Consider the following 72,089-nt stretch of genomic DNA (forward strand, 5'->3'; position numbering starts at 1 on the left):
AAATGGTCCACAATTGTTTGTCTCCTTGTTGCAAACTCAAATTGGCGATGGCTGCCCCGATGACAGAATACACCACGAAGATTTGGCAGAAAAAGACGATTTGCGTTTTAGGCACACGTTCTCCACACCACACCCACAAGGGTTGTTTTTGTAAATCTTGCACAGAAGAACTAGGTGAAGGAGGAGTGGTCGACGTAGCTGCGTCTGTGTGAAAGGGCATGATGGTCACTTCTTTTTATAGTCGATGACTTGTGAAGCATCGATCCAAGAATCAAAACTGGGTGGATATCCTTTCCAACGTCCTTTGACTTCTTTAACACGTCGTTTGCCCACTTTACGGGTTCTGCGTTCGAGAATGCTTTCGATGTCGTACACGTCGTCTTCTTTCTTGGTGACACGTTGTAACTCGGGCAAATAAAACGTTCCTTTGAGCACTTCTCCGTTCATGTCTTCCAATTTATAGACGGCAGGATGACGGCCATGCACTCGTCCAGTGACGCGAAACAATTCGGTCGTCCAGTTAGGTAAGTAACCTTTGTCAAAAGTGCGTTTGGTTTTGCCAATGCGCACCCAATCTCCTACGACCAACTGTCCACTTTTCTTGGGGACAGCCCTCGTCGGGGACGTACCAAACAGGCGCTCAAACACCAACACTTCGTTGTCGGGAGTCACGTCTTGCGGGGCACGTCCGATGCTTCGATGGTAAGATTGGTTGTACGCTTGCACCAGGTGCGGTAAGATGTCGATGTACTTCAGAGTGTGGTGATGCGTAAAATATTTCCACATGCGTTCTTTCAGAGTGCCTTGAAAACGTTCCACGATGCTGGCTTTGGTTTCGGGATTCTCGGTGGTAAAAAAATGAATGTCACGTTTCTTTAATTCTTTTTGGAAAGTTTGGTTCAGAAATTCGGTGCCTTTGTCCATTTGCCATCGAAGAGGGTGACGGCCACTTTGTTTCAACACTCGTTGCAGGGCTCGCACTAACTCGCTGCTCGATTTGGAAGTCAAGGGCACGACCCAGGCAAATTTGGAAAAGACGTCGATGACACAAAACAAATATTTGTAGCCACGACTGTAGCTGGCCAAATGAGAGACATCGGCTAAATCGGCTTGCCATTGATGATCGATGCCTTCCACTCGGGTGCGACTTCTGGCAAACTTGCGTCGAATGGGTTTGTGTAAAGTGTAGGTAGCTTGTTCTTGTAACCATCGTTACACTTGAGGTAAACGGAGACTTTTCAGTCGCGTTTTGGCAGCACGATAGAATTTTTGAACTCCTGCGTAACCTGCAGGATGGGAGGGATCGTAGTAAATGCTGGCTAAGACTTTTTCCATTTTTTGTGTTGGTTGATGTGTTAGTAAGACACCCACTCTTGGAGGATGCTACTCTTTTTCTCTTGGGGTATTTTCTTGGATTGCAATGCTTTGCGTGTGCGACCGGCAATAGGTGTTGAAGAGGAGGATGTCTGAGCGGGGGATATCGGTTCTTGTTTCACTTCTGTCTTCACTTCTGTCTTCACTTTCTTTTTCTCTTGTGATGAAGAAGGGGTGGCCATCATCTTTTTAATCCATCCAATTCTGGAGGTAGGTGGTGTTGTTAACTTGCGTACTTTTTCTGGTGGAGTTTGAAACCCTTCTTCTTCTTCTCCTTTTTCTGTCTTGGTCACTGGTAGTGGTGGTACTGGTACTGGTGATGGTGCTGGACTTTTCATCAAGGTCTTAAAATCTTTCAGAGTGGGTAGAGCTGTTTCGTCTAAAGCTTTCTGGTGAAAGAGTTGCAGTCGTTGCAAGAGTTGACCGTACTTTTGCAATTTTTCTGTTTCGGCCAAATCTTGGCGATCCATCAAGGACTGCAATTCGTGTTGTAACTGGGACATCTCGCTCAAATGGGGATTGGGAGGTAAATGCGGGGTGCGTTGTTCTTGCCACCGATGGTATTCCATCCATCGTTTGTAAGGCACTAAAGCTAGTTTTCGTCCTTCCATGGGGTTGTCAGGGGTCGATTGTGAAATCTTGGGACTTCCAAGGGCCTTTTTATCTTGCTCCCACCAGTCCTCCCAACATGGTTCCCAAGACTCCTTTCAGTAAGGGGCCTAACAAGAGAGATAAAATGCCTCCACGTTGGACCAACATCTTCTTTTTTTGACGAATCGGAATTTTCTTTTGAACCATTTGGCGAAGAACGTGACGATGTTTGCTTAAGCATTGTTTCTGGTGTTTGGACAAAGGGATCGTGCCTTTCAAGACGTTCAAACAACATTCGCACACGGTATCGATGACCTCTTTGGAGGCCGATTGAATGAGTTTTTTTCGTAGAGGTGGAGAAGCTTTGGACAGGACAGATAACATGTCCCCATGTTTGATTAAACGTGGTGGTAGTCCTTTTCTTTTCTTTCCTTGGGGTTTTCTGGAGGGTGACATCTTTGAGTCTTCAGGAGCACCAAAAAACACTGATACCCTACTTGGTCACACACCTTTTTTATACTGGAACGCGTCGCCACGTAACGGACTAAATCGAGCCAGTTCTTGCTTGGACAAATCCAGTAAACTTTGTAACATGCCCGATCTTTCTTGGACTTTGATTTTGGGAGAAGGTACTTTGTGAGCAGCAGCCACTGCCACTAAATTGGAGGGTCCTACCACTGGGGAAGTAATTTTTGGGGTCATCAACGGAGAAGTTCTTGGTGTGATCAACGTCTCCAAGTACTCTTCAGTTCCTGGTGACATCAACGGAGAAGTGGACAAACGTGAGGCTGCCGGAGACGCAGTCACTGCCGTGGCAGGTCGTGGTTTGCGAGTGTAAAGTTGCGTCCTGGCCGAAGTGCCTCTCTTGCGACTAGTTTTCTTCTGTGGACTTTTCTTTTTCTGGGGACTTTTTCTCTGTTTCTTTTTCTGGGGGCTTCTTTTCTTTTTCTGCGGTGGTGTCTGGTCAGAGGAGGGTCCCGCCACTGGAGAAGTTCTTCATGGGGACCTGGTCTTTTTCTTCTTCTTGGGGCTTCGTTGGACTTTTTTCTTGGGGAGAAGTTTGGAGGCATTAGGATCCCATCTTAAGAGAGAGCGAATGATGACCCCTCCTAGAGTACCGCTCCCTCCAGGTTTCAAAATGATTTGTTTTTTGGTTTGAGTGTCGATCCGGGGATCGGCCAGTTGGGTCAAAGCGACTTTGTTTCGATCAAAAAAGCGTTTGGTTTGATGAGGAATCTGAATGATCCCTTGGAGTAATTGACGTGCCGTCACCGTGAACCATCGTAAGACTTCTTTGAGACTAGCTTCTAAGACACGAGCTCGTATTTGTGGATTTTTTTCTCGACTGATGCCATACAAGGCACGAATCAATTTGACGGGAAGATGCGACTGAAGGGACGTCATGTTGACGCTGTGTGAGACAGACGAAAAGGGTCTGAGGTTTTTATAGATTTTTTTTTGTGGAGTGAAATTAAGTCGAGGACGGAGCCGTGTACAGGACAGGCCCTCCGTCTTGGCACCAGTGGTGAAACAAGTGGGTACAAAATCGCAAATCCTCGGGAGTCGTAGGTTTCAAATCGACGAGTAAATAGGCATGTGGAGTTTGAGTGGCATCGTCGTACGCCTGAGTCAGCCAAGGCGTTCCTAACTGTTTGGCTAAGACTTGCACTTGCGATTTATCTCGAGGGCTTTTAAACAAGACCACGTAATGCGCATTGAGACTGATGGTGCGATGGGCTTTACTTTGTTGAAACAAATTTTGGGTAATGTAAACGACACTGGCATTACGGTGATGCCCTTTGCGCGTGAACCACAGTTTAATTTCTTCTTCGTCTTCTCCTAACATGTCGTCAAAAATGACCAAATGGGTTAGACGGGAGTCAGAGACGATGCCGTCGTCTTCTTTAGGAATGCCTTCCACAAACACGATGGAATCGCCTTGACTTTCTCGCAAGAGGCTGTACGCTGATTGCCACTCTTTGTAACACCACACGATCCGTTGAGGTGGCCGATCGATCAAATGATGTTTATGTTCGATCAAGCGTTTGACGAATTCGGTTTTGCCTGAACCGTTAGGTCCAGCAATGAGCATGTTAAAGGGATGGCGAAGATACAAAGCCTCCCAACTGGCACGATCCAAGTGTTCGTCGATGACTTTGACAGTAGAGGAAGAGGGAGCAGAGACAGCAGAGGTAGCCATAGTGTGAGAAATGTCGATTGTGACACGAAAACAAACAAGACAAGAGTTTATATACTTTTTTCAGAACACGTTTATTGAATGTTTCAAACATGAATACGAAAGACAAAAATACATAAAAGCCAAAGGCTTAAGTATAAGGATAAAAAGCACATGATAACCATTAACGTGGAGTAAACACAAATGTCTGTACAACATGTTCTGGGTAATGTTCTAACCAGTTCTATAGTAGGGGGTAAGGTCACACTAGTGTCCTCCCGAAAGGGTCTTTCAGGCCTGTCCACGACAGTCCCGTCATGGGTGACGGTTTCTTCTGGCACCGTCACTAACACAGGTTGAAAAGTCGCAAGGCTCACAAGCGCATTCCACTTCAGAAGCCCCACACTTGAATTGTGCCTTTCTAAACTTGTTTTGTGTTTCTCTGAAAGTATTCATCTTGTTCGCTCGGTCTTGGTAGTCAAAATGAACTATCGATCTTGCCTAGGGTTTCTTTTTATATACAGACCAATACCGACGTGTCCATACGGTAAGGTGAAATGATTGGGAAGTCGCACTCGCTTCTGGTACACGATTTGATAGACGTTTTCCAAGGGTCGACTGACGATGTGGTGAGTGGGTAAACGTACAATTTTGTTCGGTTGATAGGTGGTCACTTTAAAGTTTGCATCCTCTCCCGATTGCAAGGGTTCTTTGAATACCCCAAAGTTCACCACACGACTGATACGATAATTCAGAGTCAATCCTTTCACTTTACACGTCGTGTGCAATTCTCCTTGTGGGTCCCGGTATTCGTAGCCGTAATTTTTGGGACCACCACTGACGAAACTTAGAATCTTGTCGTCGGGATGTTCGTCTGTCCAGGCTCCTAAACGGTCTCCTTCGATATCAGGGTGCTGTTGACTCGGGTGATGGATGTAAATTCAACTGTCCGTGTCAAAGTACAGGACACGTTCCCCTAACAGTTCTAAAGCTTCGTACAATTTTAAGCGAGCATGAGCTGTCACGTAAGCCGCAATGATGACATTTCCAAAGGGGTCATCTTGTACAAAGTCCAGATCTTCTTCGTAATTGACCAAGATCAAATCCTCGCGAACGACGTCCACGTGTTTCATGTATTTGGTTTTGTTGTGAATCATCTGAAAGTAGCGGGAAGGTTCTGTCAAATATTCGGTCTTGGGTAAACACGGTCGTTGTGCCATTTTACCCCACAAGCAATTTAACATCACTTTGGCAAACGACCGCCTGGCTTCGTTTTTCTCGATGAGGTCTAAAGAGATGCCTTCTTGTTCATAGTATTTCTCTTTGAATGTCTTTTCGTCTTCGCAAGTGTGACACCAGGAAGGATAGCCGCTGGCTTCTTGCTTCAGTTTCAAAAAGGCATCCACGTAGTCGGCGAAAATGCCTTTCTGACTGGGGTCACCCTTGTGGTATTGTTATGTCTTGGGAAAGTGGCAAATTTCGTACACTTCTAACAGTTGGTATCCCATGTCCAGAGCTTTGAAAAATTCTACGCTGATCCAGGTTCCCGTCAAGGCACGTTCTTCCTGGGTGTGCTGACAAGGTTGGTCTTGGTTGCACGTTTCGGCACAAGTACGGCACAATGGAAACATCAGTTTGCCTTGACAATGGTGAGGTAAGACGGGATGGTATAGGTTCGTGGGAGGCAAAACTTTACACTTGATCAAGCCTTCGTATTGTCGAATGTTTTTCAGGTCGATGTGTTCCGTGAACAATTGTGGGTGCCCTGCAGGAAAGGGACAATATTTGCACACGTAAGGATACAGCGAACACACGTTGAAGTATTTGATTTCTTCTCCTTTCTCTTCGTCGGCTTGGTACAGCAAACAGGTGGCATTGGTCCTTCCTCCGTACAAACTATCCCTCGGGTTTAAGGGGTCCATCAGCTTGTAACTTTCCACGGCACGTTTAAACTCGGGATCGGTTTTCATACGGTGATCGTACTCGTGTTCCCACATTTCCACCACTTGGTATCCTTGCTGTTCTAACTTTAGGCGTCGCTGACAAGTGTCCTCGTAGAAGTCTTCCATGGTTCGTTGTAAAAACTGACTTTTAGTGCTACGATCAGGGTAACAGACGGGAAATCCGTGAAATAAGCAACCGTTAAACTCGTACACGATCTTGGGGTTTTCTAAGTCCCACCCATCGACCGAATACGTTCCGATGGTCTTTTCGCCCCCTCCGTTGCGGGCATGCTGAATCCATTTGTCTTCCTTGTCGCACAAGTAATGTAACCAACGTAGGGCTTTGACCGAGTATTGACGTTTGACATAGTTGGTCGTTTGAGGACTGATGACAGCCACGGTGTTTTCAGGCATGAATCGTTGTCGATACACTAAGGAACACGCTTTGGCAATAGTGCAAGCTTCTTTCAAAGGATCGACCCCTCCGTGTTCCATGAACAGTTCTCGAAATTTTCCACAGCAACGCCGTAAAATGTCCACGTCAGAACGACAATACTTTAGCATTTCTTCCTGAAAGTCGAAAGGGTCGGAGGCGTGAGTCTGGTACGAAGCGTAGAAAGCTTCTCGTTGTTCGGTACGCATGTTGTCGGGGTCGTAATAGTGAGCCTCAGGCAAATGGGGTAGAATGGCGTGTTGATTGGCTTCCGTATTGAAAAAGTGAGGAAAATAACCTTTAGCCATTTCTGTCATTCCAAACGTTTTAGGCATTCGACTCAAAGGCATGGCCAAGTAACTCATCGAATCTTTAAACTGCACTTGTCCCACTTGCATGAAAATGATTTTGGCTCCGTTCAAAGTGACTTTAGGACGTTCGGTGCCATGTTCCGTATAGTACCTCAAAAGAAACTGTCCATCGTATCCGGAGAAATTGTGAGCCATCACCGTGGCATGACGATGACAATCTCCTTAACGTTCGATGTCCTCTTGGCTCCACGTCTTGTCGATGGGATCTAAGACCCATTGGGCAAAATCGGCTAACGTGTTCGGTCCTCGAAAGATTTTTTCACGCCCTCCGGGAATCTTGCTGCAGTGAGGGCAATGACTGAAGATAGGTTCTTGAATGCACTTCTCGCACGCTCGATGAGCCACGCAGAAATTAGGAATGTGAATGCCAGTCTCTTGCATGCATTCGAAATCGAAAAAGATGAAATTGCCTTTCTTCTTGTGACCGTCCTCTTTCTCTGGTGGGGGTTGGTATTTTTGCACGTAGCATTGGTGTTCCAAGTCCACGATGTGGTGACAAATGCGACATTTTTTCTTTCCTGAACATACGTGTGCCTTGGTATTATTGGTACGTAGGCCTTTTCGACACGTAGGGCACAATCTCAGCAGTTGACAAGCACATTTCTGCTGTGAACCTTGCGTCTTCAGATGTTGTTGGTAACAGACAAGGCTGACAAACGTGCGCAGACAAGCAGGACATTGTACTCTTTCTTGTCCTTCGCTCAGACAGGGTGGAGAGGCCAAACATCCTGGGCATTTCCATCCGCAATGTTTGTGTTGCTCTCGATTGTTATAGCCATAGTCACATTTCTCACAGTAATAACTGTATCCCTGGAATCCAGTGATAGTGGTAATGGTATCGAAATGGTCATCGTGATAATATACATGAATGTATTTTCCGTCCTTAAAGTCTTTCCCTCGAAACAACAGAGGTCCGCGCATTTCTTGAGGGTGCACTTTCAAGGTGTAGAGTGGAGCTAGGACATCTTGCAATTTCTGCATCTCAGGAATGCCACAGGGTGTGTCTTTGGACAGTCCGGCTTGTTGTAACAGGAGTTCTGCTTCGTTTCGTTGTTTGGCTCGGTCGGATCGTTGAATAGTTTTCCAGGCTCTTTTCCATTCTACCGTGTCGTTCTTGTTGACATAGGTTCGTCCCACCACGATGGCTCGGGCTAAACACATCTGGTCTTGAGAATTGTGAATTTGGACGAGACTCTTTTTGGTGTTGCGAAGGTCGTTCACCAATAACACCTTATTGCGTTGTCCGGTCCCTTGAGGAGGAGAGACGTGGGCCATTTTCAGTGTGGCTTTACCATCGGTGATGTCAAACTGGTCATTAGATTGTTGTCCGTGTTGAATCTTGTCCATGACTTTGGAAGGGGTTAGTTCTGCGGGTCTGCTAAACTCGATCCAAACAGGGAACTTCAAGCTGTCGTGATCTATGGATAGTGTCAAGCATTCGTCGTCTTTGGGTTGACATTGTCGCTTGAGTGCGGTGAGCAAAGAATCCCACATCTCGGTGATAAACCCTTCTGCTTTCTCCAATGGTACGTCGGACTTGAAATCTTTAAACTTCACTGTGTAGGTGTAAGCCGTGGTTCTAAATTTTCTAGAGGAGCGCTTTTCCGTCTCTCGAATGGAATAGTACTTTTCAGGGTTGACTAAGAGTGGTGAACTTTGTTTAGAGGGTTCGGATTCTGGTTCACTCATGTCCTCTTCAAAATCACTGGCATGAATTTGTGCCAAGACTTCAGCTCTGGTACGAGGCGATAGATCACGTTTCTGCCTCTTACTTTCTTCTTCTTCTTTCTTCTCGAATGAATAGGATCGTTTCATCTTGAGTGCAAAACGTCAAATGACTCAAGTTTAAACACCATAGACTAATTTATAGTCATGGCAAACCAGCGTATATAAAAAGGGTGTGTGTCTTGTCCTTTCAGTATTCATTTCACTCTCAAACCGAGCACAACGATGGAAGAGACTACCCAGATGGAACGTTCATCAGAGCTTTGCGAGGGGTCATTAGAAAATTCTCTTCAGACCAGCCGACGGGCTACTCTCCTTCCTTTCGAGATAAAAGTCAAGATACTTGCTATATCTGTCAGAAGAAAGGGCATTGGTCTTCAGAGTGTCCAGACCGTCAAAAAAGAACAAAAACAGGGGCTAGAAAAGACAAAAGTCAAGATACCTGTTATTATTGTCAAAAAAAAGGACATTGGTCTCCAGATTGCCCAAAAAAGAAACAAGAGGAGTCGGAAGAAAAGAGGGATTCTTGGAAAGAAGAGAGAGATTCTTCAGAGGAAGAAAGCAGCCAGGTGAAGAAAAGAAGAAGGGAAGAAAGTGAGGAGGAAGAGGAGGAAAAGACTGTGACGGTGAAGAAATTGAAAAAAAAGAGAGAGTAAAAAAAGAAACAGAAGAAGTGAATGTAATTTATAAAGTGTTCTGTTGTGAATTGTGAATTGGATTGTAACTATGGAGAAAAGAATACATTAATTATATAAGGTAAGTGTCTTTGAGTTTTGATTTTAAAATAAGAAGCTACACTCACGCACTCATACACAGACATGTACTACAAGGGTAAAATGGTTTTTTTGTTGTTGATTTTTGAGTTATTGGGAAATTGAAAGGCTATCTCTTTTCGAGAGAAGTGGGTGGCCCTGAAAAGGGCCTTTTTTGGTGTAAGGGTGAGTTTAAGCAATCAACTTTAACTGTTTTAAGCCTTTGCCACGGCCGAGGCCTACTTCTGATGATGATGATTGGGTTGAAATCACTAAGGGTGGTACGATAGGCTTAGTCACAGGGTTGGCGTGTTTAGCTCGGGAAGGTCGTATTCTCTTCGGTCGTGATAAAGAAGTCTGATACATTTGTTTCAGACTTCTTAACTCCGCTAAAATGTCCAACAGTACCGTGACCGTTTGATTTTCACCCTCTTGTTTCTTTGCTGCTACTTCTTGTTGTTGTTGTTTTTTTCTTACCTCTTCTTGTTGCTGTTGCTGTTGCTGTAGGAGAAAAGCTTGTTCCGCTTCCTTTTGTCGTTGCATAAATTTCTCCAATTCTTCTTTCTGTCTCTGTCTAAAATTCTCCACTTGCGGTAATGAAGAATGAGACGAAGGTTCCGGAACAAATTCTTGCGAGGTAAGAAAATCCACAAAATCCCAATGTACCTCTTCTGAAAGTAAGTCCGGGTTCCCTTGGGCGGTCTCCACTGCTGGTGCACCCCAATGGATCGTTTTCTGAGTTTCCGCCATGTTGAATCACTGTCGCATAGATTGACAGCACACAGGCGCTAGCAAATCTATATAGACCACATGACGTCACAGACTGCTCTCTTCGGATTGGATGCGGACTGACTGAATTTTGTAACGCGTGTTCGGATTGGTGAATGAACTCAATCCGTTTCAATCCTTCCTCTACCTATAAATAAGCGCAGTTCACTGCATTGATTCACCTGTTCTCGTCCCCTCACGATGTGGACCACAGTTGAATCATCCAGCCTTGTGTCTTCAATGATGTTTAGGACGGACATGCTCATGTATGTCCGGTCCAAGTGGACTGTTGTTGATAGGACAGATACTAGTCTATGGATGAGAAGAGTTTACATAGAAAGACAAGGATGCCTCAAGAGGGTACTTGTGTATGGACCTGCAGTTAGAAGGAGTTTAAGAAGAAGATGTGACAGATGCCGTCTATGTTAACATAAATCCAAAGGCCCTTTTCAGGGCCACCCACATTTCTCGAAAAGAGATAGCCTTTCGATTGCCTACCCCTTTATAAAAATTTTTTTAAAAAAAAAATCCCATGTTCAATTCCCCTTGTCCCTAAAGTAGTTTTTTTTCTAACATGTTCAATTCCCCTTTGTCCCTAGACAAACCCAAACTCTATTCCCATGTTCAATTCCCCTTTTCCCTAGACAGACCCAAACTCTATTCCCAATGTTCAATTGCCTTTGTCCCTAGAATCGATATTTTTTTCCATTGTTCGAATGCCTTTGTCGCTAATCTCAATATTTCCTTTTTTTTCCTTTCTCCAATGTTAAATTCCATTGTCGCTAATCTTACCCAGGGTTTTTTGCCCATGTTAAATTTCCATTGTCGCTAATCTTACCCAGGGTGGTTAATGTTAAATTTCCATTGTCGCTAATCTTACCCAGGGGGTGTTTTTAATGCTAATTCCCATTGTAGCTAATCTCACCCCTTATACTACTTTCCACTAACGGAAAGAGCAAAGGAAATTTCGGCATTCGTGACTTCAGGTGGACTTTACCACTATAAAGTATTACCGTTTGGGATGAAAGGGTCGCTAAGAACATTTCAAAGTCTCATGAATATGATTACTGCTGGTCTAGACAATTGTAATGCTTATCTCGATGATGTCATCATCTACAACGACACCTGGAAAGAACATCTAGAAACATTTCGGAAATTCTTTGACAGACTCACTGATTCATGTTTGACAATTAATTTATCTAAAAGTGACTTATGCCGTGCTAGTGTAACGTTTCTAGGACACATCGTGGGACATGGACAAGTTAAACCAATAGATGCTAAGGTCAAGGCTATCTCTGAATTCCCGGTGCTTGTAAATAAAAAGCAACTGATGCGATTTATAGTATGGCTAGACATCACTATAAACTGCTACAATGCAGACATCATTGCGATATGACTGAAAAATTGTTAAAGCTTCGATAAAAATCAAATCTCTCTCTCTTTCTCTCTCTCTCTCTCTCTCTCTCTCTCTCTCTCACACACACACACACACACATTATATGTGGGCTGAAAACATTAAAATGAGAGGAAAGTCATGATGGTCATTATTAATCCTTCCAAACCTCAACATTTGGGATTGAACGTATGCCCAGGATGAAATCATTTTATGCAGTAGCTGACTTGTGTCGATTTCTTTCAAATTTACTCTTCAATCCGTTTTTGAAGTTATTTCCCTTATAAACTGCTGCATCTGAAAAGTCTACACTTTCTCTACTAATTTAAGACCTTATTTCAATCCGTATTCATCATATCAAGAGACTGGTCAAGTTCTTCCTCTGAATGTGTCCAAATATTATCAATAAATCTAGCATAATAGAATGGGAATTTCCGAGTTTTAGCAAATATCACTTTCTACCACTCGGCTACATAAATATTTACATAAGACGGGCAAACCGCCCCGTTTCTGCCAATAAATCTTTCTATAGGCATAAGAATAGTTGACAAAAGATAAAATACATTGGATTTGAATTCTTGGGAGTCAGTTTGTCCCATCCTTTAACGCTCAAAAATATACTGAGTTCAGTGGATGGGAGGTATTCGCAAAATTATGTTGGCTCACAATCTCTGTGGACGCGATAGGTAGATAGATAACCAATAAAAATCTCTTCGAGCTGTACTGGACCTAAAAGTCACGTTGGCCATGAAATAATGACACACAAAGCAAAAATTGTCAAGCAGCAGCACGTAACCGGTAACATTCCAGGTGTATAAATGGAAGATGCTAATACAACATTAAGAACGTGACGAAAAAACACTAACGGATTCGTGAATGCTTGGGCCGAGTAATTTACCGGTTTGCTGGTTTACCGTAAATACAGTAAATTATATAAATAAAAAGTATATTTTTATTTGATTTCCTTGTATATGTAACGGGAAGGTTTGGGGTAATGCAAAAGTTTGAGGTGGTTTGGGGTTTTACGAAGGCTTGGGGTGGTTTGTAGTGGTTGGGGGTGTTTCGATAGACCGGAGTTATCTCCCGCACGTTGGAAGCCTACAGTACACTATCGAAAATGGCGTTCACGTTTGCAGCGTTTTGCTACATTCTTGCCCTTATTCTTTGCGCTGTCTTGATATTTTTTGCAATTTTTCACGTATGTTTCTACTTGGATTTGAAAAAAAATATCTTACTTGTGACATCGATAGTTAAATATTTTTATCCTCAAGCTTCAGGCGTTGGTGGGGTTGGGGGGTTGTGACCGATGTTACGCTTGTGACTGATGTTGATTTTCTGAACAACTTGATCTATTAGCTGGATCTCATTTTCTCCTTCAGCAAAGCCTATCACTTCATTCTCTGTCAATTTCAACTCACAAAACATTAGTTTTAAATTAGTTTTAAGACCGTACATTGTAACAAATTAATATTTTCTGTCAACAAGGTATCCTAGTGAAAATAGTGCAAGTATATCACCTATTTTCGTTGTTCGTTTATGGCCGACATGATTTATGGAAATAGACCCCTCAGAAAAAGAGATAATGCTCCGCATACACATTTAATTATCAGTCTGATATGCTTGGCTGTGATGTATGGTACTCGCAAAATATCATTTTGAAATGTAAAAACTTGCTTACTATTTGTGATGCCACATTGACTTTTATTGGTGTATTTACTCACCTCTGCTGGTGTATTTGCTCACATCGACTGGTGTATTTACTCACCTCTACTGGTATATTTACTTACCTTTACTGGTGCACCATATCCACCCCAAGATAATGAACAGCAAGCTTAGATGCAAGTTCCATCACATATATGATGTGTCTTTGTGCATTTACATTTTTTAAAAAGTTTAGTCAGAAATATTTGTATTTTTAAACAACTGACTTTTGACACCTTTCCATTATGCCTGTGGAAGGAGATTTGATCCCCTTCCATTAAGCCTGTGGCAGGAGCCAAGGATGATCCACTCTCGAAGGGCTACGTTGGGCTCTGGGAAGTAGAATAGGCCTGGTTTGCTGATCAGCATATAACTAGAGAGAAACAGTGTGGGGGGGGGGGGTAGGAGTTGCAGTAGTTACTGTGCCTGGTTCATAACACAGCTGGGGTGGATTGATATCCTATCATTGGATTAGTTTGGGCAAACTATGATGTATCCAGGTACTTTATTCCACTTGCCTATGCACTAAAAAACCTATTTGTATTGTGCTGTAAAACACCAAAACCAGACTTATCTTGTGGCTGGTTACCCCAAGGACAATGTGACTACAGTTTTGTTCATTTATATCCATTTGTTTATGAGACAGCATATATATGTACAAAGTTTCCCAATAAATATGGGGAGTACAACTAAATTAGGTTCAAACCAGAGCTCTGGTATGAATCAAACAAAGGAGTATAATAGAGAAAGAGTAAAGGTGGAGAGATAGCCTAGAAAATTATTTTTTTTCCATGCAGCATGAAACAAAACCAGTTTCCACAATGACAGAGAGAAGCATATTCAGATAGACTTAATCAGTAATTAATATAGTTGTCAGTCAACAAAACTTTGAGTTTAATAGTATTAATAAAAATACCAATAATTATTCATTAACACAGTTTATCATTCCTAACAGGGAACTCTGGCGGTCAGCCATTTTGCCAAAGACATTTACAAATGTAACAAAGTGAGCTGAGGTTAGACATATTGTTCATCTAGTCTAGAAACAGCACTTAGATCTTAAACCTGAACTTGACACCCACTGGGTTATAGGATGGTGTTTCAGCAGCTGAGCTATCCATTAAAGATAACAAAAACTGCATGTAGGTCATGGTTACTTGGAGAGATCTGCTTCAAGTTTGATCCTCCCTGGCAAATAATCGGCAGAGGATTTACTAACACTACTGTTCAAAGGCAGGAAGAGTTTATGTGAAGGATTGTTGTTCATCCATCTGTTAGCACAAGGTTTTTTATTATTACTACTCCTTGTCTACTTGAAGGATGACCATAAAAATTTATGCTTTGATGCCATGGTCTAGTTGGCCCAGAATTGAAAAGATGTCCCTCTGACATCCAGTTTGGTTAGCCTGGTGGCCATGGTGGAAATTGGGATGTCATTATGTCTTCTGATTGGATGGTCATATAACATGGGTTTTCACTGAAAGACATCTTGTGATATCTACTGGTATTTTGTTCTCAATGAAAATGGTCTGACATCCAACATGGCCATTCTGTTCTGACATCCAACATGGCCATTCTGTTTTGACATCCAACATGACCATCCTCTTTTGACATCCAACATGGCCTTTCTGTTCTGACATCCAACATGGCCATTCTGTTATGACATCCAACATGGCCATTCTCTTCTGACATCCAACATGGCCATTCTGTTCTGACATCCAACATGGCCATTCTGTTTTGACATCCAGCATGACCATTCTCTTCTGACATCCAGCATGGCCTTTCTGTTCTGACATCCAACATGGCCTTTCTGTTCTGACATCCAACATGGCCATTCTGTTATGACATCCAACATGGCCATTCTATTCTGTTCTGACATCCAACATGGCTATTTTAATCCTGTGTCCAGCCTTCTTCATTAAGTAACATAGTGAAGAAGGCAGGGTACAAGACTATGACCACCATGGCATATGTTGCTAAAATCTTAATTTTGATACTCCTAAGCAAATGGTCCTAATCAACATGGGGTTTTCACTAAAGGACTTCTTCCGATGCTTAGTTGGATCTTTATGAGTGTTACAGGACTAATCTCGTGTTTATATAAATAGGCTAATCAATCCAGTGTTTAACAATGGGTAAATCAGGAGGACATGTTTTCACCCTGGAAATACAAAAATCAAGACATTTATTACAAACATGCAATGCTGTTGGGCATTTCTGCGCACTAACCGCTCCGGTGACCTAGTGGTTAGAGTGTCTGCCTCGGATGCGGGAGGTCGTGGGTTCGATCCCCGGCCAAGTCATACCAAAGACTTACAGAAATGGTACTAACAGCTGCCTCGCTTGGCACTCATCACTAAGAGGTTAGCATTAGGACTGGTCAGCCTGGTGTCAGGATAATGTGACTGGGTGGGACATCATGCTAAATGTCTGAAGCATGATGCCCCAGTGCTAGACATCACTATAAACTGTTACACTGCGGACATTCTAGTGATATGACTGATTTTTTTTTAAAGCTACATTAAAAATCCAAACCACACACACACATTTCTGCGTACCTAAGGTTTCCGTCTCAGTATTGAAGCAAAATGCATACTGAATTCGACCGATTACGAAAATAAAATGATTACCATTTGAAAAGATGCAATTGTCACCAGAATATTCTATTGAAAATAATACTAATTTTGGACACAAGGGATACCACCCTCTGTTTTCATGACTCAGGATATGTCGGCCAATTCTGCGCACAGCTTTGAAAAAATGTAATGTTTATCCATCAGGCTATAGAAATGATTTACATTACTTTGGACTGTTTCAGTCAGCAAATCAGTTGAGTAGTTAGGTCAGGTTTATAGCTAGTTTTACAAAATTCAACGAAACATTGCCAATAAATAGCAAGTGATATTAAGCCAACTGAACCGAGCTTGTAAAAAAATTAGTAAAGTTAAACATTTTTTTAAAAAAATAAGCTGTTATGTGGAAGAGAAATAACAGTGAATAGGGTATAATGTGTTTACAACATCTTGTTTATGGGGAAAAAACTACTAAAGAATTTAGAAACAGACTATAAACTGTGAAATTTTTGTGAGAATCCCATTCTAGTAACAAGCTGACGTGTTGGGTAGCAGATGATTTTGTACATGTAGGACAACTTGCTAAACTGGAAACTTGGATTAAGATGCAGAATTATTTTACTGTATACATTCCCATTTTTTTTATACCAGTAATGTATTTATTTGTATGATTCTAACAGATACATAGTAAATAGGATTTTCTGGGTTACAGGTTCAAGAAGGTCATGGAGTGGGTCTTCATGTTGACATTCAGAAATCACATTTTTATATGCATTTCGAGTCGAAATGTGGGATATTTTGTACACTTTATGAATATCACTTTTCTTAATTAAAGTACAATAGTTCTTTCTTGATACAAAATGGATTTTTGACAAAAAATAACACATGATCCAATGTTTACAGAAATGACATATCATTGCGCAGAATTACCTGATGTGCAGAATTGGTCGACATGGTGGTACATCACAACATTGTCATGAGCATATTACTTATTTTTGCATCTACATAACAATCCATTTACCAGTACATTCAGTAAGATTGATTCCAGCTCATATTCATTAGCTGACTGTGTAGATGGACAAGGAAACTTATAAAACACAAAGGTGCAAATTTCAAATGTATAAGCAATCAGTGTGCTGGAGAGAGAGAGAGAGAGAGAGAGAGAGAGAATGGTAGGCTCTGATACGAATAGGCAGATGGTTAACCTTTTAAGTACTCAAAGCTGAACAACATTAATTCCAATTTAATATGTGAACATTATCACATACATTTTGGAGAGATATATGCGAAATATATAAAAACTGATATATCAAATATGTATAATATACAAATTATATAAATCTAGGTCCTTATCATATGGGACAAAGGTCATAGTTCGAATATCACTTTTAAATGAAGCACCAAACTTATATCCAGGAATGCATACAAATTAAGACTAATAATTACCATTCATCTAAATTGGTATTGCAGCTTATGGACATGAATATTGAAAGAGTGATCAACAATAGGGAAAACAAAGTTTTTTCTGCTAGCACTCGTGTACCGTGCAGAGACATATATAAGATCACAAATCAAATGAAAATGTAAAATATGTTTATTAGCATTATGTCGTATTTATTAAGTAAACTTCTGCAAGTTATAACCCTGTAGTGAGCAATATCACCAAAATATCATGAGTAGCAATTTAAAGTGATCATACTTTTCATCCTTAACAGCTTATAGCTGAATCTAAAAAAGAATCTAAAATGAGAAAAATGTACTTAATACAAGGAAAACATCAAAATTGACAGAATAAAATATGCAAACAATAAAAGTACTAAACTCACTGCAATCCATGCCTCCAAATATCCATTACAATTGGAAATACGTTCCCCAAGAAAGTAATCCAACAATCAGAACACTTTAGAAAGAATGTACTAGACTGACTCAGATGTCTATTAAAAATGATAAATGCATGGACAGAATATATTAACATTATCAAGTTGACCAAAATGAAAGTTGCTCTTGCTTGTCCTATAAATGGAACCAAACAGAGTGAACAGTAATCAATGTAGCCTAATTGGCCATAAGGATAACAAAACAACTGGAAATCATGGCTCAAGGTTGCCTGATTGAATAGTGAGGTAGATCAGAACAGAAAACTAGCAATAATTGCAACTGGTGATTTTGTTGCAACTACAAATGAATATTATATAAAATGATAAAAGTATCTAACTGTACCTAATTAAGTCATGACTATTATATAAAATGATAAATTGTCTGTTCCAGCTACATGTATTTGAAAATGGTGACCTTCTGATATTCGGTGTGACCACCATGGGGGCCATCTTAAAAATCTTGTTGTCACCACTTTTTGTTTTGTAAATGAATGACTGTAAAAGTAGTGGGTTTCACTAAAAGACAATATGACAATACATGTACATGTCAAAACAAGAGCAGGCCATTATCTGTACATGCCCAAATTAGAGCAGGCCAATACATGTACATGTCCTAATATGGGCAGGCCAGTACATGTACATGTCCTAATATGGGCAGGCCAGTACATGTATATGTCCTAATATGGGCAGGCCAAAATCTGTACATTCCCAAATAAGAGCAGGCCAGTACCCATGTATGTCTGAATAAGAGCAGGCCAATACATAGGACTCCAAGTTGCAAGTAAATTACTTGAAACTTTGACCCAAGTTCTAATTGGTGAGTAAATTTTGGAGAACAGTCGCCAACTAGCAACACTCCTAAAAAACAAGGCCCAAGCTCACTGATATCGATCACAGGGGCTCATATCATTGCTTACAATTTACCTATCAGTAATTATACATATATCAGAGATTTTGAAATCAATGTGCCCTACTCCTGGGACAAGCTCAAATTCATCTCAGGCAGGATGAAGTTTCTAAGTAATTACCCCACTGGCAAGGCCAAAAATTGAATTGTGTTTTCCTAGTGTTTTGTTACTAATTGAAACAAGTTTTGACAAATAAGAAATAATATTGCTATTCTGAACTTATCAGTTACATTTTAATCATAATATTTGTATGTATCTGGGATTAACCAGTGTTCATGTCCCTAACCCAGCCTCGGGCAGTTTGTTTGCTGTCTGAGTATAAAGATTGTTTTGATGCATGTCGCTATCTTTAGGCAAGTAAGATGTTACTTGTTAATAACATAACTTATGAGATTTCATTGAGAGGCATTGTTTGGACAACAACTAAATAGATAAAAATAAGTGCTTTCAGTCTCAAAGGTTGGCCTGTCAAATATTTTGATGCATGATTTCAAGGTGACTAGATGATAATTGTGATATATATTGATAAAATCCTTGTTCACAGATCTTTCAGTTTTAAGTATAAATTAATCCTTACAAAGAGTCTAGCTATCATTTATGTTGATGTAATTGATGAAATGAGTCTGGTATCTTATTTAGGCAAGAAAAGGAAACTTGACAAAGTTTCTAGCTGAAATAAACCTGTTTTATAGACCAGTAAGCAGTATGATGCTGCTGAACTGGCAAGAAATTTACAGTCATCATGGATTGATAAATACTCATGGCTAGCACACAACTCTCTCATATCTTATCTAGCTACATGTGTATTTTGAAACCATTTACTACCTGACCATCAATTTTCCAAGCTGAATTTGACAAAATTTGTAAATCCCAGCATGTTACGATGTACTATAAAAACTACAAGGGGACGGATACTTCTAACATGACCTTTTTAAGAATCAATGCTGATATTTCAAGCTACTGGAGCCATGATACATGTACGTGACCTAATAAGAGCAGGCTCACCCTTTGGTCAAAATTCACATAAAAATAATCTTTTCTATGTGTATTTCTACCAGAAGACTCAATGATACATGTATCTGGTTGGTTCGAAAATGCACTAATCTGACATCCACTATAGCCAAAATGATGACCGTTTTTGAAAATCTTTTTGCTGCTCCTAGATGGATGGTCATATCAACATGGAGTTTCACTAGAGAACTTTTTATGAGTTTGTTCCTAAATGAAATAATGCAGACCTGATATTCAGTATAGTCACCAATGGCAGCCATTTTGAAAACCTCATTTTACGTACTAATACTGAATCAATGGTCATATTTACATTGGCTGTCACTACATGACTTAAAATGGTGTCAATCTCAAAACCAATACGGCTGTCGCAGCAATTGGTTTGAAAAGTAGTATTGCTAAAAAATATTACACATGGTATCTACACTTGGCAGTTAACTTTTTGGTCAGTAGAGTGTCAGTTCCTTCATGGGATTCATGTTTAGTTTTACTACAATGACTCAGGGCTCGAAATTAGTGGTAGTCCGCTAGTCTGAGGCTAGCAGATTTCCTGTCAGACTAGTAACTTTCATAATGTTAATAGTCCTATGGGCTAGTGAGTTTTGGTTATCAATAGTCAGCGTTTGTTTACGCCATTCCCTAATAAAGACTTGACTTAGCAGATGTTCTGTAGAATCAAAGTAGTTGCCGTTGTAAACACAGTCATAAAATATTAGCACAAGAAGATGAAGCCAATTTCTGCCTCGAAAAGGTACATTTCTATAACAAGAATCCATCTGATTTTGTACATTTCACTTAACAGCGCCAATTATGGTCCCGTCATTAACAATGGAAGTTTGGTAATTGATCCTAATTAATCTGATAACAAATTAAATGAAAAAAATTATGTATCACTTTATTTACTCGACCACAGTTACAAACTTCAAAGCGGTATATGCAAATTCTCCAACAGTCACAAACAGGAAACTGTATATTTTATATTCCTATCGAAATAATTATAAGAATTAGATCAATTTATTATGATAACGTTATTGACACATCCTTTCCATACTATTTTTTCTACGATGATAAGAATAGTTTTTATATTTTTCCCTTGCAAGAATGAACAAATGTAATTGAATGCACGTGGAGATATCCAAGTAGAATGCCATACATTTGTTGGGAATTAAAATCTCTGAGCATGGGCATCTAAGATTTGAAAATTTTCCGCCTTATTATTAATTTCAACAATACATTGAGGTTCGATTAATTAGGAGCAATTACCAAACTTACAACTTAAGATACCGTAATTGGAGCTGTTAAATACAACGCACCGAGTGTCAGATGGCTTCCTTTGATAGGAACACACCTTTTCCAAGCTGACACTAACACTATCTTCTGATGCTAATATTTTATAACAGTGTTTACAGTAGCCACTGCTTTGATCATGCAGAACATCCGCTGAAGTTAAGTCATTGTTAGGGAGAGGCCTTTTAATTGTGGGAGGGGGCAAAGACGTGTTTTGAAACATGTTTGTTACACTGACTTTCTTATATAAAGGACACTGTGCCATTCCTTTTCTTGCTTTAAATAATTTGTGTCAGCTATACTATAGCATATCGTATTTCAAAACAAGGCACAATTCCCTCATAAGACGGGCAGAATGTGGCATTTGATAGAAGGTGTTCAGCCACTGGAAAAAATTCAAAAGTTGAATGAGAATGATGAGGAATAATTCTTATGATAGGGAAAAGCGTAATGGAAAATTCAGAAGAAATGGACAAAAGACAGGGAATGGCTGAATTATGATGAGGAAAAGGACGTTATATGGTGTAACTGGTGTACACAGTTTGCAAAAACAAACATACAGAAAACATCCTGTTTTGTTGCGGGTTGTTCGAACTTTAAAATTGAATCGGTAAACATACATGAAAGCTGTGTGACATTGTTTTGTGAACAGGACTAGTAAAGGTTTGGCAGGACTAGTAAATTTCTCAATATACTAGTCCTTCTGGCTACAAAGAAATTTGTGTTAAATTCGAGCCCTGTGACTCCCAACAAATTTAGTACAACATATGTCATCTTGGGTTTGATAGTTGTATCTTCCATTTATTGCCACTCCAGCATTTAATGACTGAAAGTATATATACAGTAACTCTGTGATGAACTAAATAAGTTCTTATGTTCATTTTCTAACTACACAAAAGCACAAGTAACCATTTGTTATAACTGCATACATAAGGGCAGACATGTTCTTATTAGGCATGCACAGGTTGATAGAAATAAGTATGTCATCAATTCAACTGCTGTTCAGATTGACTGTTTTAGACTGCATCAGCTGACATGAAATTTAGATAGAACATGCACAAAACTGCTATTTAATGCATGAACAATACATGACAAGAATCTGTGGAATAAAGTAGTTTTCAGTGTCTAATTTGAAATACATTTTGATGCATCACTCAAAGTTGTCTTGTATACATGCCATGATTTATTTCTTCTTTCAGATAATTGCCTTTGATGAGCTAAAAACAGACTACAAGAATCCAATAGACCAATGTAACAGCTTAAATCCTGTAAGCAATAGATTTAGATCTATGATAAATTGAAATCTTTTTCAGGACTACATAGTTAAGATTCAGCCTCACATGAAGGTCTCATAACATTATAAGTCTTGCATTGCACAACTTTTTCCTGTTTTTCACAGACAAGGGGATTTAATAATAATAATAATAATAATAATAATAATGATAACAATAATAATAATTGTAAATTGATGCATGTAATAGTCGACTTTATGCAAAGAGAAGACAACTTTATTACTCTGACCTATTTTATATCTTTGAAGAAATCTTAAATTGATGATAATACCTTTCTAAAACATGAATACTGTAGCATTTTGAATCTTGGTACACTTAGATTGGTGTGTACATGTACATACGGTGGCCACTATTGAATGGTCCCTTTTAAAAAATTCCTTCCCTATTCAGGACTAATTCTGTGCCGTGACCATGCACCAGTGACCATTATTTTGTATCTTTTATGTCCAAAAGTTCCATCCATGGTGCCCATAGTATTTAGAAGAGAAAATAAAGTTAGATCAGTATGGCTGACTTTAGACTGAATTGAGTGCATCCCAAGCAGTCTGAATAGAGTGCGCTTATTGCCAAAGAAATATAACACAATCAGTTTAAGTGGCTGATAGAAATATCTTGCTGATTTTATTTACTGATAGAAATGTCTTACTGATTTTATTTACTGATATAAATGTCTTACTGATTTTATTTACTGATATAAATGTCTTACTGATTTTATTTACTGATATAAATGTCTTACTGATTTTATTTACTGATAGAAATGTCTTACTGATTTCATTTACTGATAGAAATATCTTACTGATTTCATTTACTGATAGAAATATCTTACTGATTTCATTTATTGATAGAAATGTCTTACTGATTTCATTTACTGATAGAAATGTTTTACTGATTTCATTTGCTGATAGAAATGTCGTACTGATTTTATTTGCTGATAGAAATGTCTTACTGATTTCATTTACTGATATAAATGTCTTACTGATTTCATTTACTGATAGAAATGTCTTACTGATTTTATTTGCTGATAGAAATGTCTTACTGATTTCATTTACTGATAGAAACATCTTACTGATTTCGTTTACTGATAGAAATGTCTTACTGATTTCATTTACTGATAGAAATGTCGTACTGATTTTATTTGTTGATAGAAATGTCTTACTGATTTTAATTGCTGATAGAAATGTCTTACTGATTTTATTGACTGATAGAAATGTCTTACTGATTTTATTTGCTAATAGAAATGTTTTACTGATAGAAATGTCTTACTGATTTTATTTGCTGATAGAAATGTCTTACTGATTTCATTTACTGATAGAAATGTCTTACTGATTTCATTTACTGATAGAAATGTCTTACTGATTTCATTTAGCTTGTGCATATGTTGGGCTCACATGATGTCTCATTGATAGAAAATGTAAGCAAGCAAGTATGAACTCTTCAAAGAAAAGAGTGCTGCCTTTATTTCTAAAGCAGTGTTCATGGATTAAAAAATGTTGACTCTTATATCCAGAATAAATTCTAGAGGGGAATGGTTACTAGAGGGGAATGGTTGCTACAGCTTGAGGAATTCAGATTCCAGTATGGAAGGATTGTGACATGGGAAGCTGATCATGATCATAGACACTTGGATAATGAATTTATTAATTTCTGCAATAAATATTAACTATAAATGGCCATTACATGTGGTTGTATTGCTATACAAAACTCTCCATATGGTTACATCTCTGGGCTTTTTGTTGGGATGCAAAACTTTGCATATGGTTGCATCTCTGGTAGTTTATGTTGTGATACAAAACTTTGCAAATGGTTGCATCTCTTGCAGTTTTTGTTGCTGTACTAAATTTTGCATGTGGTTGTATTGGTAGTTTTTGTTGAGATACAAAACTTTATGGTTGTACATGTGGCAGTTTTTGTTGTGATACTCAACTTTGCATATGGTTGTATATGGTAGTTTTTGTTGCAATACAAAACTTTGCATATGGTTGCCTTTCATTTTTTGTGGTTCTATATTAATTTTGCATATGGTTGTATCTGGTAGTTTTTGTTGTGATGCAAAACTTTGCATATGTTTGTATCTTTGGCAGTTTTTGTTATACTAAACTTTGCATATGGTTGTATCTGGTAGTTTTTGTTGTGATACAAAACTTTCCATATGTTTGTATCTGTGGCAGGTTTTGTTATACAAAACATTGTTTATGGTTGTATCTGGTAGTTTTTGTTGTGATACAAAACTTTGCCTGGTTTTATCCTTTGTATATAGAGTATCCCTATATGTTTTGACCACTCTCAATTCTGTGTTAAAGTATGCTACATTATTGTAGTTGGACACTGACTTTGGAACAGAATCATAAAAGTTGAAGGGGTTGAGGATCTTTCATTTTTAAAAAAAAAAATTGCTAATTTGTTTTTGCCATGCATTAGTATAAAGCCATAGTAATCAGTATGCATGTTAATTATGGGGATTGTTTGACACTTTCTTTCCTGTATTTTTGAACATGTCTTAACTTTTCATTAGCTATTCATCTTTAACCATGAAATAAAGCAGTCTATTCCTAAGCCTGTTTTCAGCAGGAAACTATAAGGCAGGGATAAATCCATATTAGTGGTGACATTAAACCATTTTCATTGCCCAAGCCAGTTTCACACCTGTTGAAGTGTACATCATTCATATAAGATTATGTCAAATACCTGTGTACCAGTTCCAGTTAAAACAATTATTTTATCACATCTGAATATGAGTTTCTTAGCAGAAACTCCAGACTCCACATCAGTCCTGTGTGACATATCTGGTATGGGTTTTGTGCATTTAACTGAGTGTTAAATTCTACTTGCCTAGCATGTGAACTTTTGTGTGCACCAGCCTTGCCTTCAACAATCTTTGATCCTTTTTTGGGGAATGAGCACATAGCCATGTAAGCTTGGGTGCTTTTACATGAGAAGTAGGCAATAGGTGCATATATATATAGAGAGAGAGAGAAAGAGAGAGAGTTCAAAAAGCATTACATAAGAAACATTTGCTTGTTTGAGCTGTTTGCCAACTGTAAACAATAATAAAACAACTTACTTCAACAGTCCGACATACTTACATTCATACATTTATTTCTTCTTTTGTTTTAGTTATAAAATTAAGCTTCTGTGCTAAAACTGCATATCCCTCCCCATTTTTCCTTTATATGTTAATAATTGATGCATGAAAATCATTCTACATGAAAAAATTCTCCTTGTCAAATTACATGGCATTAAAATACACATGGATAAGGGCTGGCCATTACATATACTCCACTCCCCCAAGTTATAATTTCTCTTTAAAGTTAAATGCAGAGAAACGATTTTGCATGAATGGAATATACTCAACACTTGCGTGCAGTGTTAAAATATACTGGTTAAAATAATAAATACCATTTATATGCATGCCAGTTATACATATATGTAGACACAGAAGGACAAGACAATGCAAAACATACAAAAGCACACATATGCAATAAATATTAATGTGTCAGAAACATCTGACTAATAAATGTATCAGGTAAAATGTAGGAAAAGCCATCCAAAACCATCTGTAAGCAACATATTACAACAGTTGGGCAACCAGTACAAGCATGTACAGAAGCCAAGAATAGAGACTAAAACGCTAAACATTTTAGATTCTAGTATTGTCTTGTATATATAACAAACAGACAATATAAACTGCAAAACTAGTTTTTTCTCTATCTTTTGTTTAAATTTATTTATTCGTGCCTTCTGATTTAACTCAGCCCATTTTTAACTATCGATTCTACAGTGATTACACTTTGTCTCTGGATGCATCTTGTGCCTACCATCTGGTCACCAACTAAAGCAGGTCAGTGTGACCTATAATTTGCTGTCTTTTTGCAAGGGGATTTTTTTTCTTAGAAACAACAAACTTAGGTAATCAAGCCATATTTCTTTACTACTATATCTTAATCCTAGAGTCTCCTGAAATTCTTGACCCTGCCAGTAAGTTCTAGTCACAAAAATAATTTCAGTTTAAGGTCATGAAAAATAAACACCATTTTCAGAATGTTATATAATGCTTAAAGAAGTCATATTACCGTTACTTACTTGTCTGTTTATTCATTTGAAATTTAGTACTTATTTCTTGTCCCTTTTTTTTCCTTCTCATTGCAGTTGGTGTTACCAGAATATATCATCCATATATTTTTCACGTGCCTGTTTTTGTTTGCTGCAGAATGGCTAACAGTCATTATTAATGTTCCTCTTATAGCCTACCATATCAAAAGGTAATGTACAATGAAACCTGGTGGAAAAATAGAATCCTTTTTTTTGTCTTTTTAATTAGAAAATAATGGAAGTTTTCAAAAAGTTTGAGATGCATTTCTATACAAGCTATTATGATTTTGGTGAATGAAAAATGATGGATGTAAAATGAAAAGTTATAAATGAAACACCTCAGATGTTTGACAGAACTAACAGATGAGAATTTACTTTTTTAAAAATAGTAAGTCTCCCTCTTCTGTCTTCTAATACTCTCTCTGTTCTGTACAATTCCATTATTTTGATATTTTTGTGTGTGAGTGGAGCTGTTACTATGTCAAATACAAGTTTACATGTTGCTATGTCATATGCAAGTTTACATGTTTCATCTTGGGTAAAAGCAGTGAATTAACAAAGCACAAGATGGATGTTAGCAATGCTTATTTAAATAAGAAATGGTGTTTCATTATTTTATCCAGAAATTCATGTTATTTTTTATTTGCTATTTTTTTAATGAAAATATTACACTTTTGGTATTTATAACATTTCTCTTGATAGCCATCCTTGGTACACCTCATAGAAAGGGGAACAACCCAATTCTTTTAAAGTTAGGTAAATCAAAGAGATACATGCTGAAGAAACAAACGTTATTAGACTTCATTGCATTAAATGACATATGACAGTGCTAAGTGTATCAGCTGTTATTTCTTTAAAAGTGTATTGAATGCTTAAAAAAACCAACAACATAAAGTGATACAGGTTGTGTCTGCTTGATGAATCTGGCTTTCTTCAGGTCTGTCTAGCTTCTAACTTACATTCAGACTTGTTCACATTCTATACATTTAGTTTATTCTCTTGTAAGTTTGTTATTTTGATTTAGTGTTGATAAGTTTTTTTACAAGTTTGTAAAAGACAATGGTAGATTACCATATATACTCACTTATGAATTGAGTTCTACTGTAAACAAAATAATCGTGATCTAGCATATTATAATGCTCCTGCAAATATGGGTCTGTGTTGTTTCTTCTGCTGATTACTTCTAACAAATTGCACAGACCCAGATATTTTGGCACATTATGAGATTGCAGTTTGCAGTTGGGCTTGTGCAGTTTGTTTACTCTCTTGGTCTGTGCAGTTTGCAGTTGGGCTTGTGCAGTTTGTTTACTCTCTTGGTCTGTGCAGTTTGCAGTTGGGCTTGTGCAGTTTGTTTCCTCTCTTGGTCTGTGCAGTTTGCAGTTGGGCTTGTGCAGTTTGTTTACTGTCTGGGTCTGTGCAGTTTGCAGTTGGGCATGTGCAGTTTGTTTCCTCTCTTGGTCTGTGCAGTTTGCAGTTGGGCTTGTGCAGTTTGTTTACTCTCTTGGTCTGTGCAGTTTGCAGTTGGGCTTGTGCAGTTTGTTTACTCTCTTGGTCTGTGCAGTTTGCAGTTGGGCTTGTGCAGTTTGTTTACTCTCTTGGTCTGTGCAGTTTGCAGTTGGGCTTGTGCAGTTTGTTTACTCTCTTGGTCAGTGCAGTTTGCAGTTGGGCTTGTGCAGTTTGTTTACTCTCTTGGTCTGTGCAGTTTGCAGTTGGGCTTGTGCAGTTTGTTTACTCTCTTGGTCAGTGCAGTTTGCAGTTGGGCTTGTGCAGTTTGTTTACTCTCTTGGTCTGCAGTTTGCAGTTGGGCTTGTGCAGTTTGTTTACTCTCTTGGTCTGTGCAGTTTGCAGTTGGGCTTGTGCAGTTTGTTTACTCTCTTGGTCTGTGCAGTTTGCAGTTGGGCTTGTGCAGTTTGTTTACTCTCTTGGTCAGTGCAGTTTGCAGTTGGGCTTGTGCAGTTTGTTTACTCTCTTGGTCTGTGCAGTTTGCAGTTGGGCTTGTGTTATAAATGAGCATATATGGTATTAATTTTCAACTTCCTAATGGAGAACTATTCAATGGTCCCTCCGCGTTAGGAAGATCATCTGCTTAACTGTATTAAAAGCTATAGCATGTGATCAATGAATAGGGAAAAGTACTATTTCTGTTCTCTGTATTGCATCAGTTGCCAATAATTAGATAATTAGTTGTATACCATGTCACTGAGTAATTAATAAGCTGTCTGTTGATCATGCTCCCTTCATAATGCATCACTGGTTAAATATATCAAGTAGTACAGAGGTGGTTGTTTAATAGTTAACTGTATTTTCCGGCCTATAAGATGATACTTTTTGCCCAGAAAATCTTAGCTTTGTCTTATACTCCGAATCGACATATATATGGATTATGTCATCCAAATTGCTTTATCATATTTGTTGTATGGAAAATAATTCTCCAAAAGTACGAAAAATAATGTGAAAAAATATTTCATTTTATTGAAGAAATGAACAAATATAGGATCCCACAGTGAGTATTTTAAACAATTACATGATTGTCAGTATTAAAAATTAACATAGATCAGATGTAATTGTGCTAAAGCTGCATGCACCAGTAATGTACTTTGTTTGGAATATATGTTGTTTAAATTTAATTACATATATGTGCATTAGAATTTACAAGTTAGAAGATGAATAACCATGACAAAGACATATTCCATCACAATTTTCTTCTTGCACCTAATGATCAAATAATTTGTCTGCCCCATTGAGAGAGAGACAGACAGACAGACAGATGTCTTCATGATTGTAAATCTGTATTCACTTACCTGATGACTGAATTTACTTGTGTACAAGGGCAGTACCATATTCCATAATCAATTAATACCACTAGTTAAGCGATTTCCTTCTAATTTTTGTTTCCACTTCCATTATTGAAAGAATCACATGGCTTTGTTGTGGTATTTACATGTACTTGAATATGCTATGGCTGTATTCAGTCATTCCAAGCTGACACCTATTTGAGGTCAAGATTCTGCAGATTAGATCAGATTAGTAATGCTACCAATAGGGAAATGAATCTACCCATGGGTATTATGAATACCATACCATATAATGAAAGGAAATGCCAGGTGATTACTATTGTAAATTTCTCAGCCATTGACATTTTTGAACTTGCTGACAGAACCAACAGCAATATAAAGTACATCTAGCATGAGCTAAGATCAAAAACAGTTGCTGCCTAAGTACAGGAAGAGTACATGCGCTTTAAACAAAATCTTAATTGTTGGGAATGGAGGGGTCATTATACTTGCAAAGAAAATTAGACAGCATGCAAAACGGTCATTCTTGGGATTTAACCTAATGGAGACTATATGGATATAACTATTGTGAATATTTAAACCCTGAAGTAGTATGGTATGTATTTTCATAGTTTCCATTTACTGTTTCATTTATTAATGTTTTCTCTCTTTGACAAAAGCTTCAGCAACATGTGGGCAATAAGTTTAAATAAAGAACAAAATAATTCACAAAGAGCTGAACTTTCTCTCTCTCTCTCTCTCTCTCATATTTTGGACCATATTTGGTTTTGATCACGAGGTGCAAAAGGAAGAATGTGATGGAATGCATATGCATCCTTCTCTCTGTATCTCTCTTCCCCTTGTGGAATTTGAATCCTGCTTCTGAGATTTTTAAAGTCACTATCCAGAGCCTGTGTCTGAAATTTTTTTTCTTTGAACACTGCTTATGTTGACAGTTTATCCATATCTTCATATATGATGATGTTTTTCTTTGTATAATGTTTGTCTTGGCTACGTTGATTTTGCATTATTCCAATGTGCCTGTAGCACAAGTACATCTATAAATTATTCCTGAGTAGATGTATATATTAGTCTTAAATAGGATATACATTTAATTATCTTTTCTAATTGAGACTGCTAGTGATTTCTTACTGTCAGGATTTTGAATTGTCCTGTCTTAGACCGTTTTGTCTCATGTAATAATGGTTGTCAAAGAGAAGTTAAAGCTGTCATAGTAGTTGTGAAAGACAAGTTAAAACTTGTGTGATAATCATCGATTTATTATCCATTATTCATTTATTATTTTCACTGCAGAAATATGTGAGTCATGGTTATCACTTTTCTGTCACTGACTTTGCTGTTTTCATCAATTTTAAATTTATTGGTAGACAGATACAGTACAATACTTTACATGATACATGGACACAGGTGAGACATGGGTTCCATAGAACATTTATGCACAGGTACAGGTGAGACATAGCTCTATTCAACATTTATTTATTTATTATTTTGTAATATATGTTGGTCATGGGCCTTTTTTGCATAGGACTTGACCACGAATATAGAAGACTGTGATAACTAAACAAGTATTTTGTTGTGAAAGATTGGTAAGCGAGTTTTGGGGAGGGGATACAATTACACAAGAATAATTTTGGTAATTTTTTCACATATTGCAGGTATGCCAGTCGCCCTGTGATGAGTGCCCCAGGTCTTTATGATCCCACCATCATTATGAATGCAGATGAACTGAACAGAGCTCAGAAGGAGGGATGGGTCAAACTGGCATTCTACCTGATCTCCTTCTTTTATTACCTGTACAGGTATTTCCAGATAATTATTAAACATGAATTAAACTGTTACATGCACAGGTATATCCCACTTACTTCACCTGGATTAAATTTGTTCTTTTCACTCTAAGAAGGAACCATAGTGGCTCTTTGGGTAGACATGTAATCTACGGTTTGCAGGTTCAGTACACACAGGCTGCCTTAATTTGTACTGTTGAGGCACTTAACTCCGATTTTCTCAGAATGATATAGCTAATAATATGCTGAAAAAACTGTTAATTCTCATCCAAAAGTCAAGCTTCCCTTGACATGACAATTTTTATCATGCCCATATTAGTGGGATGCTTGGTGTAGCCATGTCCTGCATCATCTCAACATCTCCATTTGCTGCACTGCATCGTATTTATTGTTGCTTCCTCACCCTCATTGTTTCATAACACCTTTGAAATGTTCCAGTTCACCACAAGACCTGGTGTTTTAAAGACTGCTGGGGCCAATTCATAAAGAACAATTTGTACAGTTTTTTCACCATTCTACCAGAGATATGTATGAATAATTATGACAACATCTGTACAGTAAAATCTATCTTAAGAGACCACCCCTTCTGCCACTAAAATGAGACTCATGACAGGTGGTCTCTTATAGCAGGTTTGTGCAAGATGATTAGTTTTCAAGGTCAAAATTCATCAGGGCTTAAGAAGGGAAAAACCCATATTTACTGTACATGCATTGTATTTTTTTGTGGATAGTTCTCGTTAAAATATTGCATTTATTTCATCTCAAGAATACATCTGTCATAAAAGATTACATTTTTATTTGAAGATTATGTGTACATGCATTAGCGTATAAATTGCAGTATTAACTTAGGTAATATTTATTTATTGGCAGTACAGCAGTGGTGAGTGATGTGTACTTTTTCCAGGTTTATTGTCAGTATCATATGATGCTACCTGCATGCCCAGTTGGTCTTTGAAAATCGGTAGCCAGGCTCAGTTTTTGTTTTGTACAGAGCTGATTAAATAAAATGGTCAGTGTGTTTATCTCCATTCTTGCAATGTGGTCATTGATATAATTCATGTTTAGAACAATCTACACTTTGCTTTCAGGCTGTTCTAAGTGGTTGTAGTTGCGAAGGATTAAGTAAAGGTCATTGGTGGTTATCTTTGTCTATGCAGTGTTATCATTCATAGCAGTGTTAATTCAGTTATTTTGCCTATTTGTCATATTTGCTGGTCACATTATGCAGGTGTTAGTTCATGTTAGTGCATCGATCCATGCATGATAACTGTGGTCATAAATGTCAGGTGGTCACACACAGCAGAGGTCATTCAAGATGGATTTTGCTGTATAAATAGTGTGATGAATAGACCTTTTATGGTGATAGCATGACAGGGCTTTTATGTTTACCTCCACATCTTCAAATGTTTCTTGGGAAAGTCACTGTCCCTGATCCAAGTCATGAAAAGTATCTTCATGCACTTTTTAGTCTTGATATAATCTTGATATGCATGTTTGAAAGCCCCAGTTCTGGTCAGAAAAGACATTCTTTGGTACCCATACTAGTATGATTAAGATATAATCTTGATATGCATGTTTGAAAGCCCCAGTTCTGGTCAGAAAAGACATTCTTTGGTACCCATACTAGTATGATTAAGATTGGTCAACCAACTAGATAATTTATGCATATCAGCAGATGAAATAGGTGTCAGAGAAGGAGCACTGGGTAAATAGATCTATTATATCTTGACTGTATGCATAAACTGAGTTGCTACTTAGCACCCACCTGTACTCTAAATCACTTATATTTTGCAGTCTCTTAGCTTGTTCTGTGGATATTCAGGATTCTAGAACAGAGAGGGAAACATTAGTTATAATAACAGATTTGAATTCTCAGCTGAAACTCCTCATGAATTTTCATGAAATCTTGGATATAAGTGGTTTAGAGTGTGAAAATCATTGAATGGCAGCAGTTCTTTGCTGATTCTGGTTAATGTAAATATACACACATTGTGATTCCATTCTGTGTATTTCTTAAAATTATGTAACCCCAAAAATGTTGATTACTGTACAGTGAACATGATTATTTAGTTTTTTAGTACTAGCCTACAAATTAGTGGAACTTTCAGTATAAATAATTTTGATAATTCACAGGAATGAATTACAAAAAATACTTTTCATCACAGAGTATAGTTAATAACATTATGATCAAGAGATCTGATCTGTCATTTTGACACTTGCTTGGTCTAGTGTTACATAATGACCACTGATGATGCAGGAGTTCAGACCCCACAACATGCTTATATTTGTTTTCTTAATTTCTTTATTTTATGTATTATATTGCCTTGACTAAGGTATGAGAATTATGTTACTACTGATATTTTCTATGCAAATGTACACAAAACACTGCAGAATATAATTGGTAAATTACTAACATTATTGGGAGGGATACAGAAATCTTCCACCTCAGTCTGAAATATGTATTGCTGGCCAATACGTTTGAGCATAAAATAAAAAGAAAAATTGCCTGTTCTGAGTGAATAACATATATTTCATTTGTGGGTGAAATCACCCACTCAAAGAATATATCCATTATTCTCTCATTCCAAGCAAACACCCTCAGTTTGTTCTTTTGATTTTCATTGGCTAATGCTGCCATACTGTATGAAATTAAAAAGTTCTTTTGATTCTCATTGGCTATTGCTGTCATACTGTACAAAATTAAAAAGTTCTTTTCACTATTTCAGCATGATTTTTGTATTGGTATCTGCATGAGATGATCTGCCCATCTAAGGACACTATGATGTGAAAGGAACCAGTTGGGAAGTACAACCAGAGAATAGTTATAAATTGAGAGGAGGATATGGAAATTTTGCAATCATTAGTTTGGTTTTCTTGAGACCATTTTTAAGTAGTATTTGATTCATATTTTAACTGTACCTCAATAACCGAAAGTGATGTCTAATGTATGAAAAAAGTTTGTTTTTCTGTTTCCTGGCAGAATAGAGTGATGTAAGTTCATTTGTGCAAATGTTAGTGTTAATACTTTCAAGGTTTATCTAGGTTGAACTTCCTTTTTGGGTATGTGTCCAGTGCAAAGTGACCAAAATTGAGTCAGAATTCCCCATTAAGATATACCTTATTATTAATTCTAAAATCTTATTATATGCAGTAGTGGCATTTTATAGTACTTCAGCATACTAGTGGCTGTATGCTACTTATACATGCAACTTAGATATTTTGTTTATCAGTGGCAATTATTATTTGGTATATGAAACTTATTTATTGCTAGCACTTGATACAGTAAATTCAGATGAGGTATAGAACATATTTTACAGTTTTATGCAATATTGAATTGAATTAAAGACTGGTAGTTGGACTTGTCAGCAGAGGAGGCAGATTGCAAGGAAGACCATTAAATGGATAATTTGTCCAGTTTAACAAAAAAAAGTATTGCAGGGCAAATAAAGAATGAATGCAGTCAGAATGCAGATTGAATGCAATTTAAAAAAAATGAATACATGCAAAATGATGAATGCATTTTGAAGAAAATGGAGAGAGCAAATGCAAAATAGAATGTGCAATCATTGATGAATGAAAAACAAAAATAGAACAAAAATTCATTATTGGGTGGATTTGAAAATCAAATTTTTTAAAGCTGTGCCACTAAATTTGCTGGGTTGAAAGACATTTTGCATGATAGTCCAGATCAAATTATTTGCACAGACATAATTTTGCGCCCTATACAAGATGTGACAGATTTCTGGTCGAGGCAGACATAATTAAATACAATAATAATGTGATAACATCATCACTGGTAGTTGCATCAGTACAGTTTATATTGGAACAAAACAAAAAAGTACCCAGTTTGCTCAGAGATACTCTACAACAATGTTTTTTAAATATTATTGAAGTTGCAGTTACATTTTATTTATAGTTAAGTCAATGTTGACCTTGGCATTTTATGTATTTGCTGTTTTATTAAAGCATATTTATAATGTGACAAGATATGAAAGCATTAGTTATCTCTCTTTATCACTCCAAATAATTGGAAACCTCAACTTCAGTAAATTTATTTCCATTTAGTTCTTGAAAAGCAAATATGAAAGGAAATTTTGAATGGAAGCATTAAAGTAAAATCTTACTATATTTCAGAGACCATAAATGAAAAATGCTGAGATGACAAAATGTGTGTTTTTGACTGTCATTTATGGACTTGCATTTTATATGTTTTTAAAAATGTGTTTATGATGGCTATTTATGAACCTACCCGTAGTTTATGTGTTTTTAAATTGTTTTTGTTGTGTTATGGCACAGCAGGACTTTGAAGGTTATATTGTACTGAGGCAAGTAAAGTGCTTTGCTCGTTGAGACACCACAAAGTCCCATCTAGGCTAATCCAATGGAGGCAAACAACTTTTAGTGTGATAGAAACCTGCAGAATAATGTTATTGGATGAGTAACTTATGGCTATAATTAAGCAGCATCATTCTGTACAATTTAGATATTTCCCTAATTTACCTTTAGAATCACAACTCAGTAGCAGTTATTTCAAAGTTATTATATGGCAGTGATGCCGAATACAGTAATTTTAACTTCTATCCAATTTCAAGGTTATTACATGGCAGTGATGCCGAATACAGTAATTTTAACTTCTGTCCAGCTTGAAAAGGTTAGAAAATTATCAGAGTTTTCATTTTCCTTTGTTACTTCATACAGCCAACCTTGCTCTAACAGTCTGTTAAGACAGCCACATTTTCAAGACCCAGAACAATATTTCCATATAAAGTGAAGTGCCATGATATAGTTGTGCCATTCTTAATGGTGGATCTCTTGTACAGGTTTTTCTGTAAATCTAAAGTTCCAAAACTTAATTTAGCAGTTTCTTTAGGTCATGAAGAGTAAGAATGACTTAATATGGTGCTTAAATTAAATTGGGATGAAAGGCAAAAGTGTGACTATCTGAAGTTATGTGATTATTGCACAAGATTTCACACATTTATAAACAGTCCTGAGATAATATAATTATTGAAGGATTTAGCTGTTTTGAGTGTCCCTTAGATATTTTATTTTATCACAGAGGTGGTACACTTTACTTATAGTGTTTGCAGCTTAATAGTTTTGATATTGCAACATGTCATCATATCACTTGATGTGACTCTGATTGATCCAGATAAGTCCATGAAATTCTTGCACAGTATTCTCTTTACTGATTGGCTGTAATGATGTGAAAAGTTTCCTAACCTCGCAGTCTGGAACTTTATGTTTTTACAATTACTATGAACATTTTTGGTGGCCATTTTTTAAATCAGTTCCCGGAGTGAAATTGGAAAATATGGTCACATCTGTCTGAATATGGCCTATTTACCCAATGGGTATAGGTTATCATGCATTGAAAAATGGTGTAAAACCCCAAGACAAGAACAACAAATAAAATAAAACTAAGGATATCTGTCACTTGATAGCAAATGCGTGTGTTAGATGGGAGGTATACCTATAAAAAGGAATCTGACCTATATACAAATGTGGTTTAAATGTTAACTTCTAGAAGTAAATAAACTCACCTATGTTCAAAGAAGAATGTGGACATAAATTGGTCTACCAACTAACAGAAATTTTAGATGGTAAAATAGTTCAAACTTGCTACAGTAATGTTTCTTATCTGCATTTCTGACCCCTAATAAAATTTGTTGATGTTTTCTGTTGTCTCCTGTTTTCTTCTGTTGTCTACTGTTCCAAATCAAATAATGCAAATATCGGGTTACAAAAAAATGACAGTAAATCTGGGAACTTGTGCATCCAGTAATCATCCTTGCACATAAATATTCAAACAATGAAATTTTAAGAAGTGAAACTGACACACTTTAGTGTTAACTTGGATTGTCTACCCTAACTGGTATAAAACTGTGACGTCACACGCATCCGATATTCTGTGTTGAAAATGATTTTTTTTCTTTCTAAAATATTCCATTTATCTGGAAGGACATTTGCTTATAATTTTTAATAAAATTTCTACTTTCAAATATTAATGGTTGTAGAGCTGCATCTAGGACTATGTTTTATGCACAACAAATGAAAGCATCTATGTCAAAGTGAAATAAGTTAATCTTTCTTCTCTCTCTCTAAACAATTTCCACAGCATCTATGTCAAAGTGAAAGAAATTAATCTTCTTTCTAAACAATTTCCATTAAAATAAAGCTATGTGATAAACAGAATCTCAACTGGGTAATAATTTATGAAACTTGTTGAATAATGTCCAGCTTTTGCTCACCAAGGTTTGCAAAAACTGGACATTATTCAGTTTGTTTCATAAACTCGATATTAAATCATTACCGATTTGAGATCATATATATATATATATATATATCCTCAATGTCAGCAGTTATGTAATTCATGAGATAATATACATCTGTGAAGTGGCACATCTCATTGGTAGGTAATTAACAATTCAAGATGAATGTTGTGGAATTGTTAAGTTCTTTGTGGACCTTTGAATTGCTACGTGTACACGTATGTAGTGACAATTTATGCTTGATTCATTTACATGATTTGCAAGGTTTTGTTCCTGCCAGTTTAATATTTAGATATTTTTGTGCATTTTTAATTCAAAAAATCCATGAATGTTTTTAATTTTAAAGAGATATTTATACAATGTAGAAGTTTGTAATCAGAAATGTCCCAGTATAATTAAGTATATATTTATAGTTTCTTTTCACTGCATAGTAGCTACAAATTCAATCACTTATTTTAATTGTCTGCCTTTTGTATACTTTTAAACCTACAGTTATTGTTTACTCTTATCTGTATTGCCTGTTTCTTCACTTTCTTTTGTGTAGTTACAAAAAAAGGCATATAACAGATTGGTTTTGAGTATGTGGAGTGAATGAATCAAAGTCACAAGTGGAATTTGCACTACATTTTAAAGCATGTCATTGATCTATCCAAAAAATGTTTCTTTGTGCAAAGTGAATGAACAATGACTTTGTTTGGACTGAAGATTTGCAAAGTTTTAATTGCTGAAAAGATTTCTTGGTTTATCATTTATTTGGGGGTAAGCTGCTTCAAGAGGTATTTAATAAAAATGTTATTAATGTTAGTGACTTTTGTAAACTGTCAGTATACCTATTTCATATTTTAGGGATACTTTGCACACTCATACTCAGCCTAAGTTAATTTTTGTTATGAATTTGTGTATGGAGTCATGGCAATTTACAAATGGAGAAATCCAATGAATGTGACAGTTTTACAAATCATGCCGTTCATGTTGAAATGTGCAAATTTTATTGGGTATACATATATTGCTGTTAAAGACAAATTTTTCTTGTCATACCTGTTGCAGACTTTATGCTTGTATAGAAGTGTACAGAATTTTAATGACAGTAAACTTGTACCTTTTGTCATAGCAAAAGTTGGAAATCTTAAAAATGAAAGTTCTTTTCATTCATTAACTTAAGTGTTGCCTCCTAATAAATGTATATATTTAGTTATCTGTAACTTAATCTTTCTACCATCATGGAATGGAACAAACTTCCACTGCAGCATTCTTCATTATCTTAGAGTGTGCTAATAACTATATTTTAGCAATCCTTTGAAACTTGATTTTCCCCTTTACAAAACTCAAGTCAGGAATTTTGTCCTGACAAGGAAGAACAACTCTACATGGCTGATTCTTCCTGTAGAAAAGAATGACAAACAATTTGGAGATTTTTTAAAAAATATGCAGTAAAACACATGACATTATCTTTTACTCTTATAATTTTGTTTTATTCACCCAAAGCTAGTATTGTCTAATCTCAGTAACAGATATCTTCGCATAATTTTTTTAATAATTTAGAATGTGCTATTAATACCAGTTGAAAGGTAAAGTTGTTCACATGAGTATATGAAGTTTTCCCTATTTATTTACCTTGTTATAGGTTGACAGAACATGTTTGCTAACTGGTGGCAATATTGTTCAAACTTTATTCCTCTCATTCATTCTTGAGATATTTTTACTGTTCTGTATCATTTGGAGCTTTTCTTCATCAGTAATTATTTGGAAAAATCTGAGCTACAAACATTTACTTTCTGTTGTTTAGATATTGTAATTCATTGCTCTGTTGTATTAAAGATATGCAGTAGAATTTAACTCATTAATATTTGAATTTATTGATAATCCCCCATCCCACCTCATCTTCAGTCCAGACCCTTTTGTTTAGCACTGGTATATACTGGGATTCCTTTGTTGTTGTTGTTGGGTTTAACACCATTTTTCAGCACATGATAGGCTATACATGGCGGCCAGTGTTAATGGTGGAGGAAGAACCCAGGAAGAACCACTGACCCACGAGAAGCTACTGGCAAGCTTTCTCACATACCCACATTAGCCGAATCCTAGACTTGAACCCACGCAGACAGAGGTGGGATGGCAGTGATCCGTAAAGGAGATTCCTTTGTTCACCCATGTGTCCATGTGTTCTTTCTAAGCACACTGTAGCTTATACATTACTACACCTATAGACATCAGTTATACACAATAAATCCATCTTGGAATGAGATTTTCTTGTAAGGCAAAACTGGATGTTTTGTTTTCTTTCAAGCATCAATTAAAATTTGTTTTAGATATCATTTCCAATGAGCATTTGGTGGGATTGGTGTTTGCCATACATAGAAACTGCCTCATTGTTACCTGCTTTTGATACTTCATTAAAAATTCCTTAATTTTTTGTTTGATTCTTCCATGTGCTGTATCTTAATACAACTACATCTGTTAGCACCAAGTTTGCACAGTGTGGTGCATCCATGGATGACCTCACATCACATACAAATACTGGGATACTGGGTCACTGTGTTGTACATTTTATAATTTGTTTTAAAATTGTGTTCAGGCCATAATTCCAGCACCTTTTATGACCATATTTTCTTGAGGGGTACATCTTGGTGTTAAACACCAAAACTTAGCAACTGTTATGTACTTGCTAGGATTATTTGAATACTTCTTAAATTCCAATAAATTGCATTGTATTGTGTCAAAATTAAGATGGAAGGTACATCATTAGATGATGTATTGCTCACCCAAAGTGAGTCACAGTGATCAACTCTTCCAAATTGCTTGCAACTTGTGTCTGGACTTGAACTTCACTCATCTCTGCCACAAAACTTTGAGGTGCATCTTTGGTTGAAGATGTATGAAACAGAGCTGTTGAAACTTCATCTGGGGTTTATGGAATGAAATTTATACTAGTATCAAACGAATATATAATGAACTTTGTATACAGACCTTTCTTTAGTTCAGAAAAAATTAAATTCCAATTTAAAATATCAAAGATGATATCCAGTGTCACATAATAAATCAACTACAACAAAGGATGAGGTTCAATAAGGGTTGATTTTGGCCTCTAAATTAACAATAAATTAAAGTGCTTGTAAGAGCATTTTTTATGGTTATGCCATATCCACTATATATCAAGTGCAACATATGTACACGGGATATATGAAAAAGTGTGAAATTAATAGTTAATTTTGTTCCTAAATAGGTCTGTGTGAAATCAAGAACTAAAATTTTGCCAGCTTTTTGTCTCTTTGAAGTCGTCAAAAACTAAGAGCTTATTCTAGAACATGTTTGATTTTTTGGATAGAAGATAATTTTTGTAACCATCTTAAACATAATCCAAGTTTTATACATGTTCTCGTTTGGACTTGTCACTAGTGAGAAGAAAAATATTGGCAAAATATGTAACTTGGACCATGTTTGTTGCAGTACAATTTTAGGTTGTCACGAACGCCATTTTTATATTTCTATAAACAAAATTGACACTTCAGTTCAAATTCCTATTTGTATGGGTGATTGTGTTTACTTATTATGTATCTGGCTGCATTCTGGGGAGTTCTTTAGTGCAAATTATAATTGGATTGTTTGGATGAGAACAGCTAAATATAGGAGGGGTGCATTGAGGAATGGTTTTAACAGTTATTAAAAAAACATCCAATGATGTTGTTTTTGACTAAAATGGTTTATTAAAATGGAATGATGGTATGAAATAAAATCCGTTTTTTTAATTATCTTGATGATATTAAGGTACATTTATTATTTATATTCTACTATGGGATGATTTTAAATATATTGGCACTCAGGCAAACAGGATCATAATCAGAATTCTGTGAAACACATGTCCAATACATTAGAGTTATGTGAATCACACTGATACATTAGAGTTGTGTGAATCACACTGATACATTAGCATTGTGTGAATCACACTGATACATTAGAGTTATGTGAATCACACCAATACATTAGAGTTATGTGAATCACACTGATACATTAGAGTTGTGTGAATCACACTGATACATTAGCATTGTGTGAATCACACTGATACATTAGAGTTATGTGAATCACACCAATACATTTGAGTTATGTGAATCACACCGATACATTAGAGTTATGTGAATTGCACCGATACATTTGAGTTATGTGAATCACACTGATACATTAGTTATGTGAATCACACCGATACATTAGAGCTATGTGAATCACACCAATACATTAGAGTTGTGTGAATCACACTGATACATTAGAGTTATGTGAATCACACCGATACATTTGAGTTATGTGAATCACACTGATACATTAGTTATGTGAATCACCAATACATTAGAGCTATGTGAATCACACCGATACATTAGAGTTGTGTGAATCACACTGATACATTAGAGTTATGTGAATCACACCAATACATTAGAGTTATGTGAATCACACCAATACATTAGAGTTATGTGAATCACACTGATACATTTGAGTTATGTGAATCACACTGATACATTAGTTATGTGAATCGCACCAATACATTAGAGTTATATGAATCACACTGATACATTAGAGTTATATGAATCACACCAATACATTAGAGTTATGTGAATCACACCAATACATTAGAGTTATATGAATCACACCGATACATTAGAGTTATGTGAATCACGCCGATACATTAGTTATGTGAATCACACCAATACATTAGAGTTGTGTGAATCACACCAATACATTAGAGTTGTGTGAATCACACCAATACATTAGAGTTGTGTGAATTACACTGATGCATTAAAGTTGTGTGAATCACACTGATACATTAGAGTTATGTGAATCACACCAATACATTAGAGTTGTGATAATCACACTGATACATTAGAGTTGTGTGAATCACACTGATACATTAGAGTTGTGTGAATCACACCAATACATTAGAGTTATGTGAATCACACTGATACATTAGAGTTATGTGAATCACACCAATACATCAGAGTTGTGTGAATCACACTGATACATTAGACTTATGTGAATCATACCAATACATTAGAGTTACGTGAATCACATCGATACATTAGAGTTATGTGAATCACACAGATACATTACAGTTATGTGAATCACACCAATACATTAGAGTTGTGTGAATCACACTGATACATTAGAGTTATGTGAATCACACCAATACATTAGAGTTATGTGAATCACATTGATACATTAGAGTTATGTGAATCACACAGATACATTACAGTTATGTGAATCACACCAATACATTAGAGTTGTGTGAATCACACTGATACATTAGAGTTGTGTGAATCACACTGATACATTAGAGTTATGTGAATCACATCAATACATTAGAATTTTGAAATGGTTCTGAATTCTGTAAAAATAATGCAGTTCATTAGTATCATTGTTCATTTGTTTCAGTTTCAGGAACTAGTACCTAGGTTTAAATTATCATCTGTAAATGGGATTTAAAATAGACCTACTCAGTAAGCCATTACCACTCTAACAAAAACTGTTGGTTGCATCAATTTTCAAAGAAATATTTATGAAGTTAAGGATTATTGTACAGTTTGTGTACTTTCATGTGTATAAAATCTATTGTTTTTGAAAGTAAAAAACAAACAGGAGATAATTGAAGCTTTTGATAGATTATTTCCCTCAAAGAACTTCACCAGGCCACTTAGTTGTTTATATATAGAAAATTGTGAACACTTAGGTGTGGAGGTTGATGGTGTCAAGGTAGAAGGGTTTAATTTTTTAGTGATAATATATTGGACAGTAACTTTTGGAGCCCACTCATACCTTTTTGTCTTCATTTTTTCTTTTCTTTTTCTTTTAAATAGAAATAGTTTGTTTATTTTTCCTTCTGCAAATTTCCATTTTTTACGTTTTGTAATGAATAACTCGAATATTATCTTTCCAAAGGTTTGAATTAGGAGTTTTAAAATAACTCTTGAAGTATTTTTTTGTGTCTTTAAAATAATGCAATTTCAAGTGGATGCTTAGACATTAATGTTGTCAAAAATGGTGGGGATGGGTCAGTGGGTGCAGTTTAACAACACTTTATTGACATTGATGGCCTTATCTTACCAAGGAAGTGGGAGCTAAGTGCCTTTTCCAATGATACACTGAGGCTGTGGCTTTGGAAGGTATCACACCTGTCACTCTTAGATTATGAATCCAGTGCTCCACCAACTGAGCAACCATCAAATCCCAAAATCATAATGGGGAGGCAGGTGTTTCATGTAAATTGAATTTAAAAAGATTATTTTTGGCATTTTTCATAAGGTTTCTGCCCAAGTGCCAACATAGTGGCTATAACCAACCTTGATGTTCAAGGCAACTGTTGCATGAGATTTATGCGCATCAGTTTTAGGTCATAATGCCTTGTCTGCTGTAGCTGTTATGAGGGGATTGTGTTGTCCTGTATGCATGTCTGTATATCATTGGATGAATTCATCAATATTTAAGAGCATCCATGATGATAGAGAGAGCTATATGAATATGGAAAAATGGGGCAGTGACAGTCCATAGGAACATATCTTTAGTATTTCCACAGTGTTCAGTTGATGCATTTTTAATTTCTTGTACATATATTTATTTTTTATTTTTTATTTTTCAACTGAACATGTGTTTTGCATATGTACATATGTTTATGCCCACACGCAAACAGATCTCTGGTCAGTACTGCGCAGCAGTCAGCCATGGTTGCCGCATTATTTCAGATTAAACAATAAATCAGTAGATTGATTTGTAGCCTAAAATCAGGTATGAATTGTATTTATCCTCAAGTATGCTGCTTCTTTAAAAAAAATGACCAGATACTTAACAGCTTGATGTTGTCTCTGAGGGGGGGTTGTTGTTGTTCTAGGGTTTAACGCCATTTTTCAGCACAAGATAGGCTATACATGGCGGCCAGTATAACTGGTGGAGGAAGAACCCTGGAAAACCCAGGGAAGAACCACCGACCCACGAGAAGCTACTGGCAGGCTTTCCCATGTACCCACGCTAGCTGAGTCTTGGACTCGAACCCACGCAGACAGAGGTGAGATGGCAGTGATCCGGAACGGTCAGCGCTTTAGACCACTTGGCCACTCAGGGCCCCTCTCTGAGGGGTGTGTGCCCATGTGTGAGTTTATAAATTATTCTTCAGAATGGATTCCCAATCAGTGCACAAAAGAAGCATTTTTTTACTTTTATCAGATTTGAACATTTTCTTATTTCCTTGTTTTCTAATTAAATTGAATATTGAACAATTAGTGGACTTTTATTCAAGGTTTTGTTTTTTTGTTTTCAGGGCAGGGAATTTTGATGGGGTGGAGGAAGTATATTGAAAACTTGTTGATATGGTGCTTTTCTTGGTTGCTAAGGTACCTATTTATGGTTGCTTGGGTAGCTATTCATAGTTGCTAGGGTACCTATTCAAAGTCACTAGAAAGTGAAAACTTGTTGCTAGGTTAGCTTTTCTAGGTTGCTGGGGTAGCTATTCATGGTTTCTAGGGTACCTATTCGTGGTTGTCAAGGTACCTATTCAAAGTTTCTAGGAAGTATATTGAAAACTTTATGCAATTGTAGCTTTTCATGGTTGCTGGGTTAGCTATTCATGGTTGCTAGGGTACCTATTCATAGCTTCTAAAGAAGTAAATTGAGAACTTATTGCTTTTGGGTAGCTTTACTTGGTTGCTAGGGCAGCTATTCATGGTTGCTAGGGTACCGATTCAAAGTTTCAAGGAAGTATATTGAAAACTTGCCAGGGTAGCTTTTCTTTGTTGCTAGGGAAGCTATTCATAGTTGCTAGGGTACCTATTCATGTTGCTAGGATACCTATTCAAAGTTTCTAGAAGGTATATTGAAAACTTGTTGCTAGGGTAGCTTTTCTTGGTTGCTAGGTTACCTATTCATGGGCATCATGCTACATGTCTGCAGCATGATGCTGCAGTCCTTGACATCACTGTAAACTACCACACTGCAGACGTCATAGCGATACGACTGAAAAATTGTTAAAGCTACAATAAAATCACACAAACACACGTTACACCCTACCAGAACTTTCATGCAATATACTCAGTCCAAACCATGAATGCACATCAAATGTCCAAAGTATACATATTGATACTTAGTCACCAGCTTGTAGATCTTACGAAGATAGTAACCAATAAATCTACAAATTCAGCTGCAAGTAGTATTAGTAAGTAATAAGTGCATCCACAAATTCAGCCCCAAGTAGTATTGTTTAGTAACAAATACATGTAAACAAATTCAGTCCCAAGTACTATTAGCTAGCAACAAATACACAAATTCAACCACAGGCAGTATTTGTTAATAACAAATGCATCAACAAATTCAGCCCAAAGTAGTATTGTCTAGTAATAAAAGCATCCACAAATTCATCTCTTAGTAGTATTAACCAGTAACAAATGAATCCTCAAAGTCAGTCCCAAGTACAGTAGTATTAACTAGTAACAAATAAATCCACAAAGTCAGTCCCAAGCACAGTAGTATTAACTAGTAAAAATGCATCCACAATTTAGTCCCTAGTAGTAGACTAAACTTTAAAAATTTACAGTTTATATGGAATTTCCACTAAAATGCAGTACAATTTCAGAATTTAGTACTACTTTTTAGTCTGCTAATTTCTTTCTCACATTTTTCCTGATAGTTTTTAGTGTGCGCTAATGTCCAGTACAAGTTTGGTATTTTAGTAAAATATTTAGTCTTTCTGGAATGAAATGAAATCAATACATGTATTTCTTTTTTCAGTTTCCCCTAAAATGCTGTGTAGTTCAGAAAATTTTGTACTACTTTTGTCCTGGAGAAATTTTTTGTTTTATGCAGTTTTTCAAAATATTTCTCAGTCTATGCTAATATCAGACAGTTTCAAAATTTAATACTGTTTTTAGTCTTGACAAAATGTTTTACAAAAAGATACAGTCTCTGATAAAGTCTGAAACAGAATTTATTTTAGTACTTTTGTCCATTTACATTTTAGTCTTAGTATGAGCTGGGTCCCTTTCAGTAGCTATTTAAGCATCAGTACAATATATACAAATTTACAAATATAATCTAATACTTCATATATCAATCTTATACATATATGTGATAGCAGGCCACTACACATGACTATTGGATAGCATGTGTAGCATTTGAGGTCAACTCAGTGTAACAATGCAGCCCAATTGAAGCCAACCACTTCTAACAATTCTACAATATACCTCTAATATTAAACCTATGGACAGTTTTAACATAGGATTTCCCCATATCCCCATAACGACCCACAATGTAAACCTATGGGCTAGTGTCATTGCCCCTTGTTGCCGAGTTGGCCCTTAACACTATTAGTTTAGTTGATTCTGCCTAAATTCATGTGGTACTTGGCTTGTATCCATTTACAGAATAAAAACTGTCAAAGTATAAGTGTGGTTTTAAAGAAATAATATCTTGTATATGAATAGGTCCTTTCTTTTTATCTTGTTCGATTCCTGTGATATGTTGATTTGGTTCAGGTGAATTAATTTATTGCATTAAACTTGGTTAGAGAACAAGTGTAATTTGATGTACTAGTTACTTTTTCAATCTATGATATATTTATCAACAATAAAGTGTTTGCTATTCCAAAAATATCAGCATGAAATTGACTCGTTTGTTCAAATACACTGATATTCAGTTTATTGATTTACCACATTCACACGTAATTCTCCATTGAACTTGTGCTGGAATGTAATTTATTCCACTGGAATCCTGTCATTTCCTCCACAGTAATATTTTATTCTTGTTGCTTTGAAGCATGTGGTAATTTTTATTTCGTGTTTGCATTTCCTTTAACTGTTTCTGTATGTTACATAATTGACAACTGTCGTTGATGGAAACGACTATTGGTGTAATGTAACTTCACTGAGTACGGATGTCTGTGAAAAGAAAATCTTCAAAGCCTGTATATATTACACATGCTGTTAAAAGTATAAAACATATTCCATATAAACTGATTTTGGTTGATTTTGTGCAAATTCGTTGTCATTCAAGGTGTTTTGGATGAATTTTGAATCTTTATGTGAATTGATACTATGCAATATTTTGACATATACTTCTATAAATAGAGTCTTCTATAAAGAGTCTCATGCAAAGTAACTAATGTAAACACTGAATCAGAAGGCATACACACTGTATGCCTTTAAAAAACAAAAACAGTTGCTTTATATTTTATTTAGAACAAATTTTATTTAGAAAATTTAATAAATTGATTTGACAAATAACAAATCTTTATAACTTTTCTGAAGATAAATAATTCTTTCTTTAATTAGATTAGAAAAAAAGCTGGGAAATGCAAATCTGCCTAGAAGAACTTTGGGGCTGTGTTGTACAGGTCTTTCACTGTGGCTTGGTACACATGAATTTAAAACTAAGTAAATGGATAAAGGGATCGGGAGAAGGAAGGTTCAAAGATAAAAAATTTAATATTTGGATTCACAGTCCTATACTGTAAGACGCTGACCTGGACAGTTATGAGATGGAGTGTTGGGGATGGGATAAAAATCCCGCTACTCCCCATCGTAACTGTCAGTTTTGATGTCTTGCACTGTTGGACTTTTGGAACCTCATTACTATAATCATTTACAAAAACGGTGCCCCCCCCCCCCCAACCAATTATTGAAGTACATGTTAAACTCGCCCATGGAATAAGTGTGTCAGTACTGTTTATCAGAATGGTAGTAAAGTCGATGTTGCTGTCTGTTTTCCACCTATCATCCCGCTTTAGATCATTCGGTTCACAACTTTGTCTACGACACATCATGACTTAAAATGTCGTATGTTCTTGTTGATGATGAAACAAAGTTGACTACATTAGTGTCTTTAATGATAATTAAATAATTATATAGCATATGTTGATTGAAATCGCTCCTGTACTAAGCACTAAATGGACAGAAAAGAGTAAAGAAATAAAAGTATTTTGCTTGCGTCATTTATTCATCTTGTATACAAATGGATTATGAATGAAACCGATGTCATGAAAGAAATCCACGTCAGTACCCGTATTCATCATCTGTAGCCATCGATGGTCAGTGTGGCTGTGAAGAAAAAGTGTTATATATATATATATATATATATATATATATATATATATATATATATATATATATATATATATATATATGCATGCTTTTAAAGTGTTGGTCTCAGGCAATTTGACATATCATTAATACACATAAAAATATAACCATACAAAATATTAATAATCCCTGTCTTCTAAATGAATTAAACATGACGCAGAATTTCATCGAGATCCTCCCAGCTTATTCCCCCCCCCATAGGTTAGGGAAGGAATACAGAGAAGAAAGTGGAGTGAGACAAAAAACGAAAACTGAACTTGCACCAAGTAATCTAAATGAACCCGGGATTCCGTAACGGTTACGTGCAAACGTTCCATCGGATTTTGATATAATGTTCACAATACCGACTGTACAAAGTTGCAATAGCCTATCAAGATTTGTACCGTTCATTTAATTGTAAGAAGGGATACACATGACATTCTTGTCTTAAAATAAGGCACTTACATTATGCAGACTTATAGATGACATTCCGGCATGTCACGGCATTGTCTTGCATTTCAGACCGGGAAAAATCTTTATTGCTAAAAGCCAATTTCTATGTAGGTAGTAATATTAAATTTTTGAAATTGTTAAGCACAAGAATATTCACATACGTAATTTGTGGTTTTCTATTTTGCGATTGCCTACGGATTATTTGGTGCAGAAGGTAGGGGGTTGGCCTATAACTATGCTTTAGCGACTCCAAAAACAATGTTGTTTTATTGTCGAAAAGTTGACTGTTTAGCGCCAACGTGTTTACTAGTCGCGCATGTTGATCCAGATTCATTTCGATTCAACTTGAAAATGTCAGAGGGTATTTTAAATCTAAGTTTGCAAATAGGATCATACTTATGAGCATGAGATGAATAAATAATTCAAAACTCAACTATGGATAAAAGCTTTAACTTCTGGCAAACATTGTTTTACCCGAGGCATGATGGTCAGCATCCTTGTACCTGAGAAATGCTGGTCAGTATACATGTAACTGAGAAATGCTGGTCAGTGTACATGTAACTGAGAAATGAATATCAAACTACAATATATATATATATTCTATGTCTGGAGTTTGTCTCGTACATTCGGATGACGTGGGTGTTAAATATCTAGGATGTTTTTTTTAAAAATCACCTTTTGCTAAATTTAAAGGAAACTTTATTGAATTATTGCAAGCACTGAATAGATGGGAAAACAGTTACATTTCAGAGGAAAATATTTTTTGTGGTAGGACTCAAACTTACCTGTCTGATCATCATCTCTTAATAGCCTTTTTTGCCTGTAAGATGAAAAGGAGAACCCAGAGTTACAATATCTTCATTTTATTGCAAAATGTATTTGTTTTTGGAGTACAACGATGTCCTAATTTGATTCCAATATATACGATGGAATATATTTTTGTATGTTTTCGTTTTGGAGTACAATTCGATCGATCGTTTCTTCTATTTGTAAGAAAATTTGGAAACATGTTTCTGATATGGTAATATCCAATGCTGCTTAGTTTGTATTCAGTAATGTTGCTTGGCACAAAGTGACGCCTCTTTATGTAGAACACGTATTTCTGAAAAGAAGCATATCCCTTATTTATTTAACTTTTCTATATATAGATATGTTCTATATATAGATATGTTCTATATATAGATATGCTATCGTTTTCTTTTCAGAAATTTAGAGGCTCATCTCAAGCTACATCATGCAACTTTTCGAAACTCAACCAATCAACATAAATGCTGATGGAAATAATATAAAGTATACTGAATAACAAAATGGTCTTAATCGCTGTGCGACACGGTAAGCGGAATCCGGAATGCTCTACATTTATCTTCCCTAATGTTTGTTTCTGTATCATAAATTTAAACCAGAGAACAATTTAGCACAGATATATATATGGCTAAAATTAAACTGGATATATATTTGTTTTACGACAAGACAAATTCCAAATATTGCTCTAGAGAACAATGATATGATTATTTTCCCTACCTAAAACTCCATGACCATATCCAACATTCCCGTAACCAAAGTCTGGGTAAGCTCCCTTCCAGACCGGTCTGACTACGCCACCAACATTGCCTCCCCACACAGGGCCACCGAGACTGTAACCACCAGAGTAGCCACCCTTGCCTCCCCACCACAGTCCACTACCCAAGCCCCAATTTCCACCATTCCATGAGCCCCAGTTGCCACCGTTCCATGGGCCCCAGTTGCCCCACCAGTTGGGTACTGGAAAGCGAAATTAATATTAAAAAGTAATATTATACTATGTTCTTTGTCAAACGTAAAAATTTCACCCTCACCTAAAATATATATCTCTTAAGTACATCCGATAACAGGTAGAGGTCTCATATAATTGTATTCACTGTAACTTAAATTCAGTACTATTGGATAAAAAGACTGACAATGAAGTAACTTTCTCGTGATAAAAATGCACGATCTCCTGGCATTATTCAGTTCAGTTGTTACAAGAGCCCACAACACGGCATGCAGTCCGCTTGAATCACTATCATGCAGCATATTTAAAGTTTTAGAATCGCATTCGTTCCTCAAAATAATGTTTTCCTGTAGATATAATTTAATGTAAAATGGATTTCAAAGTCCATCCAACATAATTGTGACCTTCTTTCGGTTTTACACCAGTACAATGTTACTCAAAAAACCACAATAAATGTACGATGCCCAGTTCTCTGGTGTGTGTATTGATTAAGCTACTCCAAAAAATGTCACTGACTGTACGATGGCCAAGATATTAGTGTGTATATTGAATATGTTAGACCTAAACCAATCATTCATGTCGTATGGTCAGTCTGAAGATAGCCGATGGTATGATATCAGTTTTGCGCGTATCAAACGTTTCATATTGACTAATCTGCTAAAAAGCAATATTTGCTTTGCAAAGTTGTTCTGAAGATCAAAAAAGAACATAAATAATCCAAAAATGCTAATCTAAGATTAATGCACAGGTAAATATATGATCCGATATTTAATGCATTGGGATAAGTTATGAAAGTTGGATGTTTTGCTAAAACGTTGCAGAAATGGTTCGCTATGTTGTTTTGTTTTATGACAGAATTCTTACGACCTGTTAATGGCGTTTTCAAAAAGATGCGACGGACAATGACCGATCTGATCATTAGTTGGTGCACGGTGCTCCAATTGTAATTATTATATTATACTTAGGCATGATGGAGAATTCAGAATCAACCGTACAACTGCTGGACCGTGCTTCATTTTGCAAATTGCCTATTACAAATGCAAAGATCATATCTGAGAATCCAACAGGTGACTGACTCTATATGATTGTATTATATCAGCCTGGAAACACAACTCTATGATCATTTCAACGCGAACCTTAATGAGATCGTTAATTATCTCTCCTAAATATACACGAATAAATCTTCACCCATACTGGATTACAACTGCGAACTTTTTCATTTGATTATAAATGATATACGAGAATTGACAAATATTCTTTGGTTAGAAAAAGATTAGTTATGAAGGAAGGAGGTTTAGAGCATTTGTGTAATTTTCAAATTTTCAAACCGTTAAGCTGAAATTTCAATTAATTAATCTTCAAACTAAAACGCCATTGTGCCATAAACTAAAGAATATTCATTTTAGGTAAACATTTACCAGCAAATGTTCAAATTATTTCCTTCTGTCTCATTAAAACGTTTTCGAGTTTTATTTTTCAGAAAAGGTAGTGTATAACCAGTGGCTAACATCCTATTGCTTCATTATTTGTTTCATTGTCACAGTGTCTATTATTTCTTATTTTCACCTTTGGTGTCTAGTTGCCAATCCTAAGCAAAGTACTATTTAGTTTTAAAGTAGTAGTTTTTGATACTTGAAAGGAAATGGTTTACCAAACTCTCTCTCACAATTTCGAAAAGAAAGTACTTAAAGACACACTGGATTTTTCGCTTGCCCCCCTCGTTGTCTCCCGTCTTTCTTCAATTCCAATACAATTGTCCAGACGTAACGATAGTATTTTTTAATGATGACTTTCATATGTTTGACTGAAGCTACCAGATTCCAACACAAATCCTTGACGACAGAAATGCTGAGTCCTGATATAATGCTTTTAGTTTTTAGTCTTGTTGATTGTTGACAGTCCTTATTTTATGTTTACATTGAATAATAATCTGTTTTGCTTTGTTATTTGTTGTTGTGAATAAACCAGTCTGAAGCACTCTTTACAAAATAACTTTTAACCGCTGTGTTTGTTTATCTAACAGGACACAAATTTCGAAGATCTTTCATTCTCACATGATGATAGATCTCTGCCTCTTGACCAAAATATATTAACGTGTCAACTTTCTTTTTCTATTGGTTACTTTTACCTACCGAATGTATAGGTCAACTACACTTTTTAACATTTTCAATGTCGTCGATTTATACATGACATATATCGAACCAACGAATGTATCTATTTAAATTGTGTTTTGCTATTCATCGAGAACCTTTATTTTAGGTATTTTAGGTAGAACTTGAAATGGTTTCCGTTACAGAAAAATACATTTCTTAGGATCATTTTATTAATGTAAATCAACGAATGAAAAATTCCCTTGAATGGTTTATAATTGCCCTCGTTCATAGTTATTATGTCCTGTCGAATTAATACATTTTGCTATCAATTATGTTTATAGTAACATTTTGCATGAAATTTACAAAGAGTTCACTAAAACACTCATCTATGAAATTAAGACAAAGAGTTCACTAAAACACTCATCCATGAAATTTAGACAAAAGAGTGCCACTAAAACACTAATCTATGAAATTAAGACAAATGAGAACACTAAAACACCCATCTATGAAATTAAGACAAAGAGTTCACTAAAACACTCATCTATGAAATTTAGACAAAAGAGTGCCACTAAAACACTAATCTATGAAATTAAGACAAAAGAGTTCACTAAAACACTCATCTATGAAATTAAGACAAAGAGTTCACTAAAACACTAATCTATGAAATTTAGACAAAAGAGTATCACTAAAACACTCATCTCTAGTTTGTTCATGAAAACATTGCAATGAGTATCATATTAAAATTTCTTTGTTTCCTTTCGTTGAATACAATCACGCAATGAAAGCAAACGTCTCTGTAAGTAACAGTTGAATTAGTACTGAATTACTTATTTTTTTTAAAGTTATTTTTACCAGTTATTGTTCGCAGGTGTGGTTCAACCTGACTGAAAAAGAAGTAGAGATTTTGGTCATTATATTCCTCGATTCTGTTCCCAAATGAACCTTACTATTCAATCGTACTAGCATTGTGTCCTGATTTGTGTTGGTTACGTTTTTGCTAATGAAGTTGTCTACGTTGTTGAGCTTTGATTCGATGCGTTATTCTTTGTGTTTTGACTTTCAACTTTTATGAGCAATATGCTGTTCAAGCATTTGTTGTTTGAATTCATCTACTTTTATCATAGATTTTTGTAGTTCATCCTAGTTACATCGATGGAATACTTGTTGAACTGGCTGTCTTTGCTTTTATTTCTCCACTCCTCCAACCAGTTTAGCTTGAGATAAAAGTCACTGATTCATTTAGTGAAACTTGTTTTAACATGCGTACATAACACATATGCAAACTTTTGAACCTTATTAGCGATATCAAGTTAAATTCTTTGATCTATTTAGTGAAAATAATTTCAATATGTTTGCTTAAGAAATATTTAACTTAATGAAATTAATTTGTTTGGTAATCATTTGTAATTTAAGTACTTTAATTCAGACTTGTAAAATAGGTGCTTTATTTTTTGCAAGATGATAAAGACTCATTTAAACTACCGCATACGACCGATATATAAGACTGGCTTACACTTGTCTATTCATTTAAGAACTTAACTTGACTTCAATAGTATAAACAAAGTGGTTTATAAAGTAGCTTCATTATTTAGACCAGGAAAACCTAACTTCAATGACTTGCATTGTGCTTAATCATTGCTTTTCATAACAATGCCATTTCCTTTACGGAAGATGACTACGTTGCAATGGATGTATGAATTTCTAGTGTGTACCTGATTTCGAGATTTAGGCAAATATATGAAAGTCTAAAGACAAGAGGATTGATTCGTTCAATGGAGATATTGTAGAAAATGTTAACCAAGTATCAAAGTAAAAAAGCTAAGTAACAAGAGAGGACATACAATTGACTTGTTAAATGAATATGTTCATAAACCAACCCCCCATAAAAAACCAAAAAAAAAAAAAAAAAAAAAAAAAGAAACATCAGCGTATTTTAACGTAGATTCTTGACTACAAAAAATATAAAATGCCAACGATTGGTCGATTCAACTGCGGCCCGCTGCCTATTTGTCCATTACAAACGTTATGGCCAATCAGTCTTGAAGTTGGCTGTTAGTGTTCAGATTCAGCGGGGTCTTGCTATAGGTTATTTTAAGCTTTTAAATTTAGTACCTAAAACCACTTAGTAAAATAAATATTTTCAAAAGTTTTATACCATGCCTATGTTGCAAGTTTACTCATTATCATAACTTATTTATGACACACGTGGGACAGACTGCTTCTCACATATGGAAAGAAAAACAAATATTACATGCGTACCTCCTTTCCAATTTCCGAAGGCCAGGTTTCTGTAACCATAACCGGATCTGCCATTTCCGTAGCCTCCAAAGGAACCATCATAAACGACTCCGTGACCATATAATCCACCACCGTATCCGCCCCATTTGTTTCCCCACAAAGGAACACTTCGGAACACCAGCGGGCGCCAGTTGCCTTTTGAAACTCCACCATAGTACACCCCCGGGTACCAGGAGTTCCATCCATAGTTAAACGCCTCGGCGGCGACTACCACCATGGCAAGGGCTAGCAGCTTGTACATTGTGCGTTCTAAACGATGGTTGCATAAAAATAAATATAAACCTATAATTAAAACATGTCATAAAGCTATAATTCGTTCCAAGCAGGAACCAACGGCTTTCAATGCCTTACCTCGTACACCATCTCTGTACTCTCAGCTATCTCACCCTGAAGTAAAATATGGGTTACATGGATAGGCTCTTTCCTTTTTGCTTGGTATATAGATTTCACTTTTTAAATATAATTTCATGTATATGCCTAGCATTTAAAAATCGTTGTTTAGTCCTTTTTGTGGATAAGCGCATGCCATAATGGATTATAGCTCTGGTGAATGGGAACTGGTCGATGGGTGCTTTCACTCGTAGCACAGGATCGATTAATGCTTGCAACAAATTATAGCACCCTAACATTGCATGTTGTTAATTCCATTTAAATTCCATTCACACAACTGTGTCTCTGAATCATATTACTTTACATATGTATATACATGTACATATATGACAAAGTCAACTTCCGGGAAACACACAATCGTTGCTATACTGTGTATATGTAGAAAATAAACTTTTAATGTTCAATACAAGCGAATAATTTTGCACATCTTTGCCACGGTATGGTCAAGTTGTGTGCCTAAAGTCTTCTACCCTTTAAAGAGGCAATAGAACCACCCGCAATGAATTTACTCCCTAAGCCTCAAAACCCCAAACACTCCCTCAACATGCCTTTATGTATTAAGCTATTTCGAAAGTAACATTTTGTTTACCTACGTGTATAGTCACATGACAGTAACATTTTGTTTACTAATGTGTATCGTCACACAACAACATGATATAAACTAATGTGTTAGTCAAGCTTCAAGTCAAAGTCTTTTATTTAGTGGTTTACTATGAGTTTCAAGCGTCAATGCTAGGACGAAAAACAATATGTAAATGTATATTTACATTGCACTACAGCGCCATTCAGTCGTGGTTAATTTCAGTCGGCACAGGTATTTAATACTGTGTTTGGATTTAATTTTCAGAGAAATCATTTATTTGAATTATTCATTAAAATCACAAAGTGCTTATGGGACAGTCTGGACTAAAACAACATTTTGGGACTGTTGTGAATTAATTCAAAGGTGTCCTAGACAACGCCATTGTGATACATCAAGACTGTTAGCACTTCAGCACTTTGACGACGTGAAATTCATTCGGATCACTATTATTTTTGAACTTTTTATAGAACGTTTAGGATTATTTGGGATTTAATTCATACTACTGTAATTACCTATTAAGTTTTCATGTTGCCACTTAGAGAATAAATGTTTTGTTTCATTTTGCAAAAGATTATGGTCTGATTCTTTCTGTTACTTCGTTTACCCATAGAGTTGTAAAGCAATACGAAACGTTTCTTCTTTATGAGTGAAATATTTGCTTATATCTACTCAAAACAAACGTAGATTTTCTTTTATTATACTTTTTGAAGGCGAAAACCGCCGACTTCTACTGATTGTTTTCTTCCTTCGTCTATAACACGGCTAACGGAGATATTACTACTTCATAATGAAATATCGAAATACATCAATGTCATAAAAATTGTATAGCCAAAGTGGTTATGTCGATTTTGGAACTACTTTCCTTTCCCATTTAGGAAATATAGCTGACCTTATGTTTGTAATTACGATCTTTATTATTTCCATATTCAGGCCTATTTTATATGCTTTCTCTCTCTCTCTCAAAATATGCCAAGACCTTAGACCTACTAATGTCCACTTATTTCATGAATAAGGGGGCAGCATAAACTGTCTAAAAACCCCAAACAACTAAAGTAGGCTTCAAGTATTAGTTTCTTTAATTAGTTTTCCACACGAATCCTGCGAATTACGAGTGACTGAATTTACGTGAACTGTTACAATTTGATATTTTGTCACACGTACAGAATCCTAGGCCTTTAACACAATACGTCAAACGGACATATCGTTAGGATAAACGCTTGGTTAAATATAGTAACAAAATTATTCATATTACGATTCTTAACACGACCAGTTTGATGTTTGAAAACGAGGGAGAAATTAAGCAGCATTCTAAATTTGGTGCAGCATTTGTTACGAACTGGACAGCAAGAAGGCCAAGGTCAATGAAAATGCGGAAATGACGAAAATAAACAAGAAGCCAAATCCATTTTAGTCAGCTGACAGTCATCAAACTCTTTTGTTAAAACATGTTACGCTCTGAAATTTTTTGGATGTGACCGCTCTGTGATGTTCTACATTACATCCACCCCAATACGTTAACTGTATCAAGATGCGCAAGAAAATCTGTTCACGAAAATAAAACTCTCTTCATTTTCCTTTGAAAACAATCATTCATTTGTCAGATACCCATTTCAAAGTATTATTTGTAAAAATACACAATGTGAAGTATTATTTGTCGATGTCTTTCAGACTTTCAGTGGATCAAATTACCAGCCAAATAATCAAACAATCAAATTATCAACCCAATTATCAATCAAATTATCAATCAAAATATCAATCAATCAATCAATCAAATTATCAATCAATAAAATTATCAATCAAAATATAAATCAAGCAAATTATAAAATTATCAATCAATCAAATTATCAATCAATCGAATTATCAACGAAATTATCAATCAATCAAATTATGAATCAATTAAATCATCATTCAAATTTTCAATCAATCAAATTATTAATCAATCAAATTATGAACCAAATTATCAATCAAATTATCAAACGATCATTCAATCTGTCCTATTGTGCATAAATAGTGTTTTGAATTCGTTTCTAAATTTGGATCAGGAAACGTTACAAGGAAATAACCTAGACTAATTTACACAACCAAATCGATGTGGTTTGAATGTTGTACAAAATAAATGTTATATCACCATAATATGTTTTTTGCTGCATTTGGTTCGTCTCAATTTGCATTCAACAAAACCAGGCAAGCTAGGCATCTTAAACCATTTTGTTGCTGTTTGAAGGAATGTTGTGTAAAAACACAAAGCGTACAAAACCTACAGCTGGTTTGGGTACGTAGATCGTTTAAAAAGACCAGAATCTTGTCGCAATATGGATATTTTATGACTGTAATAATAAATGTATTGTATTTTAATATTGAAATTATGTTCTTATCATATTGAAAATTGATATTGTAATACTTGTATTGTTACCGAAATACTGATAAAAATATTGAAATATTGATACTATGGCATTCTACTTTTGATATTATGTTATTGTAATACTGATAAAAATAGTCTTGTCATATTGACTGTATATTATTTTGATGTTGATAAAAAATGGCATTATAATATTGATAGTTTGATATCACATATATCAATCGTAAGTGTGTGGAGAGAGAGAGAGAGAGAGAGAGAGAGAGAGAGAGAGAGAGAGAGTTTGTGTTGTAGAAACAGTAATACATACCGTAGTAATTGTGTCACCGGGATCTGAGTGAGATGTATTGTTTTTTTCTCTCCATGGCATGGCATTTTATATATTGTTCCACAAGGAAGTTATGTTGATCAACCACAAACCTCGACTGTTTGGAGTTCGTCAACCAGAAAAGTTCATTAATTCACCAAGCTGTTTGTATTTTGGGATAAACAGTGTTTACATTAGAGGCTGTGATCAAAAGATATACTTTGCATGCAGATATAAACCTCTCATGTATGAAAATGTATGGTGTTCGCGTAATGTCAAAGTGACACAGAATCTACTAATTTTATCCCTGTTTTCCATAACAAATGACGTGTTTATGACATATTTCTCATTTTAAATGGTTCATATAGTAATAACAATGCCAATTAATTGTGACACGCACATTCTTATTTGAGACATTGTTGCTAGTTTTTAATAGCGATGACACGGCACATTTTGTGTAATTGATGTTGATTCATTTCTGTCATGATCAACACTGTCCGTGTTCCAACTGTTATTACGATTATATGGTCTTAAACGATGTAACAGAAAAGTAGCGAAATCATCAAGTTCAGTAAAATCAACAAATAATTTAATTTTCATAGAATACAATGTGAAAATTCAAAAATACACTTACATTATTGTGAAATAAATTTCAGATAATCCTAAATGTCCAATCACAAGTTGAAGTATATAATGTTTCAAATGATTTCCAGTATACTTTAATATCCTAATGTACCACAATGGTGTAATTCCGAATGTTTTTGAATGAGGTCTCAAAAATCCCAAAGTAGCGATTTAGTCCAAAAATCCAATGAGCAGTTTGTAATTTCGATGAATTAGTAAGATAAAAAAATCCCTTTCAAATTGCAACTAAACACACAAATATAAACTCTGATTTCAGATTCCAAAATACTTCTATTAAACAAGAATGATCAATTGTTTACTACGTTATATATATATATATACACACACACACACACACACACACACACATATATATATATATATATATATATATATATATATATATATATATATATATATATATATATATATATATATATATATATATATATATATATATATATATATATATATATATATATATATATATGTGTGTGTGTGTATGTATGTATAACGAGTCTATGATCTTAAAACAAGTAATGGAAAAACGGGAAGACAACAAGCTTTGTAAAAATTAACATATAATATATTTCCCTACAATACTAAGTGAAAAGCAAGAAAATATAACTTACAGTATTACGAATTAAGTAAAAAATAATCCAACAATTATTAAACACAAGTCCTATCAATGAAAAGTTCTAAGTGAATCTCAGTTTAAATCCCAATGAAATTCAAGATGGAAGGCGATGACGTCTCTAATAGTCAGCGTTGTACTGATGTTTCAACAGTCTCTTGTTGAATCACATAAAATATTATTCCAGTTTTTGAATTCCGTATAAATTCCTGTATGTCTTTGTCTAAGAATTATCAGAGCAGTTTTGTATTTCCAGGAAAAACAATCACATTAATTCAATAATTTGAAGAAAATAAAAGCTCAGCCCAAACTGGGCACAACATAAAAAAATTTAACGTCTCAAGTGTTAATGCAGGACTGATAGAATTCTTATCATACATCAGTTATAAGACTACTTAAAACGCAAAACAGTTTCCCGGATGGGGGTCAAGAGTTCATCCTTCTAGAAAAAAATAGAATTTTATTACATGATAATTATCACGTAGACCAGGTTCGACCTTGACTCGACTTAATGATTATTACTCTGAGACAGATAAAAATATAAAATCAAAAATCGTTTACTAAAACTGTCATTGATTTTGAAACAAGGTCAGCAACTACTGAACACAATGATTCTATTATTAGTTGTTTAAATCAACAAAAAAAAAAGAAAGTCATTACAATGGTATATTATAGAATAAAAAATTTAAAACTAACAAACAAACAATTAATTGGTAATCGGTTAACTGTTTAAGTACCTGACCTTGCTGACAAAGTTAGATTGATATGGAATAAATATTCAACTCACATCCATTTTTTTATTACATCTTAGTTGTTGTTTTTAAATAATTAATGATTTTATTAAAAGTTAGTTATACCTAGTATAAACATCAGTTTTAGTGGAGTCATAGAGTTACTTTCAGTTCAGTTGAAAGGATTTAGTTTACTTATTTTAATTATTCATTAGAATTATGAAGTACACAGGCTTTAGGATTTAGCAGCTTTTTTGGAATTTCTACAAATTTTTTAAAGACATTTTGAAATATTGTGATACATGAAGACTATTGTCGCATCAGTACAATATATTGAACTTCATGTGGAATACCACTGGAACTCATTCGGAATACTCGATACATTTGTAATTGCGATAGAAGTTTTGGACTATGTTGGAAACCAAACGCCGCCGGAATGACAAGCGCTTGACTTTTTATGTGTCAAGCAAGGACGAGCGCTTGACTCTAAAAGTGTCAAGCACGGACGTGAAGGAAAACATCCCTTACACTCACTTCGCATATTATCTACTATCCACACAAAGATACGCCAACTCATACAAACCCCAAAATATAATATCCACATACGGGAAGAAGAAAATAAACAATCAAAAATATACTACCCACACACGGGAAGAAGAAAAAACAATCACAAATATACTATCCACACAAACGTGCGCGAACTCATACAACCACATACTCTACTGTCCACACAACGTATGCGAAAACTTACAAACCCCAACGTGCGCGAACGCATACAAACACACACTCTGCGATCCACACAACTTATGCAAACGCATACAAACACACACATACTCACACACACACACACACACACACACACACACACACACACACACACACACATCAGGAAAGGAGTGATTATTTATAATCACACTACTCCACACTCACGAAAATTTGCAACTGGAATAGTCTCTTTTGTAGAGATTTTGGCAGCCCTGAGAAGGGCTGCTTTTTGAACTCCAAATGCACTCGCCTAATGCTGGCATCTCCCAGGCCGGGCACCACAGACACATAGATGGCTCCAATCATTGTTCCTATTGATCTGAGTGCTTGTAAGCGCAGAAAGGAGATAAGTCCCCTCATCATCCCAGTTTTCACTTTGTGGAATAGTGAAGACTTCCTTCCTTCTCCTATGCCACACCAGTGGATGATGATGTTGTGGTGCTTGTAGTGGCTACAGTGCTGGTACTGGTTGTTGTGTATGTGCCTGTGGTTGACGTTGCTGTGGTGGTGCTAGTAATGGTTGTGGAGGCGTCCTCACCTCACACAAAGGTCTCAGCGTCAGGTGAGGCAGAAGGGATCCTTATTTTCCTTCTCCTCTTCTTTCTTCTTTTTCCTCCTCCTCCTCTATCTTGTCACTTTTTTCTTGGATCGTCTTCATGGCCAACTTATTCAGGAGGCACATGGCATACTCCAGGTACATTTGGAGTTCTAAGAGTTTTGAAATCCTGCTCATCTTGAATGTTGACGAGTCAACGATGGGTAGCCAGACTTACTTACTTATTTTACATTATAGGGGTTTTCGCACATCTGTGCATGCTTTATGTTTTATGCCTACACAGTTGGCTATTTGATTACTCCCGAGAGAAGGAAACGGAGCCACTATCCCCAGGCATTTATGTGCCCAAAGAGCACTTTTTTATTGAAGCCGTCAAGTAATGGGACTAATTGTAAGTTTCTTACTACCTGAATGGCTTAGAACGAGAGGGAATAGACCCAACACACACTCATGTTTCATGTCTGTATCCACTGAGCAATGTAAAGTGTATATGAGTGGGAATAGACCCAACACACACTCATATTTATGATGTAATTTTACTGAATTTTCAGTAGTGTTATGGGCCAAGGGAGGCGAGGGTGGGAAGGTTGGATTCCGGTTCACATGTCAGTGCCCCTAGACTCCAGTGTATATGGCCTAAAATTTGTCATCTTGAACAATTTGGAATAAAACTGTGCTGTTTTTATTTTAGAGTTTTAGGATTAGGTTGGAGAGGGGTACCTGAGATGACATCATTGTTGTACGACTAATTTTTGTACCTTGTGTGGCTGGTGCTGATGGTCCTAAAATTTAGACCACCTTATATATCGTATAAAGTTTGGGGTCATTTTTGTATCATAATATGATATTTTTAGTGCGTGGCCTTTGCAGCGGGGCCTGATGGTCTTTGGTGTTTGGACCACCTTGTATGAGCTAATTTTGTGTGATATTTTCCTAAAATGTTTATTTGCCACCTTGTGCGGCGGGGCCTGATGCTCTTGGGTGTTGGACATTTATTAGTTCTAATTTTGGGTCTCTTCGGCGGTTAATTAATTAAGCAGCCATGCCAAAATTATATCTGTCACCTTCAGGCTAGAGTGTGTTTGAAACTGGAGTGTTATAATATTAGAGTCATGCAGAGTATTAGATTGGAGGTTGGTAGGCGTTAAAAGGAAGGAAATAGAAGAAGGAAGTGGAAAAAGGAGAAGAATAATAATACATTATTTAATTTTTTTTAAAGTTTAGATTAACGTAAGCCCCCACCCATTTTGAGTGTGTTGGGTTGGATTTTGTACAGGACAGATAGTGATCATTGCTTGGAGTAAGAGATGAAGTTAAGGCTCCAGCCCGCGCACGTGCGGTACAGACCCCTACTTTGGTTGCAAACCGAAGCCATCCCCCCATCTCCCTCTCCACTGGTATTTTTACTGCTTATCACTATTTTGTTCAATTTGTTTTAAAAATAATTTTAAATTCTACTTATTATCATTGTTGGTATTCTTATTTTGAGATTTGATTTATTTAAGTCTCCCTCAACACAGACATTTGATAAGACATATGTCTTTGCGTGTGTTCGAGTCCCTTAGAATATATCAAATACATCGAGTCTAATCTGGTTTCCTATTTGGTTTATTTGGTGAGGGAATTCGGTTTATTTAAGTCCCTATCATTAGTTATTATTTTATCTTATATTTTGTTTGTTAGTCCTGTCTCATGGATGAAGTTATTTATGTTGCATATGTGGTGTTTAGGTTTGGATTTTTGCAATCGATATGAATTCTGTGTATGTAACAGGGGTTCCAATTTTATTTTGCTCCCTTTTGAATTTAGATCTTTCTTTTTTAAGCTTTTGGCAGTTGTTGAATATGTGCGTTAAGTCTTCTGGAAACTGGCAGTGGAAGCGATTAATGATTGAAGGTTTAGTTCCTATGTGCTTTCCAAGACTGCTGGCCAATTTTGTTTTCTCGGTTAGGATTCTATTAATGATCTTTTGATCGGAGTTGTTAACTTTAAGTGGCTTCCTAGTTCTCTCAATATCGTTTTGTATGGAAAAACGTTTCCGACCTTTGGTGTTTTGGTTCCAGTATTCCTGCCATTTGCTGTTAATATAGTTTTTTTTGCTACGCTGATCAATTCGCTGATACTTTACTTAATGTTAGTAGGTTTTGGGTCGTTCAGTTTGTGTTTTGCTACTTGGTCAGCTAGTTCATTTTCCTTGATATCAATGCGGGATGGGATTCACATGAATTCTACTCTTTGTTGGTTGTTATTTAGTTCCTTAAGTGTTAAGTAGGTTTGGCTAAGGAAGTTTTCTCTTGATTTAGTATTATTTTCGAGTATAGATGTAATGACGCTGAGCGAGTCACTTATTATTACTGCCTTGTTAAGGTTGCTTTCTTTAATTACTTGAAATGACCCATAATTATGCTGTATAGACAGAGCAGTGGTCAGGCAGTCTGCTTCCTGTTTGGATATTAAATTCAAGGATTACTACTGCTGCTCCTGTTTGGGGGGGGGGGGGGGGGTTCTGGCATTTCGGATTCATCAGTATTATTTAATCACAGTGATTATTTAATCACCGAATTAGGATATTTGGCCATAATTTCCATTGTTATAACTATTTCGTGATTAGAGTGTCGATTGATGGTTTGGTGTTAATCCAGGAGGTTGGGTCAAGGTGTTCTGTTATTTCGGCCTGGAAATTAGTTATTGGGAGTTGTCCAATTATTTGGTGTATTAGTTTTCCTGCGTGGATGTTTGGAACTAATTTGTTACTGAATGTGTTATTACATTTGTTAATGGCTATTCAGATGGAGCGTGTATTTACATGGGTTGATATTTGTGTTGCATATTTTAGGATTAGCGTCTGTCTTCCTAGGTGCAATAGTTGTTCTCCAGTTATAATTTGGAGCTCAGTTAATGATGCAGACGGTAGAGTACCTGTACAGATGGTTAGTGGTTTTCGTTGGATCGTATCTAGTTTTTTGAAGTTTTGTTGTGGAGCCGAGTTGTATATCTGACTTCCATAGTCCAATTTTGATCTTATTAGTGCTCTGTATAATGTTAATAGTGTTTCCTGGTTGGATCCCCAGGTGATTCTTTTAAGGTTTTTCAGTAAATTTAGATCGTTACTACAGCTATTTACTAGATTGTTTATGTGTTTATTACAAGGGCTGGCATCTATTCCAGGTATATCGAGTTTTCTATTTCCCAAATACATATATATAGGTAAGGCCGGATCCAGGCCCTTTGCCACCTGGAATCTCGTGTTCCCTTCTGTCGGAATGTACATTTTCCCTATGTTGTTGAAATGTTGGGATGTGGTTTAGGTTGCTACTCATTGTGGTGAAATGGTTGGCTAGTTTGTCTGTTTTTCTTTATCAGTGATAGCACATGCTATTTTGGGAGTGGAATGTACTGTTTTCCCCTAATTGATTTAATTTTATCCCATACTTGTTTTGTACTAATGTTAATATTAATTTTAGAGCTCAAACTTCGCCAAGACCTTTCCTTTGCCTGCTTAATTATTTGTTTTAGGTTTTCTCCTTTTCTTTTGTAAGATGTAAAATCTATAGAGTTGCTGAGCGTTTAAATTTTCTATATTCGGTTAGTTTTTCTTTATGGGCTCTGTTGCATTGATTGTTCCACCAGGGTAATGATTGTTTAGTTTGTATCCCACTGGTTCTTGGTATGCTAGTTGTTGCTGCTGTTTGTATGGTGTTAATTATGTTTTCATAATATAAATTTATATTATTATTATTTTCTAAGCTAGTGGTGTTTATTTTGGATAGAATTTTCCTGAAAGCTTCTCAATCAGCGTTATCATATTTCCAACTGGGGTGTTTATTAATGTTATTATACTGCGCCGCCATCTGCAGAGTGATGATGAATTGGGAGTGGTCGCTGCCTAATAAATTGCTTTGATCTGCTCTCCAAGCTATCATCTGTGCTAATTTCGGCTAGCATATGGTTAGGTCGATGGCAGAAAGAGAACCATCCTCCGGGTTAAGACGTGTTTTGGTCTCATTGTTACGGATGATCAGGTTGGATTCCCCAGCCCATGCCTCAACCAACCTGCCTCTTTTGTCCATCCTACTATCCACCCAGCTCGTTAAGTGCATTAAAGTCCCCGCAGATGGCGATGTCGTCTTCTATGCGATGTTTAGTTATTTGCCTATAAGTTGCTAGATTTGAGATCTTAGTGTTTCCTCTCATAGATGTTGAAAATTTGGATACTACCCCTTCCCGTTTGTATTATTAGATATTGTAGCTCGAAGGTCTCGCTACTACCTAGCGTAGGTGTAATATTTACTGGGGCTGTATTTGGTAAGTTTTCTATGACAAAGATTACAAGGCCCCCTCTCTGTCCACTAGTACGATTTTTAAAGTAACCTGGAGAGTATCCTGGTAGTTTGGGTATTTTCCTTTTGTTGTGTTTTCGGTGATCTTGCTTTCCTGAATGCAAATTATATCAGGCTTTGGAACTAGATCTTTGAGTTTGATTTTTAGTTCATCGATGCTGCATGTGATACCCATACAGTTCCATTGCCAGATGAATAGATTGTTTTTGGTTGTATTATCCATAATGTAATGAGGTTTTTTAAATGATTTGTTGGGGGTTTTTTTTGGGGGGGGGTAGGTTAGTTGCTTTTGCCTAGTATTAATTTAAATGTTTCTACTATTTACTCATTATCTATGTTTTTGTTTACCTTTCCTGTTGAGGCGGGGGAGTTATTTTGATCTTTGCTCTGTCTTATTGGTGCTTCGTCTTTTATTTTAGGTCTTTCTATGTTTGTTTCTTGTACTGGGTGTTTGGGTTTGACATTTTTATCTGTCTTTAGTTGCTGTTGCATTTTCTTTATCGTACTTCATGGTTGTTTCTGAGTTTTGGTTTGATAGGTGAGTTATTTTATGGCTGCATGGTAGAGCATTTGTTTACTGTTCCTTAGTTCAATAATTATATGCTCCTTTATTGGATAAGGGCATCCTGAGGATTGTGGTTTATGTTGTCCCCAGTCGTTAGTGTATTTTGGTGAGGCCCTTTAGCAAGGTCCCTTATGTTGCTCCTCAAATTGATTGTACTGACTGTTGTATCTGCATTTGGTCACATAATGCCCCCGATGCTGGCAGTTGCTGCAAAACCGGGATTTGTTGAGATATGGTTCCAGGCGGTGGTGTTTCCCAGATAGGCCCAATCGTACCAAGTTGCAAAGGGGAGTTTTGACTCGAGGACCGCTGTATTGGTTTCTTGTTCTTTGTAATTGTTCAGTTTGAAGGCCCTTCTATGGAGCCCCATTTTCTTTAAGTTTTTCGGTTAAGATTTGATTATCCATCCATTTATTGGGAACTTTTAATTTTAGAACTGAGTTGAATGAGAAATTTCCTATTTTGGAGGATGGTACGGTTTCAGTTTTAGCTTAATTGTTTTTGTCAGGTGAAACCTTGGTCATAGTCTGAGAATTTAAGTTGTGGGATATTTTGGAGACTTTGTGCTGGTGTTCCACTTTTATCTCGATGTTGCCAATTCGCTCAAGTACCATAAATTTGGCCACTTGGTTAACGGTGCTGCAGTGCACCACAATATCGTCTGTGTTCGGCCGGAATATAGTGAAATGGTCCTGGTGTACCCATTGTTGCGCCCCTGTTAATTTGTTGATGTTCAAATTGCGTAGCTATGTTGAATTGCTACGTATGTAAACGGTGTGTTCAATGGGATGGTATTTAAATTTGTTTTGTTTTGTGTTACTTTGGTTAGGTGGGTTTGATTTGGTATTTGGCATGTTTGGATTTCCTATTTCTGCTTTTGCTTGGGCTGCTGAGTTTGAGGTTTTGCTAGTGGGTTTACCTTTATTAGGTTGCTTCCTTTCACCACTGATTGAATTTCTCTAATTTTCGGTTTCTTTGGTTAGAGAGCAATTTTTTGTGTTGTAGTTTCCTCACTAGATATATATAAATGGTTCCAACGCTTTTCTAATTATACAATTTCCAGGTCTTTTCCAAGATTAAATTATATTTTTCAAGGTTAACATATAACCATTATTGAAAAGAATTCAAGAACATTTTGGATTATAAAACATGCATTTTCCAAATCTGAAGATGTTTCTCTTTCAAGACTCTCCAAAACACATATGTCAGAAAAGATGCTCGTGTACAAAACCACAAAGCGAGTCTGACTATATTCTTATAAATTGGCATTTAAAGCCATTTCAATGTACAGAATAAAACTTCTAACTTTACTTTTCTTACCTGCATTATACTGCTTGCTACGTGGAAAAAAGATAATGAGCATACATTATTTTGTTTCCTTTCAAACTTTTAATTCTAAAGAATTCTAGAGCAATATATGTGAATGTTATACAAAATAAACATTTCCTATTACAGTATGAACCCCCTCAAAAATGCAAAGTATTAGAATCCCATCTTGTAACGAAAAAAGTTTAATACTGACTTTATGTGTGCCAATAAAATCTCAAACAAGATTTTACAACCAACCTAAACTCCTTAAGACGATTTGGTTAAAACTTTCATCACTGAAGACATTTACAAAATGGTTGATTTAAATATTGACAAAAGCCCTTTAAAATAATATAGTGTTTAAGCGAACATGGGCTGCCACGTAAGCCGCAATGATGACATTTCCAACTCTTCGGCTTCTACAAAGCCCAGTTCTTCCTCGTAATTGACCAGGATCAAGTCCTCATGAACGACGCCCACGTGTTTCATTATTTAGTTTTCTCGTGAATTATCTGGAAGTAGCTGGAAGGTTCTGTCAAATACTCCATCTTGGGTAGAAACGGTCGTTATGCCATTTTGCCCCACAAGTAATTTAACATCACTTTGGCAAACGATCGCCTTCCTTCGTTTTCTCAACGTGGTCTAAAGTTATGCCTTCCTGCTCCCAGTATTTCGCTTTGAATTTCTTTTACTCTTCGGGAGTGTGGCACCAGGAAGGATAACCTCTGGCTTCTTGTTTCAGTTTCAAAAAGGCATCCATATAGTCTGCACAAATGATTTCTGAGACTCATCGCCCTTGTGGTATTTTTATGCCTTGGGAAAGTGATAAATTTCGTATCCTTCTAACAGTTGGTATCCCAGGTCCAGAACTTTAAACAATTCCACTCTGACCCATGCTACTGTCAAGGCGCTTTCTTCCTTGGTGTGCTGACAAAGTCGGTCACGGTTGCACGTTGCGCCACAAGTACGGCACAAGGGAAATATCAGTTTTCCTTGGCAATGCTGAAATAAAACGGGATGGTACAAGTCGATGGGAGGCAAGACTTTACACTTTATCAATCCTTCGTAGTGTCGAATGTTGTTCAGATTGACGTGGTTCGTCAGCAATTTAGAGTGCCTTGCTGAAAAAGTGAATATATTTGCACACATATGGATACAGCGAACACGCGACCAAGTGTTTGGTTTATTCTCCTTTCACCTCGTTGGCGTGGTACAGCAAACAGGTGGCATTCATCTGTCCTCCGTACAAATTGTCGCTCGAATTCATAGGGTCCACCATCTTGTAACTTTCCACGATGCGTTTAAACTTGGAATCGGTTTTCAACCATCGATCTTAATAGTATTCCCACATTTCCACCACTTGGTATCCTTGCTGTTCTAACTTCAATCGTCGCTGACAAGTGGCATCGTAGAAGTCTTCCATGGTCTGTTGTAAAAACTGATTTTTAGTGTCACTTTCAGGACAACAGAGGGGACATCCGTGAAATAAGCACCGTTAAACTAGTACACGATCTGAGGGTTTTCTAAGTCTCAGCCATCCAACGAATACCTTCCGATGGTCTTTTCGCCTCTTCCTCTGCAGGCGTGTTGGATCCATTTGTCTTCTTTGTCGCACAAATAATGTATCCAAGTGTTGACCAAGTATTGACGTTTGACAAAATTCGTTGTTTGAAGATCTTATGACAGGCAGTGTATTTTCGAGCATGAATTGTTGGCGGTAAACTAAGGAACACGCTTTGGCAATGGTGCAGGCTTTTTTCAAAAGAACAAACCCTTCGTGTTCTATGAATAATTCTCGATATTTTCCACAGCAACGCCGTAAAATGTCTACATCGGAACGATAATACTTTAACGTTTCTTCTTGAGAGCCGAACGGGTCCGAAGCATGAGTGAGGTACCAAGCGTAGAAAGCTTCTCGTCGTTCGACATGAATGTTATCGGGATTGTAGTAGTGAGCCTTAGGCAAATAGGGTAGAAAGTCGTGTTGATAGCTTTTGGTCATTTCTGTAATTCCAAACGTTTTAGGCATTCGGCTCAAAGGCATGGCCAAATAGCTCATCAAATCTTTAAACTGCACTTGTCCCACTTGTATGGAAATGATTTTGGCTTCGTTCAAAGCCATTTTAGGACTTTCAGTAGTTTGCTCCGTATAGGATCTGAAAAGAAATTGTCCATCGTATCCCATGAAATTGTGAGCCATCAGCGTGGCATAGCAATGACAATCTCCGTAACATTCGATGTCCTCTTGACTCCACGTCTCGTCGATGGGGTCTAAGATCCATCGGGCGAAATCAGGAAACGTGTTACGTTCCCGAAAGAGGTTTTCACGTCCTCCATGAATCTTTGCTGCAGTGAGATCAATGACTAAAGATAGGCTTTTGGATGCATTTCTCGCACTCGCGATAAGCCACGCAGAAATTAGGAATGTGAATGCCAATCTCTTGCATGCATTCGAAATCGAAAAAGATGAAATTCCCTGTCTTTCTTGTGGTCATCGTCTTCCTCTTGATGTTTGGAATGATATTATTGAATGTAGCATTCGTGTTCCAAGTCCACGATTTGGTGACAAATGTGACATCGTTTCTTTCCTAAACATACGTGTGCCTAGGCATTGTTGGTACGTATGCTGTGTCCACAAGTAGGGCACAATCTCAGGAGTTGGCAGGCCCATTTCAACTGCAAACCTTGCGTCTTTAGATGTTGTTAGTAACTGGTAAGACTGAAAAAAGTGTGCCAACAAGCACAGCAATGCACTAGTGGCTGTCCTTCATCAACACAGGGCTGAGAGGCCAAACATCCTGAACATTTCCATACATAATGCGTGTGTTGCTCTCGATTGTTATAGCCATAGTCACATTCCTCACAATAATAACTGTATCCCAGGAATCTGGCGAAGTGGTAATGGCATCGAAATGTTCATCATGACGATAGGCGTGAATGTATTTTCCGTCTTTGAAATCTTTGACTCGAAACAACAAAATGGTCCACGCGCTTTTTGAGGGTGCACTTTCAGCGTGTAGCGTGGAGCCGAGACGTGTCTGGAATGTCACAGGGTGTCTTTGGATATTCCCACTTGCTGTAACAAGAGTTCTGTTTCACTTCGTTGTTTGGCTCAGTCCGACTGTCGAATAGTTTTCCAGGCTCTTTTCCATTCTGCCGTATCGTGTTTGTTGGCTTTTACTGACGGTACGTTGGACTTGAAATCTTTAAACTTCACCGTGTACGTGTAAGTCGTAGTTCTAAATTTTTAAGAGGGGCGATTTTCCGTCTCTCGAATGTGGAAGTTCTTTTCAGAGTTTACTGGTGGTGAACTTTGTTTGACTTTGACTCTCTGTGTCTGGATTCTGGCTGACTCATGTCATCATCAAATCGCTGGCATGAATTTGAGCCAAGACATCAGCTACTGTGCGAGGCTATAAATCACGTTTCTGCCTCTTACTTTCTTATCTTTTCTCCTTGAAGTGATTCGATCGTTTCATTTTGACTGCAGAAAGTCAAGTGACTACATTTTAAATGCCATGGGACCCTATATCCATGTCAGACCAGTGTCTTCCCTATATAAAGGGCCAGTGTTATCCCTCCCAGTATTCATTTCTCTCTCAAACCGACCAAAAACATGGAAGAACCCACACATATAGAACTTCTGATCAGACCTTTGCGAGACGTCGTACGAATGTTTTCTTCAGACAAGCCGATGGAGTATACCCCCTCTTTTCGAGATAAAAGTCAAGATACTTGCTATATCCGTAAGAAGAAATGGCTTTGGGCTACAGAGTGCCCAGACCGTCAAAAAAGCAAGATAGGCGTCAGAAGAGACAAAGGTCAAGTTACCTGTTATCAATGTCAAGAGAAAGGACAATGATTTTCAGAATGGACTAAAAACAACAGGAGCAAGAAGAAGAGAGAGGATCATAACAGCAAGAAGAGGTACCCGTCCAAAAGGAAGAAACCAGACACGTCCAGAAAGAGAAAAAAGAGAAGAAAAGAAGACGAGGAGAAAGTGGGGAAGAAGAGGAGGAAAAACCTGTGAAAGTGAAGAAATTAAAAAAAAACAGAGAGAGAGAGAGAGAGAGAGAGAGAGAGAGTAACAAAGACACAGAAGAAGTCTATGAACTTTTTAAAGTGTTGTGTTGTGAATTGGATTGT

At 36.4% G+C, this 72,089-nt stretch overlaps 2 protein-coding genes across 2 annotated transcripts; one reads left to right on the top strand and one right to left on the bottom strand.

Annotated features, from left to right (window-relative positions):
• The first annotated feature begins 12,612 nt into the window (after positions 1-12,612).
• Positions 12,613-38,948, top strand: LOC149804491 (protein cornichon homolog 1-like). Its single transcript, XM_089940708.1, has 5 exons — positions 12,613-12,724; positions 22,080-22,148; positions 26,319-26,431; positions 30,712-30,855; positions 33,567-38,948. Exons 1-5 carry the CDS (start codon positions 12,644-12,646, stop codon positions 33,592-33,594), a joined length of 435 nt encoding a protein of 144 aa, XP_089796834.1. The 5' UTR covers positions 12,613-12,643; the 3' UTR covers positions 33,595-38,948.
• Positions 38,949-46,879: 7,931 nt separating this feature from the next.
• On the bottom strand, positions 46,880-58,580 carry LOC149804492 (uncharacterized). Its single transcript, XM_089940707.1, has 5 exons — positions 58,424-58,580; positions 54,746-55,033; positions 50,165-50,404; positions 49,429-49,463; positions 46,880-48,169 (listed from the first exon to the last, which is right to left on the bottom strand). The coding sequence occupies exons 2-4, from the start codon at positions 55,023-55,025 to the stop codon at positions 49,447-49,449; spliced, it is 537 nt and encodes a 178-aa protein (XP_089796833.1). The 5' UTR covers positions 55,026-55,033; positions 58,424-58,580; the 3' UTR covers positions 46,880-48,169; positions 49,429-49,446.
• Between the last annotated feature and the right edge of the window lie 13,509 nt (positions 58,581-72,089).

The sequence above is a fragment of the Sinohyriopsis cumingii genome, chromosome 2, assembly GCF_028554795.1.
Source record: "Sinohyriopsis cumingii isolate HCF-2022 chromosome 2, ASM2855479v2, whole genome shotgun sequence".
Lineage (NCBI taxonomy): Eukaryota > Metazoa > Mollusca > Bivalvia > Unionida > Unionidae > Sinohyriopsis > Sinohyriopsis cumingii.

Excerpts from the sequence above, each read along its gene's own strand:
- LOC149804491 (XM_089940708.1), top strand. The coding sequence starts at position 12,644 with ATGGCGTTCACGTTTGCAGCGTTTTGCTACATTCTTGCCCTTATTCTT. Across the intron at positions 22,149-26,318 it reads AATGTAACAGCTTAAATCCT|TTGGTGTTACCAGAATATAT; the intron begins GTAAGCAATAGA and ends TTCTCATTGCAG. Across the intron at positions 26,432-30,711 it reads ATAGCCTACCATATCAAAAG|GTATGCCAGTCGCCCTGTGA; the intron begins GTAATGTACAAT and ends CACATATTGCAG.
- LOC149804492 (XM_089940707.1), bottom strand. The coding sequence starts at position 55,025 with ATGTACAAGCTGCTAGCCCTTGCCATGGTGGTAGTCGCCGCCGAGGCG. Across the intron at positions 50,405-54,745 it reads CTTCGGAAATTGGAAAGGAG|TACCCAACTGGTGGGGCAAC; the intron begins GTACGCATGTAA and ends TTCGCTTTCCAG.